The following is a 60,488-nucleotide window of genomic DNA, read 5'->3' on the forward strand; positions in this document are numbered from 1 at the left end:
AAAATCCACTGGAAAAATAAACTTGTCCATCTTGACCAGAACATCTTCAACCACACCTTTTGGTCTTTTGATGGATCTATCAGCAAGGTGCAATATAAGATTAGTATCCTTCAGGGTGTTGATTCCCAAGGCTCTACATACAGTCAAAGGCATCAGATTTATGCTGGCCCCCAAATCACAAAGTGCCTTCCCTACTTCCACATCTCCAATGGCAATAGGGATGCTGAAACTTCCAGGATCTTTCAATTTTGGTGGAAGCTTCTTTTGGATCAGGGCACTACACTCTTCTGTCAAAGCCACTGTCTCACCATCCTTCAATTTCCTCTTCTTAGACAGAAGATCCTTCGTAAATTTGGCATAGTGAGGCATGTTCTCCAGGGCCTCAGCAAATGGAATGTTAATCTGCAACTTCTTAAAAATATCCAGAAACCTTGCATAGTGCTGCTTCTGGATTTCCTGCTTCAACCGTTGAGGATAAGGCACTTTAGCATAAGGAGATAGGTTAATTGGCTGGTCCTTCTTGTCAGCCATCTTCTTCTCCCACTTCATCAACTTCTTCGGTGAAGAACTCTTTTCAACCACTACCTCTTCTTCCTTTTTCTTTTCCTCAACTTCCTCTTCTTTATCATTTTCAACTACAACATCTTCAACAACAACTTCCTCCACACTTTTCTTTTCTCCCACTTTCTTCTCATCCACTTTCTTGTTCACCGGTTAGAGCAGAAGCCCACTTCTTGTAATGATGGACTTGCAGTGCTCCTTTGGATTCACCATAGTATCACCAGGGAACTTTCCCTGTGGCCTCTCAGCTATCTGCCTAGACAACTGACCAATTTGTGTCTCCAAATTCCGGATGGTTGCTTCCTGGTTTCTGAATGTTGTCTTAGTCTCCTGCATGAAAGCAGAAGTCTCTTCCCTGAAAGAATTTGACCCCTGGATGTAATCTTGAGTAGTCTTTGATAACTGGGCAAAAGCTTTTTCCCATGCAGTAGTATCACTTGGCTGTGATGAGTGTGTTGGAGGAGGATGTAGTGGAGGATTCAACTAATGGTTGGAACTATAACTGAACCCTGGGTGTTGATTCTTGTTCTTCCATGGTGGCACATACACATTTCGCCCCTGGTTGTTGTAATTCCTCTGGTTGTTATGGTCATACCACACTCCATTAACTTCTGCTTGTTCAGCAGGTCTCCCACAATCACAATCATCTGTAACATGGCTTTTCTCACAACTGGCACACACAAAATTAGTGTCCACAGAAGCAACCTTCTGAGAAGAAAGCTGCTTAGTGAGAGAATCAATTTGTTGTTGTTGTTGTTTCTGCACTTGCTGCATCTGGTCATTCTTGGCTAATAAAGCATCATAGCCATCCAATTTAATAATTCCCATTCTTCTGTCATTCACTGGAGCATTGTCAAACTCCTGAGATGCTAAGGACTCAAATATGTCCAGCGCTTCTTGAGGAGTCTTGGTTGTCAATGAACCACCAGCTGTGGCATTCACCAATGTCCTAGTAGTGGTTGTTAACCCCTGGAGGAAGATTGCTGCTTGATTCCACACTTCTATCCCGTGTTGTGGGCATTTCCTCAAGAGTATCTTGAACCTCTCCCAGGCCTCATAGATAGACTCTAATTCTTTTGCTTGAACCCTGTAATCTCATCCTTCAACTTTGCCCTCTTGGATGCTGAAAAGAATCTGCCCAAGTTGTAATACTTCCTTGTGGTAGTGACTGTAGCCATCTCCTGGCATCATCCTTCAGTGAATGAGTAAAAAGCCTCAAAAGAATGGCATCTCTGGACACTCCATTAATCTTCACAGTGTCACTTAACAACAAGAAATTTTCAATGTGCAGGTATGGATCCTCTGCACTTGTTCCAGCAAACTGTTCTTTCTGCACCAACTGTACCAGTGCAGGCTTCAATTCGAAATTATTGGGCTCTACTGTAGGTCGAACCACACTTCCAATGGGTGGAATGACAGCAGGAGTCATGTAATCTCCCAGTGTCCTCTGTGGTGGTTGCACATGGTTTTCTGCCATATTCTCTTCTTGTACTGTAGTACTTGGTTCACCACTTGGTTCCTCCCTTTCCAGTAATTGCCTTCTTCTGGCTGCCCTTCTGTTCCTTCTAATTGTCCTTTCTAACTCTGGGTCAAACAACAAAGAAGTTGAATCAAAAGTACCTTGCATACACCAGAATTAAAATGGAACAAAAATTCATACAACAAAAATATAAAATACTGAAAATGAAAGATTCAATCTTAACAACTAATGGTGTCTGTCAATGTTGAAAAACAAATTCCCCGGCAACGGCGCCAAAAACTTGTTGTCGGATTAGCAAGTGTACTAGTCAAAGAGGTAATAAAATGGTGAGTAAAGATTGTTCCCACGAGGAATTGTGTCAAGCACTGACTAACCAAATATTGTTAAGTTGAATCAACCAAAAGATTATGAATTGCATTTATTTCTTGTCACCAGAAATTAAATTTGAATAAAATTAAAGAATTGATAAACAAATAAAGTGTGAATATAATTTAAAACAAGTAGTCAGATGTCAATTTCCCTCAAGAATGAATTTATGGATGAACCAATTTCCATGATGAATATCTACTATGTAATGTTGATCAACCTTTTTCTTATCATCAAGATGTAATGTCTTACTACCTTGAAAGACACATTAATTAGAAACCCCAATCTCTTGGTGATTCCTTTCTTAATACATGCATTAATTACTAAGGTCTTAAGATCACATCAGAAATGCTAGCATCAATGTCTTGACTACTAGAACACTGATGATGAAGTTGTCAAATATAGAAACAGTGTAAACATGTCTGTTCTACACTACTCCTTAACATGAAGAATTAATCAAGACAACTTCATACAAATCACATAATAAATAAACAAGACATCTAATTAACCATTTATAAATTCAAACTTGAGTTCCATTGAATCAAACTACAAAGAACTTTACTCAGACATAATTGAAATATAAACAAAGGAAGAAGAAAGATCAAACTCCATTGTCATGATAGTAAGTCTTCAATCTTCAAGTGCAATTACATAGGAAACTAACTAATACAAGAACTAAGTCCTAAAGAATTTGGAAAGTAAGAGAGAGAAGAGAAGTCAGATCAGAGGAACTGATATTAGAGAGAGAGATAGAATCAGAGATATAACAAATGTGAAGGCCCTTGCCTTTTATAGTGTTACAAATTATAACTGAAAACTAACATGGGCGCTAAAACGTTCATGAATGGGCGTTTTAGCGTCCATGTTTGACGGATGCCCAACTGCTTTTAACTAACTTGGGCGCTAAAACGTGAACAGTTGAACGTTTTAGCGTCCATGTCTGGTGAATGCTCAACTGCTTCCAACTGACTCCAACGCTAAAACACTTGGTTTGGACGTTTTAGCATTCGAGACCAGAGTCTTTTTCCAACAGCAGGGCGCTAAAACGTTTGATCAGGAAGTTTTAGCGCCCAAGACCAGCAACTTTTGTCCTCAGATTGCAGCAGCGCGCTAAAACGTTCTGTGTGAATGTTTTAGCGCTCAGCACCAGCAACTTTTGTCCTTCGTTTGCAGCAGCGCGCTAAAACATTCTGTGTGGACGTTTAAGCGCTCAACACTTAGGCATTCTCCCTTTCTCCAGAATCTTCTTCTTTCTTTCTGCTTCTCCTTAAGCTTCATTTCCCTACTAGACAGTCTAATTTTTCAACAAAACTTTCAGAACTTGTACTTGAGGGAATTCCAGGACATTAACCTTTTTTTCATCCAATTAATCACACAAATTGATACTAATTCATGCTGAAAAACCTGATGAACTAGGGGTTTATCACTCACCCCAAATAAGGCAACAAAGCCCACATAAGTCACAACTCAATAACAACATAAAGATAAAGGCGGAAAACATAAACAGCATCCAATCCAGCCATGCCAGCATATAACATATAACAACAATAATCATCAACTAAGCTCTGGCCTCCTGCCGCGAGAGACATCAGTCCCCATACTACCTGAACCTGAAATAAGCATTCCCCAAACGTGGGGTGAGATCTCTAAACAAGAAATCTCAGTAAGGCATGGGGTCCTCAAGGATCTTCCACCCCAAGCTGACTTACATGTGCAATATAAGTTCAAAAGCAGTTTATCATCATCAGTTCTAAAATAGTGCAATGCAGCAGATAATCATGTCATGTGTGTCAATTCTATTCTACTGGCCAGAGAAATGCAGGATTTATATACGCCAAATACCCACACATAGTGCAAGATGTAAGAACCCGCACCGTTAATTAAGGTATTTAATTAATAAATTACGAGAAAATAGGAAATGATTCCATAATTGACTTTAATAATTATTATGAGGCTTTAATAATTATAGTTAGTGAGTAATAATGCTGAAAGTCGCTTTTCGGAAGAAAAGTGCAGGTACCGGTTCTGCTAGTCGGTATAAATGCGTGCCGAAAAAGTATCCCGGAAAATTAATGTAAGTGCATGATAATTACTAGAATAATATGTAGGACTTGTAAAACGAGTTTCAAGTCCAGATAATGAGAACTGGTGCTGGAAACCAGTACTGGCTTGGAAAAGCGCGTACAGGAAAAGTGCTCATAAAATTATAAGAAAAATATGATAAATCTTAGAAAATTATGTAGTTTCATAATCCAAAGTTTGGGATTAAAATGCTAAGCGTAGAAATTAAAGTTAATACTATGTCTTTTATGGCTAAGTGGCTATATATATGCATTTTAGCACATAACCCTAGGCATACCAGAATTCCTACGTGAGGCACTTGGTGGGCTGAGGGTGGTTTACTGTTCCATTGCCTCCTTTCACCATTTTTGAACTCAAGTTGTCACCTTTACTTGATTTCTTCCCTCTTTGAGCTTGTTTACACTTAAGAACATGCATGGTGAGGAAGTGTGAGGGCGTATTCTGAGTTTCCATCCTCTGTGTGTGGGTGAGTGTGCTGGTTTTGGGTGGTGTGGTTGCTGAAAGCCATAGTTATGGCATTTTGGAGGTCCAAGTGGTGACCTTTGATGAGAAGAACCAACCCTTGTGAAGCCATTTTCGTGCATCTTTCTTGAGTCAGACTTGAGGGGCTGTGTTGAGCTCCAAGAGCATCTCCTTCTCTGTTTTAAGCCTTTGGTAAGTATACCAACCTTTGATCTTGAGTTTAATGCTTAAAAATGAAAGCTTGATGCATGTTAAGGTCAAAAGATGATAACTTGTTGTGGGGTAATGTTGAACACACCTAGAAATGCATGTTTAGGTGTTTAAAATCGGTAAAAACCCAACCTTGGAAGGATATCTTCACGAAAATGCAGAAACTGCATTCTGTCGTGAAATATCCGGATATCGGCCCGTGGAATATCCGGATATGGGATATCCGGATATGATATCCGGATATGTGTATTCGGATATGGGGTTTTGGGATATCTGGATACTAGATATCCGGATATGGGATTCTGGATATCCGGATATTGCATATCCGGATATGTCCAGTGAGATATCCGCATATTGCATATCCGGATATGTCCAGTGAGATATCCGGATATTGCATATCCGGATATGGTCCCGAGGAATATCCGGATATTCTGGGATTTCGTAGAACAATAGTTGTGCTGTGTGTACAGTAGGCTATTGGGGGTTTGTGGACCCTAGATTGATGAAGTTGAACTTCTGTATTTAATGGACTAAGCCAGAATCATGGGATTAAGGGCTTGTGGCTTTGTTAGAAGCTTTAAGACTTGAAAACGTAATGAAAAGGCGTTGTCTCAATATTGTATGCTTGTGGTGCATGTTGTTGATGTATTGTTGGTCCATAACAGATTGTGAATCTGTTGTGTTGGACTTTGAGCTGTGGACTCTTGGCTTTTGGAGTTAGCTTGCAAGGTAAGCTTTCGTGTCCTCGGTTTAGCCATGTTGTGGTTCCACCATGTCCCATGGGGGTATGGTTTATGCATGTTGTGTACATGCTTTTGGATATTTGATATGTTGATTGAACTTTACATGTAATGGCTTTTAATATGCATGTGTTGTTTCATCTTGACGGGAAGCCTGAGTATGTAGCGCCATACAAGACGGTGTACCGGGGTGAATGCAAGTGGTACTTGCACGGTGTGTAGGTGATAGACGTATACCTGCACTGTCTCTGGCCAGTAGATTAGTATTGACACACATGACATGATTATCTGCTGCATTGCATTGTTTTTGAAATGATAAATGATAAACTGCTTTGAACTTATATTGCACATGTAAGTGAGCTTGGGGTGGAAGATCCTTGAGGACTCACTGACTTACTGAGATTTCTAGATTAGAGATCTTACCCCACGTTTGGGGAATGCTTATTTCAGGATCAGGTAGTATGGGTACTGATGCCTCAGGCGGCAGGAGGCCGGAGCTTAGCTGATTATGTTTTACTGCTTTATGTTAGCATGACTGGATTTGGATGCTGTTTATGTTTTCCGCTATTTATGATATGTTGTTGTTGAGACTGATGTTGGGCATGTTGCCTTATTTGAGTGAGTATGGGGATTGTCCATGACACTATATGTTAGTACTTGTAGTTTGGAGTTGTATAAACTGTTAGATGGTCCGGTCTACATTGTTGTAGTTCCGTGACTAGAGCCACAATTATATTATCTATGTTATGAGGTATTTCAGTTAGCTGTTTTAGTGCATTTACATACAGGCGATGTTTTATTAATTGATTATTAAGCAAGCTGGTAATGTTAATGGCATCATAATTGAAAAGAAAAAGTAATTCCGCATTTTTAATTAAGCGCAGCTTAATACGATATTATGATAACATTGCCGGATATATACGGGGTGTTACACAAGACGCCACTTGCATCCACCCCGAATCACCGTCTTGTATGACGCCACATACTCAGGCTTACCGTCAAGATGGAACAACACATGCATATTAAAAGCCATTACACATTAAGCTCAACAGCATTTCAAATATCCAAAGCATGTAACACATCATGCATATAACCATACCCCCATGGGACATGGTGGAACCACAACATGGCTAAACCGAGGACACGAAAGCTTACCTCTTAAGCAATCAATCCAAGTCAAGTCCACACAAACTCAATGTCCAAACACAGCAGATCACAATCTAATTTAGGACCAGCAAGCATATCAATATTCATAGCTCAGTAGCATAAACATAAAGACTACGTTTTCATTTTACGTTTTACGTCTTAAGGCTTCCCACAAAGCCATAAGCCCTTAATCACTTGATTCTGACTTACTTCATAGGAACGCAGCAGAAAGGCAAGTTCTGAAGAATCACATCCAGGAATGGACAGAGCAAACACCAACCCTTGAGTGACAGTGAGACAGAAGATCAGCAACCTTCACTGACCTGGGATTAAATTCTTCCTACCATTCAACTATGAAGAGTAGCTCATTTTCTGAAAAGTTCATGATTGTTCACTGGCTCAAGTTCCTTTTTGTTGAGCTATTCTTTGAAATTGGGCAGCCCAATACAATATTTCTGAGTTGTTTGAGGACAACCAACATTTTAGTTTTGGGGTGTTTGATGGGACGTAAATTCGTTCCCATCTAAGCCCATTTTGATGGCAAAATACCACACGTTCCCTCAGCTGATGAGCAAATTCAGCAAGAAAATCACTTGTTTTAAACATTTGTGACAAAAACACAGTGGGGGAACGTCTGGTAAAGTATTCCTTTAAAATATATTAAAAGGGGAACGAACTGAGACGCATTTAATGCACCTGCTCCATTCATTTAACGCCTCTGTACACTTTGCAGGTGACGTAGGGTTAAAGACTTCTAAAAAGCAAGGCGGCGCACCAACTGAGCAGCTGGAAACGTGAAGAGCAGGGAATCAAGAGTTCTCATTCGCTGAAAACAGAAGCAAAACATGGGAAGGCCTGCAAACAACGGCTAATCATCACCAAACCCTGTTCCATTCAGCAATTCACGCAAGCTTCACACTCTGCTGCAACCGTCTCGACCCCTCATTCAAGCAACTAGCTCCAAGGGAATTACAGTCTTGCCATTCCTCTTCCAGCTATAAATAGGACCTCCCTCACACAAAAACATCATTAAATCCTGGAGGGTTTGCAGTCCAAAAGGAAGAGATCACTTAGTAGTAGTTAGTAACTTAGTTTAATTTTCAGTTGTAATTATAGTTAAGCGACAACCCCTCTTCCCTTCTCTGTAAACAACCATCAAGACTCCTCACGAGCAATTATCCATCTTTCTCCATTTTCTGTTTCTTTTTGTAAACTGTCTTTTAAATTAATATAAGTTTTTTTCTCTTCGTTCCAATCGTTATCTCTTGACTGAATCTCGGGTCTATGTGATCTCAGTTGAGAATAATTATGTTTAAACTATCAGCCATGAGCTGAACTATTTGTGGAACGGGTAAACTGTGAAACTCTTAAAGAACTGTTTTCAAAACTCTTGACCGAAGCTTTTAGTATTTCTTTTGCTGAGTAAGCTATATTCATTGTGCGCCAATGGAAATTGGGTACATACTGAGAAAGGAACTTCCATAAGGAAGGGATTTCAGACAGCTTAGCCATTGGGGGAAGGTAGATGTCATGGCAAAAACGCTACTGGTCACCTTAGGAATAAGGGGCCAACTCGTCCATTTTAAGGTTCTGAACTAAGTACCTGTTGGAGTCAAGGGAGCAATAGAAATATGGAAACTTGTGAGTCATCTAGACCATGAGCTGAGGAATCAGAGTTGGCAGGCAAAGAAACTGGGACAAAGCCAAAAGGTGCTAAGTCTTGAGCAGAGAAAACAACCCCTTTAAGAGTGAAGCAGTGAATCCGTTCTTGCTGTTAAACTGTTTTAACCACCACCCTGTTGTCTCTTGATTATAGTTATTTCTATTTTAGTTATTTTATTTTATTTTATTTAGTACTTATAAAAACTCCAATGATTTTTATCTCACCTTCTTCTAAACAGGAAGGATCACATACATAACGCAGCGAGCAACTGTTTGCCATCAGGTTGAACCTATTGTTCCTGAGGAACGTTGTCAAGATAGTAGGGAACGCTTGACCAGACAATTCATTTACTAACTTTTCTTCTCATTTTCACTCTTTATAAACAGTGATAAAACAATAATTAGCACTCTATCCTCGTGGGAACGATAATTTGGGCATTAATACTCCCTTTATTACTTGATGCGTGCACTTGCGCACTTGGGTTGGAACTGATCGACGAATCTGTGTTCTGCAAGAACAGAAGAACATCCTCTATCAAAACTTATATTTTTCTACCATCAGCAAACCACCCAACAACTATCTTGGGCCTCTCCCAATCCAGCACGGCCTCAATCTTGTCGGGATCCACTGCAACTCCATCCGCTGAAATCACATGCCCCAGAAACTTGACTGATTTGAGCCAAAACTCACACTTAGAAGGCTTAGCATAAAGCTTTTTCTCCTTCAGCACTAGCAGAAAAATCCTCAGATGCTCCGCATGCTCCTCCTCAGTCTTGGAGTAAATCAGAATGTCGTCAATAAAGACGATCACAAACTGATCCAGATACGGCTGGAAAATCCTGTTCATGTAATCCATGAACACTGCCGGCGCATTGGTGAGTCCAAAGGGGATCACCAAATACTCAAAGTGACCGTATCTCGAATGAAACGCGGTCTCAGGTCTTAGGGACATCCTCCGACTTCACCCGAATCTGATGGTATCTGGACCGGAGATCAATCTTGGAATACACGCAAGCACCCCTGAGCTGATCCAACAGATCATCAATCCGAAGAAGGGGATACTTGTTCTTGATCGTCACCTTGTTCAACTGCCTGTAGTCGGTGCACAATTGCATTGTCCCGTCTTTCTTCTTCACAAAGATGACCAGTGCTCCCCAAGGAGACACGCTCGGCCGAATGAAATCTTTCGCCGAAAGATCCTCAATATGCTTCTTTAGCTCAGCCAACTCCGGTGGCGACATCCGATATGGAGCTAATGAAATCGACCCCACACCAGGAAACAAATCAATGGAGAACTCTATCTCCCGCTGTGGCGGAAACTCAGGAAACACCTCGAGGAACTCTGTAAGAACCCGCACCATTAATTAAGGAAATTAATCAGTTAATTATGAGTTTAATGAGATAATTCCATAATTGACCATATTAATTATTATGAGGCTCTAATAATTATAGTAAGTGAGTAATAATTCTGAAAGTCGCTTTTCTGACGAAAAGTGCAGATACCGGTTCTGCTAGTCGGTATAAATGCGTACCGAAAAAGTATTCCGGAAAATTATAATAAGTGCATGAATATTACTAGAATAATATGTAGGACTTGTAAAACGATTTTCAAGTTAAAATAATGAGAACTGGTGCCAGAAACTGATACTGGCTATACCGGAAAGGTGCTCCGAAAAATATAAGAAAAATATGATAATTCTTGTAAAATTGAGTAGGTTAAGAATATTGAGTTTGAGATTAAAATTCTAAGCGTAGAAATTAAAGTTAATACTGTATGTTTAAGTGTTAAACCGCTATAAATAGGCTTGTTGGCCCAAAACCCTGGGTATTTTTCTGTTGCTACGTGACTGGTTGGAGTGGCTGGTCAGTTGCTACTGTTCCACTGTCTTCCTCCATCTCTAGTGAGCCAAGTTTTCATCTTTTGCTTGGTTCCTCCTTCCTCCTCCTTGTAAACACTAGTGATTATCATCGTGAGAGTGAAAGAGGTGTCTTTTCTGTGTGTCCAGCCTCTGTGTGTTGGTGTGGGGAGCTGACCTTTGAGAGTTGAGTGGTAGGAGCTTTATTCTACCATTTTGAGGTCCAAAGGGTGGTCTTTAAAGAGAAAGAACCTTACTTTGATTACCATTTTCGTTTGTTGTTCAAGTCAGAACCTAGAGGCAGTGTGGTGAGCTCCAAGAGCACCTTCTTGCTCTGTTTTGAGTTTGTGGTATGATCACCACCCTTGTACTTGAGTTTTCTTTGTTAAAAATGGAACCTTGCTGCATGTAATGGTTAAAATTTAAAACCTAACATTGGGTAATGCTAAACACACCTAGAAATGCATGTTTAGGCTTCTGTAATCAGTAAAAATGGAACCTTAGAAGGGGTATTTCGCGAAATGCAGAATCTGAGTTCTGCCGCGAAATATCCGGATATTGTGTTGGAAATATCCGAATATTGATATCCGGATATAGGGATCTGAATATCCGGATATTGATATCCGGATATGCCCCCGACAGATATCCGGATATTCTGGGCTTGCGAGGAACAGTAGCTTACTGTTCAACCAGAACTGATGTTTGGGGGTTTGTGGACCCTAGATTGATGAAGTTGAACTTCTGTAATAATTGGACTAAGTCAGAATCAAGTGAATAAGGGCTTATGGCTTTGTGGGAAGCCTTAAGCCGTAAAACGTAAAAGGAAAACGTAGTCTTTATGTTTATGCTATTGAGCTATGAATGTTGATATGATTGCTGGTCCTAAATCAGATTGTGATCTGCTATGTTTGGACATTGAGCTTGTGTGGACTTGACTTGGATTGATTGCTTAAGAGGTACGCTTTCGTGTCCTCGGTTTAGCCAAGTTGTTGTTCGACTATGCATGCTGTGTTACATACTTTGGATATTTGAAATGCTCTTGAGCTTTATGTGTAACACCCCGTGTATACCCGAAATATTAACATTACATCGTATTAAGCGGTGCTTAATTAAAAATGCGGAATATTCTTTTTCTTTTCAATTATGACGTCATTATCAATTACCATCTTGATTACTTAATCAATTTCATAAAAATCAATGCCTGTATGTAAATTGCAAGACAACTAACTGAAATACCTCAATATATAATTATAAAGTGAGTATCTAAGTCACGGATCTACATCAAGTAGTCCGAACAACATCCTGATACATTATTACAACTCCAATTAAAACAAGACTAGGTGTCATGGACAATCCCCATGCTCACCAAATCAACAGCGTCTCAACATGATAATCCAAAACATAAACTGAAGCTAAAAGCATATAAGCAGCATGCATAACCAGCATCCAACAAGTCAGTATATAATATCATCAATATCTAACTCAGCTCCGGCCTCCTGCCGCCTGAGGTCTCAACATTACCTGAACCTGAATTAAGCATTCCCCAAACGTGGGGTGATATCTCTAAACCAGAAATCTCAGTAAGACAAGGGGTCCTCAAGGATCTTCCACCCCAAGCTCACTTACATGTGCAATATAAGTCCTAAAAGCATTTTATCAATATAAGTTCTCAAAACTATGTAGTGCAACAGATATCTATGGCATGTGTGTAATCACTATTCTACTGGCCAGAGAAATGTAGAAATACGTCTATACCTACATGTAGTACAAGGAACACCGCTTGTACCTCACCCACAGCCTCACCATATTGTATGTTCTACATACTCATGCTTACCGTATAGGTGGAACACCTCCATGCATATCAACAAGGCACCAACATATAACAGCTCAACAGCATTTCCAAAACATCAAAAGCATGTAACACCGCATGCATATAACCATATCCCCATGGAACATGGTGGAACCACAACATAGCTAAACCGAGGACACAAAAGCTTACCTTGCAAGCTCACTATCCAATGCCAAGAGTCCTCACAGCTCAAGTCCAACACACAGCAGATCACAATCTGATTTAGGACCAGCAAGTGTATCAACATACATAACTCAAAAGCATTAAGATAAAGACTACGTTCTCCTTAACGATTTACGTCTTAAGGCTTCCAACAAAGCCACAAGCCCTTAATCACATGATTCTGACTTAGTCCCTTAATTACAGAAGTTCAACTTCATCAATCTAGGGTCCCCAAACCCCCAAGAGCCTACTGTCCTCACAACACAGCTACTGTTCTACGAAATTCCAGAATATCCGGATATTCCTCGAGACCATATCCGGATATGCAATATCCGGATATCCCAGTGTGCATATCCGGATATCAATATCCGGATATCCAGATTCCCATATTCGGATATCCCATTTTCGGATATCCAATATCCGGATATTCCACGGGCAGATATCCGGATATTTCACGAAAGAATGCAGAAACTGCATTTCGTGAAGATATCCTTCCAAGGTTTCGTTTTTACCAATTCCAGTAGCTTAAACATGCATTTCTAGGTGTGTTTGACCAACCCCAATGTTAAGTTATCATCTTTAAGCCTTTACATGCATCAAGGTTCCATTTTTAAGCAAAAGAACTCAAGTTCAAGGTTCAACCACTTACCCTTAGCACCAAAACAGAAAAGGTGATGCTCTTGGAGCTCTCAAGGCCACTCCAAGGTTCTGACTAGGACAGAATACGAAAATGGAGCAACAAGGTGGGATCTTTTCTTCACAAGGTAGCTTCTCTGAGCATCAAACACCAAGAAAATGAACCCCCTTCGCCCCCAACTCAGATCACAGCCCTCAAACACAACCAACACAGAAGCCAAACTCAGAACTATGACCTCCACTCAACCCCAAAGATGACTCTCACACATACCCAAGTGTTTAGAAGGAAGAAACAAGCATCAAGGTGATAACTTGGCCAAGAAATGAAGGGAAGAGCAATGGAGCACTATTCTGGTCAGCCACTAACACCAACTCACGCACAAGAGTCTGTTTTCTAGGGCATTGTGCCCTTAAAGGGAGTATTTATAGTCACTTACTCAATAAACACACAGTATTAGCTTTAATTGCTACGCTTAGCATTTTAATCCCAAACTCTGGATTCTTAACCTACTCAATTTTACAAGAATTGTCATATTTTTATTATATTTTTCGGAGCACCTTTCCGGTGCGCGCTTTTCATAGCCAGTATCAGTTTCTGGCACTAGTTCTCATTATTTGGACTTGAAACTCGTTTTACAAGTCCCACGTAACATTCTAGTAATTATCATGCACTTACATTAATTATCATGCATTTATACCGACTAGCAAAATCGGTATCTGCACTTTTCTTCCGAAAAGCGACTATCAGCATTCTTAATCACTTATCATAATTATTAGAGCTTCATAATAATTATAAGGGTCAATTATGGAATCATTTCCTAATTTTACATAATTAATTAATTAAAATTCCTTAATTAACGGTGCGGGTTCTTACATTCACCCCACCTTTTTAGGATTTTGCCCTCAAAATCATAAACATACTTGGTTGAAACTGAGGGTACTGCCGGAGAAGCTCGTCCTCACGCTCCCAAGTACACTCCTCAGGAGTTCTTCCGGTCCACTGCACTTTGACCATCGGAATGATCTTACTCCTCAGCTGCTTCTCGCCACGATCGAGAATCTTTAGTGGTCTGACGGGAGTCTTTAGGTTCTCCCGAACCTCCACGTCATCAGGTTGCACCACGTGCGACGGATCTGCTATGTACTTCCAAAGCTGAGACACGTGAAACACGTCGTGGATGTTAGCCAAGTTCGGAGGAAAGGAAAGCCAGTAGGCAACAGGTCCTACTCTACCAAGGATCTGGTATGGCCCAATATATCGCGGGCTCAGCTTCCTCACTCCAAGTGCCCGACCAACACCGGTGATAGGTGAAAGTCTCACAAACACGTGCTCACCCTCACCGAACTCCAGTGGACGATGCTTGACATCATAGTAGCTCTTCTGGCGATTCTGCGCCTGCTTCAACATTTCACGGATCAACTGGATCTGCTGGGTGGTATCTTGGACAAAGTAAAAGCCAAAAAGCTCCTTGTCTCCAACCTCAGACCAACAAGTAGGAGTTCGACACCTCCTACCATACAGTGTTTCGTAGGGCGCCATGCCCAGGCTAGCATGAAAGCTGTTGTTGTACGAAAACTCAACCAACGGAAGGTACCTATCCCATGCCGAGCCTTGCTCCGACGTGCAAGCTTGCAACATGTCCTCCAAGGTCTGGATGGTCCTCTTAGTCTGTCCATCAGTCTGAGAGTGATAGGCGGTACTCAATCTCAACTGCGTACCAAAAGCCTCCTGCAGCGCCTCCCAGAACCGAGATGTGAACTTCGGGTCCCTATCACTAATGATACTCTCGGGCACCCCGTGAAGCCTCACAATCTCGCGAACATATAGCTTGGCCAACTGCTTTGTAGTGAAGCTCACCTTCACTGGAAGAAAATGGGCAGACTTCGTCAGTCTGTCCACAATGACCCAAATAGAGTCACAACTCGCCTAAGTCTTCGGCAATCCCACCACGAAATCCATGGAAATACCTTCCTACTTCCACTTTGGTACTTCAAGAGATTGAAGTTCACCAGACGGTCTCTGATGTTCAATCTTCACCTTCTGGCAAACCAAACACTTGGACACAAAGACAACAACATCTTTCTTCATGCCCGGCCACCAGAAGTTCTTCTTCAAGTCTTAATACATCTTAGTAGCACCAGGGTGGATAGAAAATTGGCCCTTATGGGCCTCTGCCATAACCTCCTCGGTCAATGGACCTCGAGGAACCACAATCCTCTGCTGAAACAAAAGCAATCCATCATCATTCCAAGACACACCGTCTTGGTTCTTCACATAATCCAGACACTCTCTCTGAACTTATGCCTCTTTGATCTTTTCTAGCAGCTCGTTCACAACGTCTGCTGCTTCCATCTCGAGAAGCGCACTCCCACACGGAGCGGTCACTGCCAGGTTTCAGAACTTCTCGACCACATCAAAGTTACCAAGTAACAAACTGGATGAGCTACTGGATTTCCGACTCAAAGCATCAGCTACCACATTGGCCTTGCCAGGATGATACCTCAGCTCGAAGTCGTAGTCCTTTATGAACTCCATTCATCTTCTCTGCCTCATGTTCAACTCCTTCTGGTCGAACAGGTACTTCAAACTCTTGTAGTTATTGAACACCACAAACCTCAAACAAAAAAGATAATGCCTCCAAATCTTGAAAGCAAACACAATAGCAGCCAACTCCAAGTCATGAGTACGGTATTTCTCCTCATGAGGTTTCAACTGCCTCGAAGAACAGGCAATCACCTTGCCCAACTGCATCAACACACAACCTAGCCCCTTCCCGGAGGCGTCGGTGTAAAGCTCAATCTCAAGCGTAGGATCAGGAAGGACCAACACAGGTGCAGTAGTCAGTCTCTCCTTCAACTCCTGAAAACAAACCTCACACTCGTTAGTCCACACAAATGGAGTCTCCTTCCGGGTAGGGCGAGTCAATGGCAGAACCATCGTGGAGAATCCCTTGATGAACCTCCGATAGTAACCTGCCAAACCCAGAAAGCTACTCACTTCCGTGACTGTCTTGGGTCTCTCCCAATCCAGTATGGCCTCGATCTTGTTCGGATCCACTGTAACTCCTTCAGCAGAAATAACATGCCCAAGGAACTTCACGGACTTGAGCCAAAACTGACACTTGGAAGGCTTCGCATACAGCTTCTTCTCCTTCAGCACTTGCAGAACAATCCTCAGATGCTCCACATGCTCCTCCTCCGTCTTGGAGTAAATCAAAATGTCGTCAATGAAGACGATCACAAACTAATCTAGGTACGGCTGGAAAATCCGGTTCATGTAATCCATGAACACAGCAGGTGCATTGGTGAGTCCAAACGGAATCACCAAATACTCAAAGTGACCGTATCTCGAGCGAAATACGGTCTTCGGGACATCCTCCGGCTTCACCCGAATCTGATGGTATCCGGACCGGAGATCAATCTTGGAATACACGAAAGCACCCCTGAGCTGATCCAACAGATCATCAATCCGAGGAAGGGGATACTTGTTCTTGGTTGTCACCTTGTTTAGCTGCCTGTAGTTGGTGCACAATCGCATTGTCCCGTCCTTCTTCTTCACAAAAACGACCGGTGCAGACACACTCGGTCTAATGAAATCTTTCGCTAAAAGATCCTCAATATGCTTCTTCATCTCTGCCAGCTCCGGTGACGACATCCGGTATGGAGCTAAAGAAATCGGCCCCACACCAGGCAACAGATCAATGGAGAACTCTATCTCCCACTGTGGCGGAAACTCAGGAATCTCCTCAGGAAACACCTCGAGGAATTCCCTCACCAATGGAATGCCAGTGATATCCTCCTGTGTCCCACTCACCAAACCTCCCAACATGACATATCCATATGCCCCTGCTCTCAAGGATCTCCTAGCCTGCAGCAAAGAAAAGTACGGCGAGGAAATAGTTGTGGAATCACACGGAGACAACACCACACGCTTGGCAAAACAGTCAATCATCACACAATTTCTGGACAGCCAATCCATGCCCATAATAACCTCCAAGTTGGCCATCGGCAATCCTATCAGATCTACCGAGAACTCGCGGCCATCCCACTGAAACGCTACATCGCGATGAACAGTGGTCGCTTCACACTTTTCTCCGGTGGCGGTGGTAACCCGCAACGGTGGAGAAAGCACATCAATAGGCAACTCAAGCCACACAGCAATCGGGGTTGCAACAAAAGAATACGTAGCCCCGAGTCAAACAAGACACCCACAGGTGAACCACCAATGGTAACAGTACCTCTAACAAGGTTCGGAGCTCGATCCGACTGCTGACGATCCTGAGTATAAACTCTTTCAGAAGATGGTGGCACTGCCGGTGCCGAAGTAGGTGGAAGGGGAACCATCTGAAGTGGCACTGCCTGCACTGCAGTAGCCCTCGCCGTCGCCGATGGACAGTCTCTGGAGAAGTGGCCCTCCTTGCCACACTGAAAGCAAATCAACTGACCGGTAGAACACGGCCCAAAATGAGTCTTCCCGCATCCCGAACACCTGGGAGCAGGAGGTCTCGTTGCACTCCCCTGAGAAGAAGACCTCTTGAACTGATTCGGCTCCTGTCGAGCTGCCATCTGTTTACCTTTTCCCTTGTTCGCAAACTTCTTATCTCTCCAAGAAGTGGAACTACCAGCCGCTACCTTCGTCGCCTCAGCAACCTTGGCCTTCTTGGCCTTACTCGTGCTGTAGAAATCCTCAATATCACGACACTGCTGAACCAGTGTCCCAAAGTCTCTAAAAGCAGAACCAGCAAGGTAACCAGCAATATCCTCACTAAGTCCCCTATGGAACTTAGCGGCCAAGAATGTAGGAGTAGGCCTCGCCATCCTAAAGTGTGCAAACTTCACCAACTGGTTGAACTTGGCTAGGTACTCGTCCACCGACAACGAGCCCTGAACCAATCTGTCAAACTCTCCCTGCTGCCTCTCCTGAGCGTCATACGGAAAGTACTGACCCAAGAAGAAATCCTCGAACAATGGCCACGTCATCACATGACCCTACATCTTGTAGATATGAGAAATGTTTGTCCACCACTCGTGGGCATCGCCCTCCAGCATGTAAGTAGCGAACATCAACTTCTGCGGATCTGTGCAATGCATGACCCAAAATATCTTGTCCAACGCCTGTAGCCAACGCACCGCAGCAATAGGATCAAAGGATCCATCAAAGGTAGGTGGCTTATGCTTACGTAAAGCATTCAACCGGCGATCGATCTCCTCTCGATCCTCAACAAAAACAGGGACGGTCTGCATGGCCCCCGTAAGGTGACTGCCATCCCTCATCTGACTCTGAGAGTCATCCTGCAGACTGGGTGGAGGTGGTGGTGGTGGCAGTGGAGGTGGTGGCGGAGGAACTTGGCCAACAGCAGGACCATTCCTCATCTCCTCCAACATGACTCTAAACATCGTCATGTTCGCCAGACGGTTGGACTCCAACACGTCCTCAGTGGCCTTCCTGTTCGCCTCTCTGACAGCGTCCAGCATGGCCTGGTTTGCCATTCTCATGGCCTCCTGGTCGGCTTGTCAGGCCGCCTGCATCTCAGCCAATGCAGCCAGGACAGGATCGGGCCGATCCTCCGAAGTCTCGCGGTTTCTCCCGGGTCTTACCATGACTCTGCACAAGTTACACAAATTATGAGTTGATCAGGCCCACGCAATGTGATCACATATGCATTATCATAGTAATACTCGACGGAGCAAACACACAAAACAGACACAACCAAACATCCTAATCATTGCAATACATACAGGCTTTTCCCTTGAACCGTTGCTCTAATACCATAAAATGTAACACCCCGTGTATACCCAGAATATTAACATTACATCGTATTAAGCGGTGCTTAATTAAAAATGCGGAATATTCTTTTTCTTTTCAATTATGACGTCATTATCAATTACCATCTTGATTACTTAATCAATTTCATAAAAACCAATGCCTATATGTAAATTGCAAGACAACTAACTGAAATACCTCAATATATAATTATAAAGTGAGTATCTAAGTCACGGATCTACATCAAGTAGTCCGGACAACATCCTGATACATTATTACAACTCCAACTAAAACAAGACATAAACAAGACTAGGTGTCATGGACAATCCCTGTAACACCCCGTGTATACTCAGAATATTAACATTACATCGTATTAAGCGATGCTTAATTAAAAATGCAGAATATTCTTTTTCTTTTCAATTATGACGTCATTATCAATTACCATCTTGATTACTTAATCAATTTCATAAAATATCGCCTGTATATAAATTGCAATAAGACATCTACTGAAATACCTCAATATATAAATAAAGTGTGTATCTAAATCACGGTATTACATCTCGTAATCCGGACAATATCCTGATACATTATTACAACTCCAAAAGACTCAAGATATAAACAATACTATGTGTCATGGACAATCCCCATGCTATCCAAATAAACATAGTAAACAACCAGTCTCAACATAAAACTCCATAAACATAACTGAAGCTATAAGCATATAAGCAGCATGCATATCCAGCATCCAATCATGGCAGCATAATATAACAGCAAACTAACTCAGCTCCGGCCTCCTACCGCCTGAGGTCTCAACATTACCTGACCCTGAAATAAGCAATCCCCAAAAGTGGGGTAAGATCTCTAAACAAGAAATCTCAGTAAGACAAGGGGTCCTCAAGGATCTTCCACCCCAAGCTCACTTACATGTGCAATATAAGTTCTAAAAGCATCTATATCATTATCAGTTCCAAAACTATGTAGTGCAACAGATATCTATGGCATGTGTGTAATCACTATCTACTGGCAAGAGAAATGTAGGAATACGTCTATTCCCTACATGTAGTACAAGGAACACCGCTTGCACCTCACCCACAGCCTCACCCTCTTGTATGTTCTACATACTCAGGCTTACCGTATAGATGGTGAACACCTCCATGCATATCAACAAGGCACTAACATACAATAGCTCAACAACATTTCCAAAACATCAAAAGCATGTAACACAGCATGCATATACCATATCCCCATGGGACATGGTGGAACCACAACATGGCTAAACCGAGGACACGAAAGCTTACATCTAAGCTAGCTATCCAATGCCACAAGCTCAAAGTCCAATCACAGCAGATCACAATCTGATATGGACCAAATATAAATCAATAAACATGTACCACATGCATACAAATTAAAGACAATGCCTTCTCATTACGTTTTATGTCTTAAAGCTTCTAACAAAGCCACAAGCCCTTAATCACATGATTCTGGCTTAGTCCATTAATTACAGAAGTTCAACTTCATCAATCTAGGGTCCACAAACCCCCAATAGCCTACTGTATACACAACACAGCTACTGTTCTGCGAAATCCTAGAATATCCGGATATTCCTCGGGACCATATCCGGATATGCAATATCCGGATATCTCACTGTCCATATCCGGATATGCAATATCCGGATATACAGATTCACATATCCGAATATCCAATATCCAGATATCCCAAAACCCCATATCCGGATATCACATATCCGGATATCATATTCGAATATCCAATATCCAGATATCTGTTCGACAAATATCCGGATATTTCACGACAGAATGCAGTTTCTGCATTTTTGTGAAGATATCCCTTAAAGGTTCCCTTTTTACCGATTTTAAACACCTAATCATGCATTTCTAGGCGTGTTCAACATTACCCAACAACAAGTTATCATCTTTTAGCCTTAACATGCATCAAGCTTCCATTTTTAAGCATAAAACTCAAGATCAAAGGGTGGTACAACATACCAAGGCTCAAAACTCAGAATGGAGATGCTCTTGGAGCTCAACACAGCCCCTCAAGTCTGACTCAACGATGATGCACGAAAATGGCTTCACAAAGGTTGGTTCTTTAACACAAAAGGTCACCACTTGGACCTCCAAAAACCAAAACCAAGCTTCTCTCAACCCAAAACCAACAAGTCAGCAACCAAACCTCCCTCACACTGACTTCAAAACTTAGAACAAGACCACCAACACACTCCCAATGATGATCCTCACTCACACCAAGTATTTCCCCAAGAGAAAGTGTGAAGAAATCAAAGAAAAGGTAGGAACTTGGCCTCTCAAGGAGAAGAGAACCTCCAAGAACAGAGTATCAGCTGACCACACCAGAAACTCACGTAGAAAGAGTGGCACCTAGGGTTTTGTGCCCATAATGAGGGTATTTATAGCCAAAACTCACTTAAGCACACAATATTAATTTTAATTGCTACGCTTAGCATTTTAATCCCAAACTTTGGATTCTGAAACTAAACATTTTTTCAAGAATTAACATATTTTTATTATATTTTTCTGAGAACCTTTCTGGTACGCGCTTTTCAAAGCCAGTACCGGTTTCTAGCACCAGTTCTCATTATTTGGACTTGAAACTCGTTTTACAAGTCCTACATATTATTCTAGTAATTATCATGCACTTACTTTAATTTTCCGGGATACTTTTTCGGTACGCATTTATACCGACTAGCAGAACCGGTATCTGCACTTTTCTTCCGAAAAGCGACTTTCAGCATTCTTAATCACTTATTATGATTATTAAGACTCATAAATAATTATTAGGGTCAATTATGGAATCATTTCCTATTTTTGCATAATTAATTAATTAAATACCTTAATTAACGGTGCGGGTTCTTACAGATATCCTCGAGGTGAACAGGATGGCGAACATGACGATGATGAGAGTCATGTTGGAGGAGATGAGGGCTGGTCCTGCTGTAGGCCATGCACCACCGCCACCACCGCCACCGCCGCCGCCTCCACCACCGCCACCGCCGCCGCCTCCACCTAGTGTTCAGGATGAGAGCCTGAGTCACATTGGCAGTGCTACTCATGTCGCTGAGACGAGGGAGACTCTTGTAGAGCCTGCTGAGGATCATGATGTGATAGATCACCGGCTGAATGCTTTCAGGAAGCATAAGCCACCTGTGTTTGAGGGGTCTTTGGATCCTATTGCTGCTGCGAGATGGCTGGAGTCGCTGGACAAGATATTTCGGGTCATGCAGTGTACAGATCAGCAGAAGCTGATGTTCTCGACTTACATGCTAGAGGGCGATGCCCATGAGTGGTGGATGAACACCTCTCGTGCTTATGAGATGCAGGGTCGTGTTATGACATGGCCATTCTTCGAGGAGTGTTTCTTGGGCAGATACTTTCCCTATGATGTGCAGGAGAGGAAGCAGGGGGAGTATGACAGATTGGTTCAGGGCTCGATGTCTGTTGACGAGTACTTGGCCAAGTTTAATGAGCTGGTGAAGTTTTGCACACTTCAGGATGGTTCCTCCTACTCCGATGTTTCTGGCTGCTAAGTTCCGCAGAGGACTTAGTGAGGTGATTGCTGAGCATATTGCTGGAGCTGCTTCGAGGGACTTTGGTACACTGGTTCAGCAGTGTAAGGACATTGAAGATGTCTGCATAGCGAGTAAGGCCAAGAGGGCCAAGGTCGACGAGACCAAGGGGACTGTTGGTTCCACTCCTGTTTCTACGTCCTGGAAGGACAAGAGGTTTGTTGGGAAGGGCAAGGGTAAACAGTTGGCGACTAGGCAGGCGCCTGGTCAGTTCAAGAGGAACGCTTCACAACAGGGGAGTTTTGCTAGGCCTCCTTCCACTCCGAGATGTGCGGGGTGCGAAAAGGAGCATGTGGGACGTTGTGCTTCGGGGCAGTTGGTTTGTTTCCAGTGTGGCAAGGAGGGCCACTTCTCTAGAGACTGTCCGTCGTTGACGGCGAGAGTTGCAGCTGTCCAGGCAGTTCCTTTGCAGATGGTTCCGATGGCTTCTACTTCGGCACCTGCAGTGCCACCTTCTGTTGGGCGTGTGTACACCTTGGATAGGCAGCAGTCGGACCGCGCTCCGAACCTTGTTAGAGGTACTGTGTCTATTGGTGATTTTGTTGTTGATACATTGTTTGACTCCGGGGCTACGCATTCGTTTGTTGCTACCCTGATTGCTTTGGGGCTTGAGTTGCGCATGTCTGTGCTTTCTCCACCGTTGCGGGTGACTACCGCCACCAGAGAAGTTTGTGATTCTACCACTGTTCATCGCGATTTAGCGTTTCAGTGGATGGCCGTGAGTTCTCGGTAGATCTGATAGGATTGCCGATGGCCAACCTTGAGATTATTCTGGGCATGGATTGGTTGTCTAGAAACTGTGCACTGATTGATTGCTGTGCAAAGCGCGTGGTGATGTCTCTGTGTGGTTCCACAGCTAGTTCCTCGCCATATATTTCATTGCTGCAGGCTAGGAAAGCCTTAAGAGCAGGGGCATTTGGTTATGTCATGTTGGGAGGTTTGGTGAGTGGGACACAGGAGGATATCACTGGCATTCCTGTGGTGGGGGAGTTCCTTGAGATGTTTCCTGAGGAGATTCATGAGTTTCCGCCACAGCGGGAGATAGAGTTCTCCATTGACTTGTTGCCTGGTGTGGGGCCGATTTCTTTAGCTCCATATCGGATGTCGCCACCGGAGTTGGCTGAGCTTAAGAAGCATATTGAGGATCTTTCGGCGAAATATTTCATTAGACCGAGTGTGTCTCCTTGGGGAGCACCGGTCATCTTTGTGAAGAAGAAGGACGGGACAATGCGATTGTGCACCGACTACAGGCAGCTGAACAAGGTGACAATCAAGAACAAGTATCCATTTCCTCGGATAGATGATCTGTTGGATCAGCTCAGGGGTGCTTGTGTGTATTCCAAGATTGATCTCTGGTCCGGATACCATCAGATTCGGGTGAAGCCGGAGGATGTCCCTAAGACCGCGTTTCGTTCGAGATACGGTCACTTTGAGTATTTGGTGATCCCGTTTGGACTCACCAATGCACCGGCAGTGTTCATGGATTACATGAACAAGATTTTCCAGCCGGATCTGGATCAGTTTGTGATTGTCTTCATTGACGATATTTTGATCTACTCCAAGACTGAGGAGGAGCGTGCGGAGCATCTGAGGATAGTTCTGCAAGTGCTGAAGCAGAAAAAGCTTTATGTTAAGCCTTCTAAGTGTGAGTTTTGGCTCAAATCAGTCAAGTTTCTGGCATGTGATTTCAGCAGATGGAGTTGCAGTGGATCCCAACAAGATTGAGGCCGTACTGGATTGGGAGAGGCCCAAGACAGTCACGGAGGTGAGGAGCTTCTTAGGTTTGGCAGGTTACTATCGGAGGTTCATCAAGGGTTTCTCCACGATGGTTCTCCCTTTGACTCGCCTTACCCGAAAGGAGACTCCATTTGTGTGGACTCACGAGTGTGAGGCGTGCTTTCAGGAGTTGAAGGAGAGATTGACTTCTTCACCTGTGTTGATCCTTCCTAATCCTGAGGAGCAGTTTGAGCTTTACTGTGATGCTTCTGGAAGGGGGCTGGGCTGTGTGTTGATGCAGTCTGATAGAGCTGTTGCTTTTGCTTCGAGGCAGTTGAAGCCTCATGAGGAGAACTACCCGACTCATGATTTGGAGTTGGCTGCGATTGTGTTTGCTTTCAAGATTTGGAGGCATTATCTTTTTGGTTTGAGGTTTGTGGTGTTCAGTGACCACAAGAGTTTCAAGTACCTGTTCGACCAGAAGGAGTTGAACATGAGGCAGAGGAGATGGATGGAGTTCATCAAGGACTACGACTTCGAGCTAAGGTATCATCCTGGCAAGGCCAATGTGGTAGCTGATGCTTTGAGTCGGAAATCCAGTAGTTCATCCAGTTTGTTACTTGGTGACTTTGATGTGGTTGAGAAGTTCCGAAACTTGGCAGTGACCGCTCCGTGTGAGAGTGTACTTCTCGAGTTGGAAGCAGCAGATGTTGTGAACGAGCTGCTAGAAAAGATCAAAGAGGCACAAGTTCAGAGAGAGTGTCTGGATTATGTGAAGAACCAAGACGGTGTGTCTTGGAATGACGATGGATTACTTTTGTTTCAGCAGAGGATTGTAGTTCCTGGAGGTCCGTTGACGGAAGAGGTTATGGCATAAGGCCATAAGGGTCAGTTTTCTGTTCATCCTGGTGCTACGAAGATGTACCAAGACTTGAAGAGAAATTTCTGGTGGCCAGGAATGAAGAAGGACATAGCTGTGTATGTGTCCAAGTGTTTGATCTGCCAGAAGGTGAAGATTGAGCACCAGAAGTCATCTGGTAAACTTCAACCTCTTGAGATTCCAGAGTGGAAATGGGAGAGCATTTCCATGGACTTCGTTGTGGGTTTGCCGAAGACTCAGGTTGGTTGTGACTCGATATGGGTCATTGTGGACAGATTGACAAAGTCTGCCCATTTTCTTCCAGTGAAGGTGAGCTTCACTACAGAGCAGTTGGCCAAACTGTATGTTCGCGAGATTGTGAGGCTTCACGGGGTGCCCGTGAGTATCATCAGTGATAGGGACCCGAAGTTCACATCTCGGTTCTGGGAGGCGCTGCAGGGAGCTTTTGGTACGCAGTTGAGATTGAGTACCGCCTATCACCCTCAAACTGATGGACAGACTGAGCGGACTATCCAGACCTTGGAGGACATGTTGCGGGCTTGCACGTTGGAGCAGGGCTCGGCATGGGATAGGTACCTTCCATTGGAGGAGTTTTCGTATAACAACAGTTTCCATGCTAGCCTGGGCATGGCACCCTACGAGGCGCTCTACGGTAGGAGGTGTCGTACACCTACCTGCTGGTCTGAGGTTGGGGATCGTGAGTTGTTTGGTTTGGACTTGTCCAAGATACCACCCTGCAGATCCAGATGATCAGGGAAAAGCTGAAGCAGGCGCAGAATCGTCAGAAGAGCTACTACGATGTCAAGCATCGTCCACTGGAGTTTAGTGAGGGTGAGCACGTGTTTGTGAGACTTTCACCTGTCACCGGTGTTGGACGGGCACTCGGAGTGAGGAAGCTGAGCCCGCGGTTTATTGGGCCATACCAGATTCTTGGTACAGTAGGACCTGTTGCCTACCGGCTTGCCTTGCCTCCGAACCTGGCTAACATCCATGACGTGTTTCACTTGTCTCAGCTTCAGAGGTACATAGCAGATCCGTCGCATGTGGTGCAACCGGATGATGTGGAGGTTCGGGAGAACCTAAAGACTCCCGTCAGACCACTAAAGATTCTCGATCGTGGCGAGAAGCAGCTGAGGAGCAAGATCATTCTGATGGTCAAAGTGCAGTGGACCGAAAGGACTCCTGAGGAGTGTACTTGGGAGCGTGATGACGAGCTTCTCCGGTAGTACCCCGAGTTTCGACCAGGTATGCTTCTGATTTTGAGGTCAAAATCCTAAAAAGGTGGGGTGAAAGTAAGACCCCGCACCGTAAATTAAGGAATTTAATTAATAAATTATGAGAAAATAGGAAATGATTCCATAATTGACCCTAATAATTATTATGAGGCTTTAATAATTATAGTAAGTGAGTTATAATGCTGAAAGTCGTTTTTTGGAAGAAAAGTGCAGATACCGGTTCTGCTAGTCAGTATAAATGCGTACCGAAAAAGTATCCCGAAAAATTAATGTAAGTGCATGATAATTACTAGAATGATATGTAGGACTTGTAAAACGAGTTTCAGGTCCAAATAATGAGAACAGGTGCTAGAAACCGGTACTGGCTCTGAAAAGCGCGTACCGGAAAGGTGCTCAGAAAATTATAAGAAAAATATGATAATTCTTGGAAAAATATTTAGTTTCAGATTCCAAAGTTTGGGATCAAAATGCTAAGCGTAGCAATTAAAGTTAATATTGTGTGTTTGATTGTTAAATCACTATATATAGCCTTATGATTGGCACATAACCCTAGGACCTCAGTTTTTGTGCGTGAGAGTGGCTGACCAGAATCTTGAAACACTGTTCCATAGGCTTCTCTTCTCCTTTCTTGAGGCTTGAAGCCATTTTCTTCACACTTTCTTCTTGTAGACACCTTGAGTGAGTGGGAAACACTATGGTGAGTGTGTTGGGAACATCATTCTGAGTTTTTACCTATGTTGGAGGGTCCTTGTTTGCTGACTTTGGGGGTTGAGAGTGTTGAGCCATTGTGGTGGCATTTTGGAGCTCAAAGGAGCTTCCTTGTGGTGTAAAAGAACCACATTTGTGCACTATTTTCGTGTACAGTGAGAGACAGAACCTTGGAGCTGTTGTGTGAGCTCCAAGAGCACCCTTTTTTCTGAGTTTGAGCTTGGTAAGCTTCACCACCTTTGATCTTGAGTCTTTGAGCTTAAAAATGGAACCTTGATGCATGTAGAGGTTAAAAGATGATAACTTAATGTTGGGGTTGGTCAAACACACCTAGAAATGCATGTTTAGGTGTTTAAAATCGGTAAAAACCCAACCTTGGAAGGATATCTTCACGAAATGCAGTTTCTGCATTCTGTCGTGAAATATCCGGATATGTGCCCGAGAAATATCCGGATATGTGATATCCGGATATGGGATTTGGACATCCGGATATTAGATATCCGAATATGGGATTCTGGATATCCGGATATTGTATATCCGGATATGTGCAATGAAATATCCGGATATGGTCCCGAAGAATATCCGGATATTCTGGGATTTCGTAGAACAATAGCTGTGTTGTGTGTACAGTAGACTATTGGGGGTTTGTGGACCCTAGATTGATGAAGTTGAACTTCTGTAATTAATGAGCTAAGTCAGAATCATAGTGATTAAGGGCTTATGGCTTGGTATGGAGCCTTAAGACGTAAAACGTAAGAAAATGCGTTGTCTTTAAGTTATATGCTTGTGGTGCATTATTTTTGATATAGTATTGGTCCATAACAGATTGTGAATCTGCTGTGTTTGGACTTTGAGCTGTGGACTCTTGGCTTTTGGAGTTAGCTTGCAAGGTAAGCTTTTGTGTCCTCGGTTTAGCCATGTTGTGGTTCCACCATGTCCCATGGGGGTGTGGTTGTATGCATGCTGTGTTACATGCTTTGAATATTTGAAATGTTGTTGAGCTTTATATGTAATGGCTTTTAATATGCATGTGTTGTTCCATCTTGACGGTAAACCTGAGTATGTAGCGTCATACAAGACGGTGATCCGGGGTGGATGCAAGTAGCGTCTTGCACTATTTGTGCGTATTAGACGTATATAAATCCTGCATTTCTCTGGCCAGTAGAATAGAATTGACACACATGACATGATTATCTGCTGCATTGCACTATTTTAGAACTGATGATGATATCTTCTTTTAAACTTATATTGCACATGTAAGTGAGCTTGGGGTGGAAGATCCTTGAGGACCCCTTGTCTTACTGAGATTTCTTGTTTAGAGATCTCACCCCACGTTTGGGGAATGCTTATTTCAGGTTCCGGTAGTTTGGTGACTGATGCCTCTGGCGGCAAGAGGGCAGAGCTTAGTTGATGATATTGCTGTATTGCTGCCATGACTGGATTTGGATGTTGTTTATGTTTTCCGCTATTTATGATTATGTTGTCGTTGTTGAGACTGATGTTGGGCGTGTAGCCTTATTTGAGTGAGCATGGGGATTGTTCATGACACTTTATGTTAGTGCTTTTGATTTGGAGTTGTATAAGCTGTTAGATGGTTCGTTCTACGTTGTTGTAGTTCCGTGACTAGAGCCACACTTTTATTATCTATGATTATGAGGTATTTCAGTTAGCTGTTTTATTGCAATTACATACATGCGATGTTTTATTAATTGATTAATAAGCAAGTTGGTAATGATAATGACATCATAATTGAAAAGAAAAAGATATTCCGTATTTTTAATTAAGCGCTGCTTAATACGATAGTATGATAACATTACCGGATATATACGGGGTGTTACAGGGACTGATGTCTCTGGCGGCAGGAGGCCAGAGATTAGTTGATGATTATTGCTGTTATATGTTATATGTTGGCATGGCTGGATTGGATGTTGTTTATGTTTTCCGCCTTTATCTTTATGTTGCTGTTGAGTTGTGACTTATGTGGGCTTTGTTGCCTTATTTGGGGTGAGCATGGGAGTTGTCCATGCCACCATGTTGTTAGTACTTTTAAGTTGAGTTGTATAAACTGTTAGATGGTCCGGTCTACGTATTGTAGTTCCGTGACTAGAGACTCATACTTATGTTATTTAATTAATGGGGTATTTCAGTTAGCTGTTTATTGCAATGTACATACAGGCGATGTTTTGAAAATGGTTAAGTAATCTAGTTGGTAATGATTAATGACATCATAATTGAAAAGAAAAAGATATTTCGCATTTTTAATTAAGCGCAGCTTAATACGATAGTATGATAACATTACCAGATATATACGGGGTGTTACATAAGTGGTATCAGAGCAGGGCCTCTCTTCCAGTACGGTGTGGTTCGAGGATGAACCAGGCAGAAGCTGGTGGGCATGTAACATCCCGGGCGCTGACGAGGGCGGGGAGTGATCGCCGATGCGCAAGGGCACAGATAAGGAGCGGCTCCTGGCATGCTTCCAACAACGAGGGTACATGATGAATCGAATAACATCAGAAAGAGAGGGATTCCAGAGATCATGCTGGTATAGGACAGCACAGCTGAGGATAGCTTATAAGAATTAATTGGTACTACCTATACTAACAAGATGCATCTACTTTTCGGTAGCCCGGATCGAAAGAACTCCACAGTTAAGCGTGCTTGACTTAAAGCAATTCAGGGATGGGTGACCTCGTTGGAAGTTTTCCCGGGAAGTTGGCGAGTGAGGACAAAGCACGCTGAAAAGTCTCGTGTTAGTATGTTGGGATAGTCGTTGATGCTTGCAAGTGGTCGGGCGTTACTAGGGAAGTGTGCGAGTGAGGAAAAAGCACACTGAAGAGTCTCGTGTTAGTATGTGGGGATAGTCATTGATTCTTGAAGCGGCCGGACGTTACAGATTCCAAAGGCTATGCAGGTATAAGACTGCACAGTTTGGGATAGCTTATAAGAATTAATTGGTACTACCTATGCTAACAAGATGCATCTGTTTTTCGGTAGCCCAGAACGGAAGAACTTCAAAGTTAAGCGTGCTTGACTTGGGGCAATTCTGAGATGGGTGACCTCCTGGGAAGTTTTTCGGGAAGTGTGCGAGTGAGGAAAAAGCACACTGAAAAGTCTCGTGTTAGTATGTGGGGATAGTCATTGATTCTTGAAGCGGCCGGGTGTTACATTTGGCTTTGTTGCTTGATTTGGTGAGCATGAGGTCCATGCCACATTGACTTCTGTTATGCTATTTAGGTTTGAGTTGTATAATGTATTGTGATTTTGAAAAAGAATAAGTAATTAACTTGGTAATTAATGATGTTATCATAATTGAAAAGAAAAAGTTAGCTTCCGCATTTAATTAGCTGTGCCATTACCATTTGTATGTTTATTACACCAGGTGCACACGGAGTGTTACAAGTATTAGGATATTGTCCGGTCTACGTGTGTTGTAGTTCCGTGACTTGATACTTATTTATGCTATAACGTTTTTCAATGTATTTATTTATTGCAATTTACATACAAGCAGTTTTTGAAAAAGAATAAGTAAATCCACTTGGCCAATATGATAATGTTTATAATTGGAAAATTTTAGCTTCCGCATTTATTGAGCTGCACTTATTACCATTTATATGTTTAATACACCGAGTGCACACGGGGTGTTACAACCCCCCACACATCGAAAGGAATACATACCTAGCTTGTAACACCCCGTATATATCCGGTAGTGTTATCATTACATCGTAATAAGCTACGCTTAATTAAAAATGCGAAATATTCTTTTTATGTTCAATTATGACGTCATTATCAATTACTAACTCGATTACTTAATCAATTTCATAAAATATCGCCTGGATGTAAATTGCAATAAGACATATACTGAAATACTTCAATATATAAATAAATAAGTATCTAAGTCACGGCATTACATCACGTAATCCAGACATTATCTTGATACATTAATACAACTCTACTTAAAACAAGACATAACAAGTCTACGTGGCATGGACAATCCCCATGCTCACCAAATCAACAACATAGACGACAGAGTCTCAACAAGAAGCTAAACCCTAACATGAAGCTAAAAGCAGAAAAGCAGCAAGCATATCCAGCATCCAACATGTCAGCATATAATATCATCAATACTAACTCAGCTCCGGCCTCCTGCCGCCTGAGGTCTCAACCCCAACATTACCTGATCCTGAAATAAGCATTCCCCAAACGTGGGGTGAGATCTCTAAACTAGAAATCTCAGTAAGACAAGGGGTCCTCAAGGATCTTCCACCTCAAGCTCACTTACATGTGCAATATAAGTTCTAAAAGCATTTATATCAATATCAGTTCCAAAACTATGCAGTGCAACAGATATTCATGCCATGTGTGTTTATCATTATTCTACTGGCCAGAGAAATGTAGGAATACGTCTATTACCCACACGTAGTACAAGGAACACCACTTGCACCTCACCCACAGCCTCACCATCTTGTATGTACCACATACTCAGGCTTACCGTATAGGTGGAACACCACATGCATATCATAAAGGCACTAGCATATAACAGCTCAATAGCATTTCCAAAACATCAAAAGCATGTAACACAGCATGCATATAACCATACCCCCATGGGACATGGTGGAACCACAACATGGCTAAACCGAGGACACGAAAGCTTACCTTGCAAGCTCACTATCCAATGCCTAGAGTCCTCACAGCTCAAGTCCAACACACAGCAGATCACAATCTGATTTGGACCAACAAGAGTATCAACATACATAGCTCAAAAGCATTAACATAAAGACTACGTTCTCCTTTAACGATTTATGTCTTAAGGCTTCCAACAAAGCCACAAGCCCTAAATCACATGATTCTGACTTAGTTCATTAATTATAGAAGTTCAACTTCATCACTCTAGGGTCCACAAACCCCCAATAGCCTACTGTCCTCACAACACAACTACTGTTCTTCGAAATCCCAGAATATCCGGATACTCCTCGGGACATATCCGGATATCCAATATTCGGATATCTCTCTGGCAATATCCGGATATCAATATCCGGATATCCAGATCCCCATATCCGGATATCCATATCCGGATATCAATATCTGGATATTTCACGGGAAAATATCCAGATATTTCGCGACAGAATGCAGTTTCTGCATTTCGCGAAGATATCCTTCAAAGGTTGGGTTTTTACTGATTTTAGACACTTAAGCATGCATTTCTAAGTGTGTTAAGCATTTCCAACATTAAGTTATCATCTTTTAACCATTACATGCATCAAGGTTCCATTTTTAAGCATAAAAACTCAAGTTCAAAGGTGATGATCATACCACAAGCTTAAACTCAGCAAGAATGACTCAAGGAGCTCACCAACAACCCTTCCAAGTACTATTTCTACAGGTACACGAAAATGGACCAACAAGATGAGTTCTTTCCTCACCAAGGAAGCTACTTGGAGCTTTAAACCACCAAGAACAAGATGACTCTCCTCCAAACTCTCCAATTCAGAACAAGAACCTCACAAACAGCAGCTTATAAACTCAGAAAGATGACTCTTTTCTGCTCACAAGACTCACACCCTCAAGACCAAGTGTTTAGGAAGAGGTATCATGGAGATAGAAGGTCACAAGGCTCACACAAAGGGAAAAGAGCACCAACACATAGCAAAAATGATCAGCCACCACAAGAACCCACGCATAGAGTCAGTTTTCTAGGGTTTTGTACCCTTAATAAGGGTATATATAGCCACTTAAGCTTAAAACACACAGTACTAACTTTAATTGCTACGCTTATCATTTTAATCCCAAACTTTGGATTCTTAACCTACTCAATTTTACAAGAATTATCATATTTTTATTATATTTTTCGGAGCACATTTCCGGTACGCGCTTTTCATAGCCAGTAACAGTTTCTGGAACCAGTTCTCATTATATGGATTTGAAACTAGTTTTACAAATCCTATATATTATTCTAGTAATTATCATGCACTTATTATAATTTTTCGGGATACTTTTTCGGTACTCATTTATACCGACTAGCATAACCGGTATCTGCACTTTTCTTCCGAAAAGCGACTTTCAGCATTCTTAATCACTTATCATAATTATTAAAGCCTCTTAATAAATATTAGGGTCAAATATGGAATCATTTCCTAATTTAACATAATTAATCAGTTAAATTCCTTATTTAACAGTGCGGGTTCTTACATAGCTCTTTTTAAAAAAATTAGAATGAAAATAATTAAAGAATCATTTTAACTAATACAAGCTTCTCTCTTTTTTTGTGGAGATTATTTCCCTGGTAATTTCAAAGATTTCCTATTAACTAATCCGGAGTTCGCGATGAGTCCAAATTAAGGCTTTAAACCCCTCTCAAAAATGGAACTGGAAAGGATCGAGCACATATTCTCACCTCCACATGCTCTGCTACCATACGTCAACTGAGCTACCATCATTTGGTATAAGCTTCTCTCTTTAACTATTTGGGTTTTTAAAAGCCTATTTGAATTTCGAGTGACAGAGTTTAGTGTTATAAAAGTCAAAAGTATCGAATGATAGTAGCTTAGTTGACGGCAAGAAAATAAGCATGTGGAGGTAAAAGCATGTTTCGATCCTCCTCAGTACCGTTTTTTGGAAGAGTTTAAAGTCTTAATTCCAGAATTCATTTACAATTGGACTAGTCGAAAAGCGATAAACCAATTGAAATATCTTAAAATAAAAAATAAAATTGACCGAGGTTTCTTATAAGATTAGGAAATCAATTGCAATAGTTAAATCACCGTTCACTAATAAGACTTTTTCCTCATAAAATTATTAGACAGAATCAATAAACTTTAAAAGTATATAAAATTACTTCAATCAAGAAGAATATTTTTCATGTTATGTCAAAGGTTGATTTGAAGATTTCGAAGAAATATAATGACTTTAATACTGGTTAAATCAAATACACTATGCTAAAAGTGTATTAGACAGTACGTTAAAGGAGTTGTTTACTGAAAGGGGACATAATTAACTGTCTTCGTGGTCTTTTTTTAAGCTATATACGCATTTTCCCAGTGTCTAATCCATAGGTCTGTCCTTCTGACTCACCCCTTACGGATAGACAGCATCCTATAGTACAGTTTCAATTAATAGGAGATGGACACGTACATAAAAAATCATCTGAGGCCAATTAAATATAGAAAACAAATTATAGTCTTGACTTAACAATAGATTGACACGCTACAGACAGCATTACAACATGCTTTGACTTGAGAGTACTGTTACCTACTAAATAGGCAGAAACAGGGTAACAGACAGTGGTAATTGTTTCTTATTTTACTTAGATATTTCATTTTAATATTCTTTTATTTTGCAAGTGAATTTGTGTATGTACGAAGTTGAGTTGCGTGATCCATATTATATATGATTTCAACTAAAAAAACAAATGTCACAAGCCAGGTTTATAAGTTACTTCTAAGTATGCAAAACGTATACAAATATTAGTAGGCAAAATAAAGGAAAGAGTAATGCTTTAAAGAATTTAAAGAGGAAAATATACATAAAGGGTGTCTATATATGTAATTGCACAAATCCAAAGGTCAATTTTAGTGGCGTAAAAAACATGTCATTTTTTAAAAAAGAAATTGTATATACTGGTACTAGCAAGCTAAGACATCAAATCATTAAAGTCAACGCTTAATTTGCTCGAATTTCATTACATGAGTTGTCTTTCAGCAACTTAATTATATATAGCAAAGCTTCGACTTAAGAAAGCCTAGCCTTATAATCAAGTTATAAAGTAACAACACACTATTAACGTCTTCAAAGTAGGGAAAACCACTTAAGATAGAGTCATAGAATGTCATAAACCTCACCATATATAATTATATAATATCATTCACCTCCAAGAAAATAAGTTTTCAAAAGCATCCAAGGTGGCAGGAATATTGTGGTTCCAGGGTCAGGTCAAGCTCATTCCTCCCTACTTCAGCTGCTTCCTCACGGTAATTGCCACTACAAAAGCAATATTGAACTGGCAGTTACTAAAAAAGAAGAAGAATCTGCTAGCTAAAGCATGAACTAACGAAGATGTGGCTTATAATATCATGTTATAGAAAGATCACCCCATGTTCAAAGTCGGAAGTGGCTGTGGTAGTAAGAAAGATGCATTAACTCCGTGGTTTGGATGATCCCATTGTGCCTGCTGCACTGCAACCTTTTCTTTCTCCTTGATCTGATTTCAAATCTCAAAATATGTTAGTGTTGAATACATTTTTTATTTTTTTTGGGAAATAAGTGTTAAATACATATAAATCAAGAATGCAAAATTTTCCATGAAATATGGCTAGACCACATACGTTGACCTCCCATTTCTTTAGATTAGAGAGACAATAATCACTACCTCCTCATGGTTAACATTAGCAAGGTGGTGATTAATCTAAAGTTTTCATTTATTTCATAATCAAATATATGGACTTTAACATCATCAACTATTATGTTCTAAATAGCAAGTTATATGTAATTTGCAAAATAAAAAAGGAAATAAAATGTAACTATATAACGTAAAATATATCTAGGTAATTAAATCGATTAAATATGGTTCATGGTTTTTATCAAACACAAACTAATTAATTAAAGTTCTTGATTTGATCGTTTGGTTACTATATGTAATTAGAAACCCTGCGCGTATCATCGATATTGATAATGTTATTATCACTCAACAATTAAGTGGATTAGGTCACAATATAAATATAACAAGCAGGAAGGAGGAGTTGGAAACATATTTATAAGAATCATAAAAATAGTTTTATTTTATTTCATTTCTGTTTCCGGTTCATCAAAATATTCAAATTCAAAATGGTGACTCTCTCAATACCATTCTTTTCCATTCCTGTTGACAATTTTGGTTAGCCTAAACAAGTTCCTTATGACTTAAACTAATAGTTATTTGTTTAAAATAGCTTTATATTGTAATGTTATAACACCAAGAAACAATGATCTAGACTACGCAGCATTAAACAGTGGTGAAATTAAGTTTAAAATTTATGCCCCAAAAAGTTAAAGTTAAGGCAGATCTCAATCACCTTCTTTGCAAGCATGTTATTCTGCTCCTGTATCACTTTCTCCTGTCATTGAACAAGGAGATCACATATCAGTTTGATTATCTTGAGTGGCACATGATCAAGTTTGTTCACTTATACTCCTTAGTTAGTGTTACCGTTCTAACCTTTCAGGACATAAACCTACATAAAGTTGTTATAAGATTGGAGAATGTACCTTTTTCTGAAGCTCCGAAATGGACTCGTACATGAGTTGGTTCTGTTAAAAACGTAATATATATCGATGATCAATATCATAAAGAACCATATAAATAACATAACAGAATTATATAGGGCTGTTTGGTTGTGTTATATATATATATATATATATATATATATATATATATATATATATATTTTTTAAAACTGTTTCGTTGAATAGTCAATGAAATGAGTGTTTTCTATATATTTTTTGTTTTAAAAATTAAAAGTCAAAACACAAAATAAAACAACCGAAATATATTCTCTACATTTAATTCTAAAAGCTAAAAAAAGTTATCAAACAGGTTTTTTTTTTTTTCTTATTCTGAATCTTAAAAAATTGTTTTTGAAAATAGTATTAATTAAACAGGCTCATAGTCTTTATAGTGAGTTGTTTGTTATATGTACTCTGCGTGTACGAATGTGTTTGAGAGCTGTATCTAACTGCTGCTCCAGACTCTGAAGCTCTTTGAGGCTCATTGAACCTAAATCTTCTCCCATATAATGCCTGCATAAAATAAAGGCTTCCGTGTTATAATAATTCAGTGAGGCTAGTGATTGTTCAAATCCAACAAATTACACAGTAAGTATAAAATATACCTATGGTTTCTCTGCAAAAGGTCAATCTTTGCTTTGAGTCTAGAATACTCAATGGTCCAATTTCCCTGCACAAAATCACAAAGCTAGCTGCTCAGTTCCATAATATGGATAGGGAAATGAATATTTACATATATATGAGTTCTGTTTACATCACTTTGCATCATTTCAATCCATATGCAGGATGCATTTTATTGTATATGCATATCCAAACAGATTCTATATTTAAACAGTAATGTAAATAGTAAATGGAAAACGGTACGAATTTTATTTGATTCATTTTTCTTTTTCTTTTTTAATTTTTCATTAAGGGTATCCGAGTCTCAAACCTAGGGATGTAAGAATTAACATTCAGGCCAAGTACTCATGGCTGATATGTATGTATTTGGCCTAATATATTATGGATCAAATGACAAACCTGTGACTCGGAATCGTTTGCAACTAGCTGTCTCTCTGCATAGGCATACCTTTCATAGCGTTCCAGTATCTTCTCCATGCTGTTAAATAAATATTTTGTTTTAAAAAAAAAACAATTAAACAATTAATTCTCTCAACAATTACTCATAACAATCATACCCTTAGGATTACTGCAAAGTCCTTTAAGACAATGAGATGAGAATATTTATTTGAGAAATCTTATCCATTCAATCTTATATGAATGGTCAAGATTAGCTACTCTCACCTCTCTTGTACTCACTCAATATATCCAAGCTACTAAAGACAAAATAAATAATAACATGCTTGAATAAACCATTAAACAAAGCTTATCAGAATATAGCTTGTTATAATTGGTTTCTCTCTAGCCTGATGTTGATTGTAGGCTAGCGATAGTTTTATATCTTGTTTGCTATGTATTGTAAATTCTTACTGTAAAACCTTTCTCGTAAAATTGTGTTAATGCATTTATTTGAAGAATACTCAAGCTCTCATTTATTAGTAATTGCATGCAACTTCTCAAATTTTCAAATATTCTCCCTATGTTTTTACAATGTCCCTTTCAAGTCATAAATTTAAACATCTAAAAACAACCAACCAAAAAAAAATAAGGAGCCTCTGCATAGAAGTTAAAAATAGCATAATTAAAACAAGCAGATTAAAATATTATATGCAATAATCAAACAAATATTGTTTCTTAAACATGAATGACACATTTGTTTTCTATTTGTTTTCTTCTTTAAGCAAAAATTCATGTTATTTAACATTGTTCAATATAAAAAAATATCGGAACGAATATACCTTACAATTTAATGTAAAAAAAAAAAAAAAAAAACATATAACTAAAAAACATTTGTTAATTTAATGTTACATTTCACTGCAAGCTGGTAACCAAAGTGATATAAAGTTCTCGTACCATCCAATCAAATTGTAAGAAATTAAAAGTTAATTTCTTTAATTCATAGTTGACACGGTTCGTCTAGGAAATTGCACCCATCAGCTGAGACGGGAATAGAACTAACAACTAAGCCTGATTAAAACAGAAAAGCATGCAACATTCTTGCTTCCATGCTGTGATATCTGAAAGGACTTGAGCTTCAAAATAAACATGACACCTATGTAGATACGTGTTGTTCAACGAGGTTAAAGCAGCATATTATGGCGCAAGAGGGGAAGAGAACCATCTTTTTCTTTAAAAGTAAATAAAAAAAGTAGAAAATTTTAAAAGCAGGGGCAGCAAATATAGCTTCTAGGTCCTGCATTGAAATGACTTGAGCTCGAAAGTAAACTTGACAAGTAACCAAATACTGTCACTCTTCTTGACACTGTTTCCAGAAGATTGAACACCGCTTCAAGGTATTTCAACCAAAATATGTAGGAAAATCAAACAAGGGTTTTTCACAGGATGAGCGGTTACACTATATATTTCTAACCTAATATTGGTAGAATCTTTGAATCAAAAGAAGACCAATAAAGTTCCAAAAAAGCATTTATCTAAATACAAAAAAAGAAGAAGAAAAAAGCATTTATCTTGTTGATGATTTTCCATGTTTATGATATGAGTGAAAAATATGCACATCCAACAAATAACATACAGAAAATGCAGGAACACTAAATCATTTACATGCATTATCACCCATAAATCTATAAAAGAAACACACACACACTTAGAGAAGTATTAACATTCATGTCCATATAAATGGGGGAGGGATACATTCTCTCTATCTTCTGTTTTTTTTTTTAAAAAAAAATCAGATATTTATGTTTATTCACAATTACTATACATAATAAAAATATAAAATCTCTTTGATCTGACCAAAAATAAGATGTGGATGAAAAAAAAACAAAAAATAGAAGAAATCATTTTCTCCTTTAGCTTTTCAACCCAAAACCAAAACCAAAACCCTTCTCAAGTAAAAAAGCAAAAGCAAAAAAAGGAAATAAAAAAAAAACAAAGGCTAATAGGCTAAAAAATTCTCAATGGAAAAAATAAGTAAGTTACATGTATAGATTGCCTGCACTTTACACACACACACACTAAACATATAGTGTGTGAGAGAGGGATCTATGATATGCACATATCTAGTAATAATATAATATAAAATATTTACAAACAATCAGTGACATATAGATCTATGAATTAATAATGATATATGTATATATAGTGTAGTATAGTATAAAATATTACCAAGAATCAGTGGCATATTCAAAGAGCTTTCCTTTGTGGGAGAAGACAATCAAAGCGACCTCAGCATCACAAAGCACTGAGATCTCATGTGCTTTCTTGAGCAAGCCAGCTCTCCTTTTAGAGAAAGTTACCTGGCGATTGATCTTGTTCTCTATCCTCTTCAGCTGAACCCTACCCCTTCCCATGTTAGTGTGTTTTTTCTCTTCTTTTTTTCCCTTTTATTATGTTATACCTAGGTGCTTACCTAATAACTTCTTCCCTCTTTCCCTTTTTTCCCCAAGAAAAACCCAAACAAGGAAAAGGGAACAAACACCAGAAATATGCTTAAAAGGCTTTCTATTATAGCGAAGCGAGAGAGAGAGAGAATGTTAATTTATGGGCCTTTCTTCTTCTGGACAAGTATGGAGGAGTGTGATGGAGAAACCGCAGTGAGTGTGAGAGTGCTATTATCTATCTATTTGCTCTATTATTATAATTCAGATTGGGGTTTGGCGACAAGTGGTTTTGGTTTCTGGTTTGGGAAAAGCAAGAGCAGTTTTGTTATGTTGTGTTGTCGAGCTAGGATTGGTTGGTTAGTTCCCATGTTGCTGTCTGTGGTAACTAAGAGCCACACAATGATATATCTCTATTTGCTTTTTGAAAATTTTGTTTTTGCTTTTGGATTCCTCTCTCTATCTCTCTCTCCTCGATCAGTGGTTTGAACTTTAAGTGTCTGATGGTCTAAACAGTGTCAATGTCGTACGGATCAGAACATTACGTGCATCCTTTCATTGACGGCGCCACGACCCACGAGTATTGATCTCTGGTTCTTCCATTCATCCATGAAATATTTAAATGGTTTTGTTTAGGTTTAACCTTCTTTCCTTGACCATTTTTTACTTTTCTTTCTCCTTGACTTTCCATTACCTCTTTCTCCATGTATTGATCGAGTTCATTGAATGTACGCGGTGAACTACTTCGAGTACATTTGTGTTGAATTTTGAGAAATATGGGTATGTTTATTGGGAAAAGTATTTGTCCATTATTTAGAGATAAAATTATCTTCAATTAGCTCAAAACGACGTCGTTTTAAGCTATAAGATTAAAAAATTATAATGATAAAGACTACTATAACCCTGCAATATAATAGAATTACAAAAATATCTTAATTTTCGATTCAAAATGACATTATTTTGAACTTACCAAATATAACTTATCTCTTTTGACTAGAGAAAACTTTTACGCATGTTTCATTATGGTATGATTTTTTTTTCTTAAAATTGTTTTGTAAAATAATTAGTGAAATAGGTGTTTTTTATTTTATTTTTTCTTGTTTTTAAAATTAAAAGTCAAAACACAAAACAAACAACTTAAATATATTTTTTAAATTTGATTCTAAAAAAAATCACAATTTTTAAAACTTGTTTTACAAAATAGGCCTTATTAAATATTTATTTATTTTTTTGAAATTCAAAAAACTTTTTTTTGAATTAATATTAATTAATTAATATCACTTCCTAAATTATGATCGTTGGATGCACGAGAATCAACGATTGAGATATGATGTAAGACTTATTATTCTTACACGGTGTAAAACGATCCTGATTCTATAAATTTTGTGTTTCAAAATGATATTTTAAAAGGAAAAATATTTATCCTTTTAAACGATATAACTTTGTGTCATTTTAGATCATAATCATTGATTTCCGTCGATCAATGATTATAATTTATTGTGAATTACTAATTAATTAATAATTTTAGAAACAATATTGTGAATTACTAATTAATTACTAAACTTAGAAGAATCAATTTGTTCGGATAATAAAGTAAAGGGAAAAAAGTTTCCGATGTTACTTTAGATACCTTTATCTAATGTTCATCGAAACGAAGTCGTTTTGGGATTAAAAAATTAAAAAATTAGAGTGCTAAAGACTATTATAACCCTGAAATAAATTAAAATTACAAATATATCATGATTTCCGTCCCAAAACGACGTCGTTTTGATGAACATTAGATAAAGTTATCTAAAGTAACATCAGAAAAAACAAACCCGTAAAGTAAAACCACTTTTAAAATATAAATAGAAACATATTTTAATTTTTTATTTGATTTGAATCAATCTTATTTAACGAATTTATTTTTAAAAAAATTACTTCCTTAAAATCAATATTGCTGATCACTATAAAAATAATTTTGAGAAGTCTACCCATACATTATAAATTTTTGTGAAAACAAATATTTTAGCACAAATGTGGGTTTACATGCATGTATGGATCGACGCGAGTACTTCTTTTTGGGGTTTTCTCCAATTTCTATGTGATGTTTCTTGTTCTCGGTTTTTACCTATTTCGTGGTCTTCTTTCTAGGGTTTATTTATTTATTTTTGATAAGTACTTAAACATTGTTTTCTCCCATTACCTCTATCAATCATATTCTCCGAAATCATTATTTATCATTTATTGAAAATTTAAAATCCTGAAATGAGTTTTTTTAATGAATTTTTAATTGAAATAAATCAATTATTTATTGATTTAATTAATAAATAAGGATAACATTAAGAGGAAGAGTCCAAAGGTTGGTGAAATACGGTAGTTTTACTTTCATAATATTTAGAATAAAAAAATTGACCTATACTCCATAAATGAGAATTTTAGATTGAATTTGGTTAATCAATTAAGTTTTTTTTTTCTTACAATTAATTTACCTGTCAAATTTATCAATTCATAATAATAAAAAAACTAGGAGAAAAAGGTTAAGTTTTAAATATTAATAATGATTTAATCAGAAGTATATTAATCGCAATACTATAATATAATATTTTTATTCTGTTTAAAAGAATTTATGTCATTTTTACTTTATCATTTTTAAATTTATGAAATATAAACTCAATGAGTTACGTATTATTATAAACTGTTACACATTCATATAGTTAGAGGTGTATTTTTTATAATAGTGAGGCAATAGTTTGAATTAATTAAAAAAGACGGAGGTTCAGAGAGAAAAGAATTCTGAGAGGAGAACTCCGGTGACTGGGGAGGAGGATTTATTGGAAGGGAGTGTTAAGAAGCCAAAAGGGGTAGACATTGATGGTGAGGCTATGAATGACGAAATGCAAGATAAGGAAGCCAAATTTGGTGAGGGTTTGTAACATCTCGTGCGCACCCAGTGTATTAAACATACATATGGTAATAGCGCAGCTCAATAAATGCGGAAGCTAACTTTTTTCAACTATGAAACTATTCATTATTAACCAAGTGAATTTACTTATTCTTTTTGAAAATATCGCCTGTATGTAAATTTGTTAAGAGACGCGAACCCTCACATGGAAGCTATGATGCACGGACACGGGACACGAGACACGATACGACAAGACATGCCGACACGTTAATTCTAAAAATGTCATATTTTGACACGTTGGGACACGTTTTGATATTAAATAAAAATTTTAATATATATAATATAATTTATATTTAATACATATAAGAGTCCATAATAAGTCATATAACCAATCAAATATCACTACAAGAAAATGTGTGTTTTGCGACAGATAATCGGCGTCGGTCAGGGGCCAACCGTCGTTGAATACATAACAACGACGGTTACTACGACGTCCTAATGAACCGTAATTAAAATGACGCAGAATATCACTATTCAACGACGGTTGTAACCGACTCCGAATGACGACGGTTGTAACCGACTCAGAATGACGACGGTTGTAACCGACTCAGAATGAAAACGCTGATTTCAGAGGCGGTTACAAAATGAAGCAGAATATCGCTATTCAACGACGGTTATAAACCGACTCAGAATGACGACGGTTATAAACCGACTCAGAATGACAAAGTAAATGCGTTTACTAACCGTCGCAAAATATAAATTCCAATGATGGTGGATGTTTTTTATGAACAACGGCACTTAGAAAGATTCGAACACAGTATACATTGGAGGAATTCAATGACAACAACCACTATGCCATTGAATTTATTATAATATTAATAATTTATTAATATATTTATTACATACTTTTTTATAAATTTAAATCAACCTTTTCAACTGAGTTAATGATGGGTCTAGGCAGTCTTCATAATATTGGTTCAACCATAATTTTGTGGCTTTAATGTCTCTCATGTTGAATTTATCTCCTGTACACATATAAAACAGTATAATTTCCGTGGCATCTCTTTCCAATCTAGCTTCACTGTTTTGTCATAATTAATGATGAATTTAGCATGTAAAGTATAAACTCTTTTTGCTCAAATATTGAAAATATCTCTCATATTGCATGATGGCATTTATTACTGTTTCATTAAATAATTCATTTGCTCTAATTTTTAAAACTAACAACAACGACAAGCTGGATTAGTGATTACTTTAAAAAACAAAATAAAACTTATTTTATCCTTCGTTTGTTTGAATTGAAGTTACATGCAGTTTCTCATACAAATGGCCGTATATGTATCATTTTAAGTATTTAGTTACAATATTTTTCATTTTATTAATTTATTAATTTATTTATATTTTTATACTCCAATTTTTTTTATTTTAAATGAGTTGGTTCGATTTTAAGACCTGATTCACTAACAGTCACACACAGGTGTGTGTTACTGTGATTTTGCAAGGACCAATGAAACAAATTCTTGTTCATCACAGGACTATTTATTATAGAAAAATGAAATTTTTTTTTGCTTATATATAATCCTAGTGGATTATAGCAGCCTAGGTTATAGAAATAAAATTATATGGCTCTTACCCATTCAATAAGACATTTATGTCCTGGTATTTTTTTTAAAGCTGTAAATTATGGTACTATTTAGTGAATACAATAATATTCTCTGCCATAATCTTTTCTTTATTCTATGCAGGAGCCTATAGTACTAAGCAAGCAAAAACATCCTGTCTTTTTTTTTTAAGTAATCCTGTGACAATGACTACTCTGTGAGAAAAAGGTAAACTTAATGGATCTGAACATGATGCATTATAAGTTCATTATACTAGTTTAATTTAATTTAATTTATTTCTCATAATTGTTAATATTATTAATTGATGGTGTTATATGTTCTCACCCTTACTTGAGAATCGCTTGAATGCACTACTAAGATTAAAGCCTTTTTTTTTGTGCCATCAACCTTGCTTTTGGTCTTGGTCAATGATTCTGTGTGAGGAAGGATTGAACTCTTTGATTGCTAGTGAATGTATATGATATTCCAATTAGAATGTGATTATTAGTATATGATTATTGTGAATCATATTGAATGCAAACTATTATGCTGCTATGAATGAGTGTTTGAATTCAATTGGTGACAATAATATATTAAACTAGTTACTGCCTTTATGTTGTCTGAGATGTTGTCACATGAACTATTATGATGAACACTAATGGAATTTAAATGGAAAACCTATAAAGATATTATTAAGAAGGTCTATTCATTGTAGGACATAATTTTGAATACAGATATGTCTTTACTTCTAATCTTAATGGTTTCTTCAGAGTTATTTAACCTATGTTTGCGAAAAGTGTCTTTTGCAGATAAAAGATTACAAAGCAATGGACAAATCATGGATAACAATGCCACGAAATACATCTATGTATGAGGAGGGAGTTCGGGGATTTATTAACTTTGCATATGAAAATTGTGGTGTTGAAGGTGAAATAATATGTCCTTGTCCGGTATGTGGATTTAGAAAGTGGCAGCCAAGAGATGTTGTCTATGATCATTTAATTTGCAAACAATTCCCTAGAGGATACACTTTTTGGTTCTACCATGGTGAGTCAAGGATGGAGGAAAATAGTAATGTCAATGCCACACATTTACCAAATGTAGAACAAAACAACTTGGTTGATGAAGATCCAATACAAAACATGATAAATGATGCATTTGGAGTTGATATCCTCCGTGAGAATGAGCATGACTTTGACATAGATGAAGACATTGCCCTTGATGATGGAACCACATCAAATGAAGATAAAGATTTCTTTGAATTAGCAAAAGATGGAGAACAACCTCTGTATGAAGGATGTAAGAAATACTCAAAACTCTCTTTTATGCTGAAGTTATATCACATCAAATGCTATTGTGGGATGACTGACAAGGCTGTTACAATGATATTGGAGCTACTACAAGATGCATTTGAAAATGCCAATTTGCCAACTTCATTCTATGAGGCAAAGAAAACTATTTCAAAGTTGGGTTTGGATTATGAAAAGATACATGCTTGTCCAAATAATTGTATGCTTTATTGGGGTGTGGATGATGTAGATATGCAAAGTTGCAAAGTTTGCAAGTTGTCCAGATGGAAACCAAAGGCTACGGGTGGTCAAGATTTACAATCTGATGGTAAGAAGAGTAAGAATAACGTTCCTGCAAAAGTTGTTCGTTACTTTCCATTGAAGCCACGATTGCAGAGGTTGTTTTTATCGTCCAAGACTGCTAAAGATATGAGATGGCACGCCATGGATGATAACAATGATGGCATTATGAGGCATCCTAGGGATTCTGAAGCATGGAAGAGGTTTGATTTAATCAACACTGAATTTGCATCAGACCCACGCAATGTACGTCTCGGATTAGCTACTGATGGTTTTAATCCATTTGGCAACATGAGTTCTAATTATAGCATCTGGCCAATTGTATTGGTTCCATACAACACCCCTCCTTGGGTGTGCATGAAGTCAACTTCTTTTATTATGTCAACAATCATACCTGGGAAACGAATGCCTGGAAATGACATTGATGTTTATCTACAACCTTTAATGAAAGAGTTGAAGGAATTGTGGCACAATGGTGTGGATGCATATGATTCATTTACCCGAGAGATGTTCAAACTGCATGCGGCATTAATGTGGACTATTAGTGACTTTCCTGGCCTTGGAACTTTATCTGGGTGGAACACCTACACTGGATTAGCTTGTCCAACATGCAACTTTGACTCAATACCTTGTCGACTTCCTCATAGTCGGAAATGGTGTTTTATGGGTCATCGACGTTTTCTTGATCAAAGACACAAGTTTAGGTTGAATAGGCCTCACTTTAATGGGAAGCAAGAGCTCCGTGAGTCACCTAAAGTATTAACTGGTACTGATATTCTTCAACAAGTTCAAAATGTTCATGTGACCTTCGGTCGAAAACAGAAAATTGGAGGAAAGGGGAAAAAAAGACGTGGTAGTGGACGTGTTACAAAGGTCAGCACTCAACAATGGAGAAAAAAAAGCATTTTTTTTGAGCTTCCATATTGGGAGCACAACTTGTTGCGTCATAATCTTGATGTCATGCATATTGAAAAGAATGTGTGTGACAACATTATATATACCTTGCTAAATGATAGTGCAAAGTCCAAAGATCACATTCATGCTCGAAAAGACCTTAAAGAATGGGATTGTAAGCCTGACCTTTGGCCAGATGGAAACGGCAGATATCCTCCCGCAATCTACACAATGACCAATGAAGGCAAGAAGGCATTTTTAAATACATTAAAGAATGTTACCGTGCCAGATGGTTATGCAAGCAACATTTCTCGTTGCATTGATGTGGAGCCTCTTCGATTGAATGGGATGCTAAAAAGTCATGATTGTCATATATTAATGCATCAACTGCTACCATTGGCCATGCGCACTGCATTGCCTGAACAAGTATCAAGGATTTTAATTGAATTGTGCTCATTCTTTAAACAAATTTGTAGTAAGGTGTTAAGTATCACAACTTTAGAAAGACTCCAAAATGAGATTGTTCTCACTTTATGCCATATGGAGATGTTATTTCCCCCTTCATTCTTCACAGTAATGGTTCACTTAGTTGTTCACCTTGTTGATGAAGCTAAGCATGGAGGCCCTGTCCATTATCGATGGATGTATCCAATAGAGCGGTACTTAGGACAATTAAAGTCCTATGTAAAGAACAAGGCAAGACCGGAAGGGTCTATAGCAGAAGGTTACTTAATGCAAGAGATTCTCACATTTTGTTCAAGGTATCTAGATGATATTGAGACTAGATTTAATCGTCCAGATCGTGTCGATGATGCCCCAAATCAAGAATTGCCAAAAACACGAGTACATGAATTGTTTCCCCAAGTAGGGAAGCCGATTGGCGGTGCTTCATATTTCAACCTCACACCAATGGAAATGCTGCAAGCACATAGACATGTCCTAATTAATTGTCCGGCAGTTGATCCCTATCTCCAGTAAGTAATTATCACACTTCAATCATTGCAATTACTTCGAAGCTATGGATTAATATATTCTTAATCTTGTGTAGGGAATTTCGAACTGAGGTGCGGAGGCAGCTCAGACCTCGTACACGAAATCCTGCTCATATTGATAAGAAGGTTCATAGAGAGTTTGTTGAATGGTTCTCTAAACGGGTGAGTACCTTTCTCACTATGTCCGTGAATAATGCATATATTAACTAAAGTCTATGTTGTGATAATTACCCAATGTTAAATTTTTTCATATGTAGATTGTTAAAGATATTGACCTACTGAGTGAATCAGATAAAGATATTATGCTTTTTCTTGGTCAAGGTCCAATTAGCCAAGCTAGAAGGTTCAATGCATACAATGTAAATGGGTGCAGATTTCGAACCTTGACACGAGATCGGGGCTTGAAAACACAAAATAGTGGGGTATTTGGTACATTTGGAACTAGAAGTTATTCAAGTAATAGTGATAGTCAAATGAGGTTTGGAGATGTCTTATACTATGGGAAACTGATGGACATTATAGAGATCAATTATAATTGCTTATTCACAGTTACTTTGTTCAAGTGTCAATGGGCTAATACCACTAATCCTAGAGGCATCAAAAAAGATAATCTGGGATTTACTTCAATTAATTTCACCAGACTAATACATACAGGTGAACATGAAGATGATGAGCCATACATCAAAGCATCTGAAGCTCAAATGGTTTATTTTGTGGACGATGAGAAAGAAAAAGGTTGGAGCATACCTATTCATTTGAAACCAAGAGATTTGTACGACATGGGTGAAGATGAAGAAGACATTATGCCATCCATTGAGTTATATCCATCCCAAAACTTGGAACAAATTTTGTTTGATGATGCTATGCATATTCTTTTAACAAGACCTAATGTGGATGATGACAATCCCACCTTGACCGTTAATGAACATGCCAATGATTAAAGTGTTATACTGAACGACATGACCAATGCAAGCTAAATTAGATAATTTGTATTTTGAAACCAAATGTAATAGAATCATGCTATTTGATCTCACATTTGATAAATTGTTGATTGATGTGATTTTTGTGTTTCATATTTATTTATGGTTTCATGCATAATATTGCTATCTTTTTGTAAGTTATCAACAATGTTTTATGAATACATTATGTTATTCAATTGATTAGTTGTTTTTTTTTCATTTTTACTTATTGTCATTGAGTATTTGGATTTATAGGAATGCTTCGGAAACCACGATTCGTTATCAGGCCTCAATCTACACCAGGCAATATCCTTAATTGTTTTTGTAGGGATTAATACTGAAAGTGGAGCAACACATAGTTCTCATATTTTGACACTAAGTCCATCCAATTTAGGCAACGAATTAAAACATTCAGCACATAGATGTGTTTCTGCAACCAACAAGTCCTTTGGTGGAAGCTGTCGGACCATCACAAATTTTTAAACTATGTTTAGGATCTGTTAGCCGATCCTAGATTTTTTGGGATTCAGATGCACGCATATGTAATTTTAACTGCTTTATTTTCTCTTGGTTTTGTTTTTCAGATTAACCAGGTTAAATTTCAGCACAAGATTGAGAAAGGGAGCGCTCTCGCACTAGGACTTCTTGCCATCAAGGTAAATTGGTTTATCTATTATTGCTATTTTGGAATTATTATGTATAATATACCTTGTTTTTCAGCATTATTTTAACTGCTTTATTTGTATATTCTACATACTCTTATCCATTGTCTGATATTTTCTAATTAAAAGAAAGGCACATAAAAAAGAATACAAAAATCATTCTATGATTTCAGGGGACTATGTCATAGTTTCTTTTTCAGGGTGTAATTTGATTGCAGGTTGGAAGTGAAAGAGATAGCCATGATTCAAATGGGATTTCTGAGTGATGTTTGATTAATATTTTGCAGGATCAGAGTCTAATTATATAGGTTGTTGGTAAAGTTATAAAAGGATGGCTCCGAACAAGAAGAATTGGAAAAAAGCATCTTTCAGTTATTAATAAACTTGGAATTGTGATCACTGTTATTAATTGGAAGTTCTGTTTCTAGTTCTTATTATTTTCCTTTTTGTTTGCTAGTGATAATATCAAATACTATTTATTCACTTCTGTATCTCCTTTTTGGGATCACTGTTAACCAAGTAACTACCATTAAGGCTTTTCAGAAAATGATCTTTTAATTGACTGAATCTGAATGTTATTTTAGTTACCACACTAATATTCATCATTAATTTTTTACTGTTTTTTCACAGTTCTATTACTCTCTTTTTTGTACATCATATTAGGGTATTTAGTGTTGATATCTTTAGCCTTTTTAAATTCTGAATTCCGTTGTAGAATATATGGTTCTAATTCCTAGAGACCATTAAATATTCAAGAAATATTTGTGACTGAATGTGGGTTCGATATCAGCAACTGCAACCAATTCATATAGAGGCTATGTTATTGCAGGTGTATTTATTGTAAGATGTTTGTGTTTTGCATCCGTTGTGCAGCCTGAGTTGCGATTATTATTGTTTATATGTGAATGCTGGAAACTGAAGAAATTGGTGTCTCAATACTTCAAGATTTACACCAGCAGCGTGAGACTCTTCTGAACTCCCATAAGAAGGTATGTTTATATGTGAATGCTATTTTTTTCAATGGTGTTCTTTTTATGTCAATTTTAGATAGTTTTGGTCCTCTTTTAATTTACTAGTAAAGAATCATGAGATGATTTTATTCTCTAAGGAAAAGTATTAAAATCAATCATGATACGTTTCCTCGGAGAATAAGATTGCAAGTGTGATGTAGAAGCGGTGGTGATTGTTGGTTGATGGTCATTTTTTCTATGACTTGCAGCTTCATGGGGTAGATGATGCTATCGACAAGAGTAAGAAGGTTGTAACGAGCATGTCACGAAGAATAACTAGAAACAAATGGATCGTTGCATCTGTGATTGGAGCTCTTGTTCTTGCTATAGTTGTTATTCTATTTTACAAGCTATCTCATTAACTAATAATAATATGCACAAGATACGACAGGGTGCAAGCTATCTTTTATGCTTGTATGTGCTTCGTTGTATATAGGAGCCATTTGTGATGCTTTTTGTTTATGCTTTTTTTTTTGTTTTTTTTTTAATTAAAAAGCGTATACTTGATTCAAGTATTTTGTTGATGTATACTCATTTTATGACAAGATGCTTTGCTAGCATTTTTTATGAATTCCAAATCCTTTGTGCTAATGTTGTATGCTATCGCCTTATATATATTCTTGAAATTTATATTTTTTGTTTAGATGATAGTACAAAACATCAAGTTTGATGTTTTAATCCTATTATGATAAATGGTTTAATATATATATATTTATTCAATAACATTTTTATGAATGATCTTTTTTGTTAATAATTTTAATTATATTTGGACGACATTTCAAAAATTATGTATAGCAATAATATTCTATATTTGAATAAATTTATAAAATAATAACAAATCACTATTATTAAATTTAAAAAAAATAGGATTTTAGAAATATAAGAAACAAAAAATTGATTAATTTTTTTTAAAATTATCGAATACAATCAATCATACAAAATTATTTTATAAATTTTTTAATAAATTTTAAATTAATTTTTAAATTATTATTTAGAGGCTGTTACAAACCGCCTCCAAATAAAAGTCAGAGGCGGTTCCCACCAGACGCGAAATACCTTATCACTTATTTAGGGGCTGTTACGAACCGCCTCCAAAAGGAAATACAGAGGCGGTTCTAAACCGACTCCAAAACCACGTTACTTATACAGAGGCGGTTTACAACCGCCTCCAAAAGTAAAACATAGTAATTTCGATGATCATTATGTGGCGGCCACACCGCCGTTCTAACCGTCGTTGAATTATTCTCGACGGTTGTTCCAGCGGTTGAAAGTGACCGTCGTTGATTTCTTCCCGACGATTGATTGGGCGACGGTTGGTTAACCGCCGTACTAGTATTGTAGCGACGGTTTTAACCGCCTCCAAATCGAAATTGGACCGTCGCAAATTGCACCTTTTCTTGTAGTGTATTTAAATTTCATAACATAAATATAAATATAAATAATTTTTCGTACTTTGCTAATTTTTCATGTCAAATTTCATAAGAGAAAAATTAATTTACAGATTATTTCTTTTATATTTAGTTAACAAAATAAAATTAAGATTTAAAAAAAAAAATGTGTCCGAGCTGTTAGTATCTGGGTGTCCTAGAGACAATCATATGATTAAATAAGGACATAGATGTAGACCTTTGTATTGTCTCAAATAAATAAAAGCATTCTTTACCTTGTTTCATATTTTGTCTCGCTATTACTGTTAACTGGATAAACACCTTGGAATAAAATAGGTATCTCTTGAGTATCTGTGATGAGATCACGATCATGAGGATTCAAGGATATTGGATGTTTATTCCTAATTTTATGTTCCTAGTCTAGAGACACTGAGAATGGGGATCAGTGATCTCGGGTAAGACTAGCACGACTTATCTACTTGTATTCGGATGCAAGGCAAAGACCTCATGAGCTACAGATATGGAGATGTCTTAGCTAAAGTCGTAGGTGGATCTATAACGGTATAGCTCGCACTGAACAGACCCACAAAATAGACTCTATGAGGAAATCTCACAGAGAGTATCATTAGAGTAATCTCTTTATATTTGGGTATGTCTTTCCTTAGACCAGAAGTTATTACCTAGACTGTGTTCTAGAAGGCATGCTTTGACTGTATACCTCGTCTGCCTAAAACATGGAGACTCATAGGTATACTATTGGGCTTGTCCTGAAAGAGCACAGGGCTAGGGTGATAAGCTGAAGGAATTCGTCAAATCTTTGTGAGAGATTAGGTTATCTGTAAACCGGAGAAATCAGGATGACATTTACAGGGACTCGGGAATCGATGCATAGTAAAAGAGATCATGAGATGATCTGCCTTTAGAGTCAGTAAATTGAAGATTCCCTATTTCGAATAAAGCTTATCCTAAACCGCAAGGGTTGATACGCTTCCTTACCCTAGGTTTTATGGGAAGGTAACCGAGACGAAAGGAAATACATACGGCAACCAAATATGTGTAATAGGATGATTATGTCATTAACCTAACTAGCTCTGGGGCAACAAAGCATTGCTAGTGCTCTGTGTTGTCATTAGATGGGTTGTGGGCTTATTGGGCCCAAGCCCATTTATGTCAGTGGCTATGTTGGGCCTAATGGGTCACACACTAACACCTTATTGTCATGACAATATAGCATTAAAGGTATTGGGCCTAATAATGGTTGTTAGCCCAAGAAGAAGTTTGGAAGCCCACCAAAAGGAAAAAAAGGGCACATGGTTAGTTAATGGGCTTGGATGGTCCAAGACATTACTAATTAATTTAATTAGTTAAATTAATTATCAAATGTTTAAATTTTGAATTTTGAATTTGAAATTTGAAATTTGAATTTTGAAATTTGAACTTTGAATTTGAATTTGAATTTTGAATTTTGAATTTTGAATTTGAAATTTGAAATTTGAAATTTGAAATTTTGAATTTTGAATTTGAATTTTGAATTTGAATTTGGAATTTGAATTTGAATTTAAAATTTAAATATTTGAACGTTTGAATTCAAATGTTTGAATTCGAATTTGAATTGGCTATGAAAAGTTGTTTCATAACAAAAGGATAAGATAAGATCTTGTTGGAACAAATCCCAAATATCAAGAGGAGATCTTTGAGAATCTTCTAGTGAGGATATGGGGCGCTGATTTAGGTATCTGATGATGGTCATAGGATCAACCAAATGAGCTCCAGTCAGATTTGGTTTGTTGAGAGAATAAGTGAGACAGTTGGTTCAAGTTTGAATGCAACTATTCAATGTATCTGGACTGTTATGAGGCCAAGTGGGGCGCACCATATGGCTGGCCATATGATGGTTGTTGAGTCAGATTCTTGTTGAGATGTTCACTTGATATCATGAGGATGTGAGAGGAGGTTGTTGACAAGATTTAAATTTTGCAACAACTCCACTCATCCCCCTAGTGTGCGCTATATATAGGGCCTTATTTGAGTGAAAAAAATTAGATTTTTAATTAACTCATTCTCCCATCTCCTTGTGGGTTCCTTTTGAGGTTTTTCTTAAGAGAGTTTCGAAATAACCTAGCCTTTTTCAAAGAAAACCATGCGCCACTTTTGTGTCTACTCTTGCTGAATATTCACTCTTCTAAACACCTTGACCTAGCCTCCTCCTTCACACATTGGGCGCATAGCTTGCCTCCATTGGTGTTTTCGTTGGTGGCCTTGAAGAAGAGTTCTTCCGTCTTGACAAAGGGTGGTGTGGATCAACATTAGAGGGCTTGCATCTTCAAGCCTCATCTTGATCATCCTCCAGTTTTGGAAAGCAAACAAGGTAACATCCATGCCCTAAAGCATGTTTCTTGATATGGTATGTGTTATTCCGCTCGAAAAATTTTGTTTTTCCCTCTCACATGCCTCGACCTTCAAGGTCAGCCACATGGTGCGCCCCACTTGGCCTCATAACAGTCCAGATACATTGAACAGTTGCATTCAAACTTGAACCAACTGTCTCACTTATTCTCTCAACAAACCAAATCTGACTGGAGCTCATTTGGTTGATCCTATGACCATCATCAGATACCTTAATCAGCGCCCCATATCCTCACTAGAAGATTCTCAAAGATCTCCTCTTGATATTTGGGATTTGTTGCAACAAGATCTTATCTTATCCTTTTGTTATGAAACAACTTTTCATAGCCAATTCAAATTCGAATTCAAACATTTGAATTCAAACGTTCAAATATTTAAATTTTAAATTCAAATTCAAATTTCAAATTCAAAATTCAAATTCAAAATTCAAAATTCAAAATTTCAAATTTCAAATTTCAAATTTCAAATTCAAAATTCAAAATTCGAATTTCAAAATTCAAATTCAAAATTCAAATTTCAAATTTCAAATTCAAAATTCAAAATTTCAACATTTGATAATTAATTTAACTAATTAAATTAATTAGTAATGTCTTGGACCATCCAAGCCCATTAACTAACCATGCGCCCTTTTTTCCTTTTGGTGGGCTTCCAAACTTCTTCTTAGGCTAACAACCATTATTAGGCCCAATACCTTTAATGCTATATTGTCATGACAATAAGGTGTTAGTGTGTGATCCATTAGGCCCAGCATAGCCACTGACATAAATGGGCTTGGGCCCAATAAGCCCACAACTCATCTAATGACAACACAGAGCAGTAGCAATGCTTTGTTGCCCCAGAGCCAGTTAGGTTAATGACATAATCATCCTATTACACATATTTGGTTGCCGTATGTATTTCCTTTCGTCTCGGTTACCTTCCCATAAAACCTAGGGTAAGGAAACGTATGAACCCATGCGGTTTAGGGTAAGCTTTATTCGAAATAGGGAATCTTCAATTTACTGACTCTAAAGGCAGATCATCTCATGATCTCTTTTACTATACATAGATTCCCGAGTCCCTGTAAATGTCATCCCGATTTCTCCGATTTACAGATAACCTAATCTCTCACAGAGATCTGACGAATTCCTTCAGCTTATCACCCTAGCCCTGTGCTCTTTCAGGACAAGCCCAACAGTATACCTATGAGTCTCCATGTTTCAGGCATACGAGGTATACAGTCAAAGTATGCCTTCTAGAACACAGTCTAGGTAATAACTTCTGGTCTAAGGAAAGACATACCCAAATATAAAGAGACTACTCTAATGATACTCTGTGAGATTTCCTCATAGAGTCTATTTTGTGGGTCTGTTCAGTGCGAGCTATACCGTTATAGATCCACCCACGACTTTAGCTAAGACATCTCCATATCTGTAGCTCATGAGGTCTTTACCTTGCATCCGAATACAAGTAGATAAGTCGTGCTAGTCTTATCCGAGATCACTGATCCCCATTCTCAGTGTCTCTAGACTAGGAACATAAAATTAGGAATAAACATCCAATATCCTTGAATCCTCATAATCGTGATCTCATCACAGATACTCAAGAGATACCTATTTTATTCCAAGGGGTTTATCCAGTTAACAGTAATATCGAGACAAAATATGAAACACGATAAAGAATGCTTTTATTTATTTGCGACAATACAAAGGTCTACATCTATGTCCTTATTTAATCATAAGATTGTCTCTAGGACACCCAAATACTAACAAGCTCCCACTTGGCCTAGAGCTAATCAGACCTAAGTCGTATACCCAAATCCTCATAATGACTATCATGTTTTCTCTGAGAAACAGCCTTTGTCAGAGAATCGGCCAGGTTATCATCTGTGGGAACATAATCCATCTTTACATCCATTCTCTCAATGATTTCTCTAATCAGGTGATATCTGTGGAGCACGTGCTTAGATCTTTGATGAGACCTAGGTTCCTTTGACTGCGCAATGGCTCCAGTGTTGTCGCACAGCAACTGTATAGGCTCATCCACGCTTGGAACCACCCTAAGTTCAGATATGAACTTCTTGATCCACACGACATCCTTAGCCGCTTCTGAAGTAGCTATATATTCAGCTTCTGTCGTTGAATCTGTTGTTGTCTCCTGCTTGGAACTCTTCCAAGATACTGCCCCACCATTTAAGGTTAATACGAACCCTGACTGTGACTTGCAGTCATCTTTGTCACTCTGAAAGCTGGCATCAGTGAACCCTTTCACTGTTAGCTCATCAACCCCACCATAGACCAGAAACACATCCTTAGTTCTTCTTAAGTACTTAAGGATGGTCTTGACTGCCGTCCAGTGACCCTCTCCAGGGTCCGACTGGTATCTGCTCGTAATGCTTAAAGCATATGAGACATCTGGTCTCGTACATATCATGGCATACATGATGGATCCAATAGCCGAAGCGTATGGAATTCCACTCATGCGATCCTTCTCAGCCTGTGACTTAGGACACATGGCCTTTGAAAGATGTACCCCATGACTGACGGGAAGAAAACCCCTTTTCAACCCTTCCATGCTAAACCTCTTTAGCATCTTGTCAATATACGTGGATTGAGATAAACCCAGCATCCTGTTTGATCTATCTCTATAGATTTTTATACCAAGTATAAAGGCCGCCTCTCCCAAATCCTTCATGGTGAAGCTTTTTGAAAGCCACTCTTTCGTCGTTTGTAATGTGGGGATGTCATTTCCTATTAACAATATGTCATCTACATAAAGTACTAGGAAGACGACATTACTCCCTAACCTTCTTGTAAACACAAGGTTCATCCTCGTTCTTGATAAAACCGTTACTCTTAACGACTTCATCAAAACGAATATTCCAACTCCTTGATGCTTGCTTTAGCCCATATTTCGACCTTTGAAGTTTGCATACCATATGCTCCTGATCTTTGATTTCAAAGCCTTCAGGTTGTGTCATGTACACATCCTCCTTCAAGAACCCATTCAAGAAGGCGGTCTTGACATCCATTTGCCAAATTTCGTAGTCGTGATATGCCGCTATTGCAAGCATGATCCTAATAGATTTGATCATGGCTACAGGTGAGAAAGTCTCATTATAGTCAACTCCTTGTCTTTGACGATACCCTTTCGCAACCAACCTAGCTTTGTAGGTCTGAACGTTGCCATCTGCATCAGTCTTTCTTTTAAAGACCCATTTGTTACCAATAGGAACTATTCCTTGCGGTTTAGGAACCAAGGTCCATACCTTGTTTTGATACATCGAATCCATTTCAGATTCCATGGCTTCAAGCCATCTAGAAGAGTCAACATCCTTGACTGCCTCTTCGTAGTTACTTGGTTCATCATCCTCGATGGTTTGCTGATTCTCAATCACAAACCCATACCTCTCAGGTGGATGGATGCCCCTCGTTGACCTACGGAGTTGTGTGTTTACTTCTCCATTGGAGAACGTCGCCTGTGGAGCAGACTTGGGTTCCTCAATCTGTTCATGTGGTTCTTGAACTTCTTCAAGATCAATCTTACTCCTACTAGCTCCTTGAGAGATCAAATCCTTCTCAAGGAACTCAGCATTCTTTGACACAAACACTTTGTGTTCATCCATGGAGTAAAAGTAGTATCCCTTAGTACCTTTGGGATACCCCACAAATAGACTTTTAGTACTGTTAGCACTAAGCTTGTCTGATGCCAACGCTTTGACGTAAGCCGGCGATCCCCATACCCTGAGGTAACTCAGGTTGGGTCTCTTACCATTCCATATCTCATATGGTGTGGTCTGAACAGATTTAGACGGTACCCTATTTAGAAGGTATGCCGCTGTGTCTAGGGCATATCCCCAAAACGATTTTGAAAGTTCATTCTCATTCATCATAGACCTGACCATGTCTAACAAGGTCCTGTTTCTCCTTTCGGAGACACCATTTTGGTGTGGTGTGTAAGGTGCAGTAAACTGCGAGAGAATTCCATTTTCTCTCAGATAATCCTGAAACTCATGCCTCAGATATTCACCACCACGATCTGATCGTAATGTCTTAATCATCTTGCCACGCTGTTTCTCTACTTCATTCCTAAACTCCTTGAACTTTTCAAAGGCTTCAGATTTATATCTCATTAGGTACACGTACCCAAATCTTGATTTGTCATCTGTAAAGGTAATGAAGTAGGAGTATCCTCCTCTAGCCTCTATAGACATTGGCCCACAAACATCAGTGTGAATGAGTTCTAATAACTCACTAGCCCTATGACTCTCAAGCCCCTTGGGCTTGTGACAAGTCATTTTCCCAGCTAGACAAGATTCACATTGTCCATAGGATTCCAAATCCATGGAATCTAGGTATCCATCTGCATGCATCCTAGACAATCTTGTTTCGTTTATGTGCCCTAGTCTACAATGCCAAAGATAAGATTGATTATCTATCCTAGGTCGTTTCACAGCTACATTGAGCACTTCAGTTCCCATTTCCAGAACATACAATCCATTTATTAATGAAGCAGTACCATAAACAATATCATTCAAAATGATAGAAAATGTACCATTCTTAATACTAAAAGTAAAACCATCTTGTTCTAAACAAGAAATAGAAATAATGTTTCTAGAAATGTTCGGAACATAAAGACAATTATTCAAATGCAGTAAAAGGCCCGTAGGCAAAATAAGGTCGGCATCTCCAACAGAATGAGCAGCAACCCTTGCTCAATTGCCAACGCGAAGATCCACCTCGTTTCTCTCCAATCTCCTTGGGCTCCTAAGCACCTGCAACATATTGCAGATATGAGAACCACAACCGGTATCCAATACCCATGAAGTCGGATTAGCACAAGAATAATTTATCCTAATCATGAAAGTACCTGAGGCAGAAGCATCACCATGCTTCTTGTCCTTCACACTCTTCAGGTAGTCTGGACAATTCCTCTTCCAATGGCCTTTCTTGCCACAATGGAAGCACTCAGCATCGCCTTTGTCCTTGGATGCTTTCTTACCCTTCTTGTTGCCCTTCTTCTTCTTGGATTTTCCTTTGGGCTTAAGGGAGTCACCTTTAGCAGGCTCCTTACCCTTACCCTTACCCTTGGCCTTGTTAGGCCCACCAATCAGAAGAGCTTGTGTCATATCCTTCTTGATAGACACTTCAGTAGTTGTTAACATGCTTAACAATTCAGGCAAGCTCACAAGCATCCCATGCATGTTATAATTCATTATGAATTGACTGAAGGAAGGTGGAAGTGAGGCCAGGACTAAGTCATTACTCAGTTCGGCATCCATCAAGAAGCCTAGATTTCCTAGCTTCTCAATCTTAAGAACATGACTGCTAACAGACATGTTCTCAGACATCCTGCAAGAGAACAGTTCTCTAGAGGCCTCATACCTCTCATGCCTGCCTTTAATGTCATACAACTCCTTGAGATGTAAGACAATAGAGGGAGCATCCATATGCTCATGCTGCTTTTGCAGTTCAGGTGACATGGATGCCAACATGATGCATACTGCCATCGTATCGTCATCCATGTGTTGTTTGTGGGCCTCAAAATCATATTCCGCGAACCCATCTTCCCCTTCCCTAGGAGCTACGGGTAATGGACCATCAAGGACGTAGGCAATCTTTTCGGCCCTAAGAATAATTCTCAGGTTCCGATACCAGTCCATAAAGTTTGAACCGGTCAGTTTATTAGTATCAAGTATTGAGCGCAGTGACAGTGGATTAGTCATACTAAAAACTGAAAAATGTAAAGAAAGATTAATTAACATATTGTCGTGTTACAATTTATTAAAGACTTTAAATAAATTGCCCCTCCCACTATTTTATCTAAGTCAATGACCCTTACCATTTGACTTACGATTAATCTACTTTTAGATTTTACCTTAGTGAGATTAAGAGTGTGATTATTTATTTTAACCCTCGTCTGAGACCGCAAGATTAATTTAAATAATGGGTTGATCAACAGTATCTCATACCCTCTCTTAACATTAGGTTGACAACTCCTTGTCACTTAGTGGTGCATCTCATGCAACCAACCTAGCATTATTACCCTAAGCCCATAAGCTCGGCTGGGCCTGCAACTTATGCCTTAGTTAAGCATCAACCAGCACCCTAAGTGTCTAACACTTCTAATACTACTCTTACTCAACAAAACAGTGGGTCCCAACTGAGTTGTGGAACACCACTATGTAGAGGAGGTTCGAGTAATATTGGTGGTGGGAGGTAATCATATGCTTAATAATTTATTCCTTTTAAGGGTTCCTTTTATTTAGGGATTTTATTAGGTCTCATCAAGCGTATTAATATATTATCATGCTAG

At 38.7% G+C, this 60,488-nt stretch overlaps 3 protein-coding genes and 1 non-coding gene across 4 annotated transcripts; 2 read left to right on the forward strand and 2 right to left on the reverse strand.

The window, feature by feature from the left end:
- Positions 1-36: 36 nt before the first annotated feature.
- Positions 37-2,188, reverse strand: LOC133284360 (uncharacterized; the record flags this gene model as incomplete). The annotated part of the gene is made up of 4 exons (XM_061481362.1): positions 1,714-2,188; positions 1,070-1,490; positions 772-916; positions 37-702 (listed from the first exon to the last, which is right to left on the reverse strand). Coding segments are annotated over exons 1-4 (1,707 nt in total), but the record flags the coding sequence as incomplete, so codon positions are not given.
- On the forward strand, positions 1,565-1,670 carry LOC133284361 (small nucleolar RNA R71). Its single transcript, XR_009747891.1, has one exon. It is a non-coding gene; the product is annotated as a small nucleolar RNA R71 (small nucleolar RNA).
- A 32,809-nt stretch (positions 2,189-34,997) lies between the features above and the next one.
- On the reverse strand, positions 34,998-39,810 carry LOC133284358 (agamous-like MADS-box protein AP1). The gene is made up of 8 exons (XM_061481359.1): positions 39,598-39,810; positions 37,393-37,471; positions 36,978-37,042; positions 36,786-36,885; positions 36,355-36,396; positions 36,162-36,203; positions 35,202-35,311; positions 34,998-35,091 (listed from the first exon to the last, which is right to left on the reverse strand). The coding sequence occupies exons 1-8, from the start codon at positions 39,780-39,782 to the stop codon at positions 34,998-35,000; spliced, it is 717 nt and encodes a 238-aa protein (XP_061337343.1). The 5' UTR covers positions 39,783-39,810.
- A 5,311-nt stretch (positions 39,811-45,121) lies between these two features.
- Positions 45,122-49,656, forward strand: LOC133284359 (uncharacterized). The gene is made up of 5 exons (XM_061481361.1): positions 45,122-47,751; positions 47,826-47,931; positions 48,027-48,686; positions 49,313-49,384; positions 49,609-49,656. The coding sequence occupies exons 1-5, from the start codon at positions 45,122-45,124 to the stop codon at positions 49,654-49,656; spliced, it is 3,516 nt and encodes a 1,171-aa protein (XP_061337345.1).
- Positions 49,657-60,488: the final 10,832 nt, after the last annotated feature.

Source organism: Gastrolobium bilobum, unplaced genomic scaffold (assembly GCF_033153095.1).
Source record: "Gastrolobium bilobum isolate Gb01-03AN ecotype WA unplaced genomic scaffold, APGP_CSIRO_Gbil_v1 utg31293, whole genome shotgun sequence".
Taxonomy (NCBI): Eukaryota; Viridiplantae; Streptophyta; class Magnoliopsida; order Fabales; family Fabaceae; genus Gastrolobium; species Gastrolobium bilobum.

Coding starts and splice junctions, on each gene's coding strand:
- LOC133284359 (XM_061481361.1), top strand. CDS start 45,122: ATGGACAAATCATGGATAACAATGCCACGAAATACATCTATGTATGAG. Junction 48,687..49,312: donor ATGACAATCCCACCTTGACC/GTTAATGAACAT, acceptor TTTGTTTTTCAG/ATTAACCAGGTTAAATTTCA. Junction 49,385..49,608: donor TAGGACTTCTTGCCATCAAG/GTAAATTGGTTT, acceptor ATTTGATTGCAG/GTTGGAAGTGAAAGAGATAG.
- LOC133284358 (XM_061481359.1), bottom strand. CDS start 39,782: ATGGGAAGGGGTAGGGTTCAGCTGAAGAGGATAGAGAACAAGATCAAT. Junction 37,043..37,392: donor CAAACGATTCCGAGTCACAG/GTTTGTCATTTG, acceptor GATTTTGTGCAG/GGAAATTGGACCATTGAGTA. Junction 36,204..36,354: donor TTTCGGAGCTTCAGAAAAAG/GTACATTCTCCA, acceptor GTTCAATGACAG/GAGAAAGTGATACAGGAGCA.